Genomic DNA, 60,948 nt, shown 5'->3' with positions numbered 1-60,948 from the left:
GTGTGCCAAACTACAACAACAAAAAAGGTCAAGTTTCAGATTCTTTTACTTTTAGTGTCTCTGGCGTTCTAGTCCACAAGCCATTCAGGAAAGAGAGTGGTTAAAGATGACAGCCACCAGTAGTCTCTTGCGTCGGTGTGTCCATAACTCTCCTTCTGAGGAGTCTGTGGGAGACGAGGCAAGCTGTGTCTTCCTAACTGCTCCACTTGAATGTGCTCCAGCCAGCACTCTGTGCTAGTCCGTTGATAAAGGAATGCCTTTGTGTCCTGATTAGCAATCCTGCACATGTGTGTTGGGTGAGCAGCGCTGTGGCACTGTCTTCAGCTGGCTTAGTGCTGAAAGTAGTGCAGCCTTCCACAGTGCTGCTGTCCGTGGTGCTGAAGTGAGCACACCTGTTTCCTGTGCTGAGGAGAGAGGCTCTGTCCATGACACTGCATTGGGAGTCCTTCAGCCACACCTATGCCCATGCCTATCACGGTGCCACATACACACATCGCAAAAGCACAGCCCCCACACCACTGTGCTTTGGAAAAGTGAGTGGGGTTATATCGTGCCATGTCCGGGGGTATCGTCGGACAGGGCCACAGTGTCCCCCGACCCACCCCCATCTTTATAAATTGAGTCTTTCAAATAATTGACTCTGGCAAGCTTCCCACCAGCGCGTTGCAGTAGGGAAGTAAAGCGGAAGTCGAATCCATCACGTGGGAGTAGATTTTAGCATGCAATGAGAGGCTTTGAAGCCTTATTGGTACTGCTCAGAAAAGCAGTCCTCCATAGGAATGAATGGAATTCTATTTCATTTAAATGTTTCAAGGACAACACTACATGTATTTAAATATTTTGGTTGTTATAGTGAGGACAGTAACATTAGTACTTGCTACTTTAAGGATTTTTTAAAATATATTTTTTTTATTTGAAATGTTTAGCTCACACATTATAATAAAAAAGTATGCATTAAGTGTCTGTAATAGAATAAACGTGACAAAACAAAGGTAGACATTTATGAATGCATTTCTATAGCTTCCAAAATATGTTTTACAACGTGGGGGAGTGCCAAGATGGAGGCATTGGTGCAGTGTAGAACAGGGGTAGGCAACTAGATTCAGCTGCTGACACTTTTTGGCCAAGCCGATGGTCAGCGGGCCAGAACATGATTATAACAATCATTTTCTTTACCTTGATTACAATTGAGGCACAATCACAAATCTCTCTTTTTTTAAATCATGGGAATACTTGGGAACAGATTTCCTAAATTAAACTAGTTTTTAGCTGAATTTCTGGGGATTTTACAGTCTTTCTTTTATCAAAAACAATAATCACAAAATTATATTTTTTTCATAAAAATGTTTTGGGGGACCCCAAAAAAATCACTTGGGTTACCGACGTCAGTAGGATGAAGTAAAACAAAGATTAAGTAGACAAATCTAATCTTTCAATTCACATTTTGTTTGCTATTTCATGCAGCCACAGAATAGAAAGAAGCTAAACAAATTATTTTGTATTGGAATTTCGCATTGGTTAAATTTGAGAGATACTGTATCAATGCAAAGTAATATAAAGCATATTAAGCATAATCATTGATCATACTGACCTGAAGGATTGTTTAGCATTTGTTATAGTTTAGAGTACATCACAGTCACTCTAAAGTTAGCGGGAAAGGGTAGCTCTGATCTTGTTCATCTAAACACAAATACACTATATATAGAAAAGTATGTGGACACTCCGTTAAATAGGTGGATTTGGCTATTTCAGCCACACCATTGCTGACAGGTGTATAAAATGGAGCACTCAGCCTTGCAATTACCATAGTCAAAAATTGACAGGAGAATGGCAGATAGCCTAGTGGTGAGAGCATTGGGCTAGTAACCGAAAGATTGCTGGCTCGAATCCCCGAGCTGACAAGGTAAAAATCTGTCATTCTGTCCCTGAACAAAGCAGTTAACCAACTGTTCCCTGGTAGGCTTTCATTGAAAATATGAATTTGTTCTCAACTGACTTGCCTAGTTGAATAAAAAATACAATAAAATGACCTTACTGAAGAGCTCAGTGACTTTCAATGTGGCACTGTCATAGGATACCACCTTTCCAACATGTTAGTTATCAAATTTCTGCCCTTATAGAGCTGCCTCGGTCAACTGTAAGCGCCGTTATTATGAAGTGGAAACATCTAGGAACAACAATGGCTCGAAGTGGTAGTCCACACAAGCTCACAGAACGGGACCACCAAGTGCTGAAGCTTGTAGCGTGTAAAAATCGTCCTCAGTTGCAACACTCACTACCAAATTCCAAACTGTCTCTGGAAGCCACGTCAGCACAAGAACAGAAACTGTTCGTCGGGAGTTTCATGAAATAGGTTTCCATGCCAAGAGTAGACTGGAGTGGTGTAATGCTTGCCGCCATTGGACTCTGGAGCAGTGGAAACACTTCTCTGGAGTGATGAATCACGCTTCACAATCTGGCAGTCCGACGGATGAATCTGGGTTTGCCGTATGCCAGGAGAACGCTACCTGCCAGAATGCATAGTGCCAAATGTAAAGTTTGATGGAGGAGGAATAATAATCTGGGGCTGTTTTTCAGGACTAGGCCCCTTAGTTCCAGTGAAGTTCTTAAAGCTACAGCATACAATGACATTCTAGACGATTCTGTGCTTCCAACTTTGTGGCAAATGTTTGGGGAAGGCCCTTCCCTGTTTCAGCATGACAACGCGAGAAAAGTTGAAAAAACTGACCCTCCGTTACATCTTGACGTGTCATGTCGTAACTGTAATAGCACGCATAAAGCAACTATTTCTGTCTTACAGTCTCTTTCCTCCAGGTGTAGCACTTCTATCATCCTTTAAAAACAAAAAAATGGACAGTGACGGGGGTAAGGAGGGGACACCTAGTCATTTTTTGCATCATCATTGTATTAGATCATCATTCTCAAAGCCGCTGTTTACTTCTAAGATCACTTTAGCACCGCCCTAAAAACCCAATTCAAATTTGACACAAACCTTCAAATAGGTATGTAATGACACATTATATAAACTCTTTATAGTGTTTTATTTACATTTTAGAGGCGATAAGGTGATACGTTGGACAGATCGAGTGAAAAAAAAAGCAATTTTCCCACACAGCCATCTCTCATTCTCACTATCACGCATTAGTATTGCTTCCCCACCTGCCATTTAAAAAAAAGACCCAACGGGGCTCATTGCCTGCTTGAATTATGCAGAAACGGGCAGTGTTTAGGTCATGTAATTGATTCTGTTGGAAAAGGGAGAAATTGTGCTTTACAATGGTATTGACATTACAGTTGATCAGGAGGTATTACGTTTTTGGGGAGCTAAAATAAGGGCAATTGTACGGACCAAGGCGATGTACGAGTTTACGTTACACATCGAGGGTTCTTGGTTGAACGTGGACGCAACGTGGACGCACGCCGTGCAGTCCTTGCACACCAGGCGAAATGCAGTGGAAAGAGTGTGTCACTTATTTTCATGGACAGATTTTGGGCGAAGTAAAACCTCTCGCTTCGCCTCTTCCTCTCTGCCATAACACAAAAACAGTTATGCAACCTATTTTCAACTGATCAATTATTTGGGATGTGTAGTCATCTTGCATAACTTTCGCTGTGTAACTGGAGATGACAGAAACTACACCTCCCAAATAACATTGCGATTAATTGCTTCTCTAGTTTCACGGAGTATAGCTAGTTCACTACTTAAAAATCCCGTTTCATGATTGACTTTATTTATAAACAAATACTTATCCGTTCTCATGGCGGAATCTGCAGCCTGTCCTGCATTCCAGCTTGGAAAACCTCGATATGATCAGGTAAAGCATATTTTTTGACTTTTTTGTATCATTTTAATCCCATTGTTTGGTATCTCTACGAGTGCACAAAAAACACTATAGATCCGACTTCTGCCTGCGATCACATCATTATGCTCGCTGCTTGTGACTTTGTACAAAAGTTGCCTCTGACGTCCGCTCGATACATGTTTGTAAAATCTTTGTAGTGCAATCCTGTTTATGTTCTGTGCAAATGCAAGAAAGTATTCTTGAAATTAACAAATAGCGAAAACGAGGGGTGGGGATGTGTTTCGGAGATGATAGCAGCGTTGGCCGCCCCACTGTAGCTAAATGCTGATGCTAAAATACTTTGCGAACATCCTATGGTCCTAATAATGGATCCAAACTTTTTGCGTGCCTGATCTGTAAATCAGCATTAGTCTTACTTAAAGAAAAATTGGCAAAATGTTCTAGATTTTTTTCAGGTTCTTTATTACACTTGAGTAGACTGCACTGAATAGGCATATAGAACAGCCTAAATATAATTTAATAGCTTTGTTATGACTTTTTATGTGACATCCGGATTATTTTTTATCTCTTTGCGCCTTTTTATCTCGGCATAATCTGAAACCTTCATGAGGGATAAAAAAGTGACAAGTAAGAATTTATGTAGGCCTCATCACTTTGTTTAAAAAAAATGTGTTCCTTCCAACTAGTGATGCACCGATATGACATTTTTGGCCAATACTTATTTTCCTTGCCAAAAAACCCCCGATACCAATAAAGCTAATTGATATTTAACATTTTAGTGGCTTTTTAAGCATTCTAATACAGTTTAAATAGTTAACACACGAGGCGTCACTACAGTCCCTGGTTCGAATCCAAGCTGTATCACATCCGGCCGTGATTCACATAGGGCGGCGCACAATTGGCCCAGCGTCGTCCGGAATTGGCTTTTTGTTCATAACCAACTTGCCTAGTTAAATAAAGGTTACACACACCACAATGACCAAAAAACTATTTTGTTGGCATTTACGTATGTCCCCATTACCAGTAAAACATCATCAAAACAATTTTTTTCCCACTTGCTGTGCTGTTTCGTTGATCAGTTGTTTCATTCTCAACCAGGATTTCTATGGAACGGCTTTGGGTCTTTGCGTGTCAAAAAATATACTATTTAACACTATTTGACATGTCAAATAAGCTTGTTGACCAATCAGGACCTGAATATGACTGCACGTCACATAATAATTTAACTAATTCCTACATTTTTTACGTAGTGTAATCAATGTGTAATAACTATCACTTGTATTTCATATGTCACAACGATTCATCGATACGTATGCTATGATGTCTTGCGCACCTACAGTGCTGGTCATAAAAAAAAGCTTGCTAGCTCATGGATGCAAACAATGTTATTCCCCAAAAACATAGCAAAACGACAATCTGTTTCAGTAGCTATAGTTAGCTAGCTAACTATATAGTTAGGTGTCATCATCTAAAATAACTCAAATTTATAATTCAGTTTTTATTTGATTAATGGTCGGACCCATCTATGTGAAGCTAGCCACAATAAGGAATAGCCACCACAGTGGTCTTTGCAATTAGCCTTCAAAATAAAAGTATGGCATAATTGTACTATTTGTATTCATTTACATCACTGTCAATGGTGTACTTTTATTTTGAAGGAAAACCGCAAATTCCACTATTGTGCCTAATCCTTTTTGTGGCTTGCTTCACAACACATGACATGGTCCGGCCACGCCTCATTAGCCAGATGAAGCTAGCTGGCTGCTTATAACGTTAGTTTTGGGCAACAGGGTTAAGTTGCTAACGCTAGCTACCTCAGAAGTTGCGGTCGAACAAATGATACTTTATTACCAACGCGGTATTATAAACACATCGTTCGTGGCCAGTGTTTGCTTGTTTGCAGACCTTTTTTGTACAGCTTTGCCAGTGCTACTGTATCTTTTTTGACACGCAAAGAACCAAATGTTCCATAGTATGTATGTCGTGAAGCTAATAGTAGTGATGCTATTACTGTGTAACTCTGGTAGGGCAACATCTGAAAAATAGTACACTTGGTAGTGTGTACCGATGCTCAACCAGTCGGCGAAAGCCAACATCACCCACGACAGAGAACAGTTAATTGTCAAGGGCAATGAATTCCATTATCTTGGCTTTAATGGATTTCGCCTTTGAGTTGTCTCGCTGAAATTTTGTTACTCTTTCAAATGACTGCTCGACTTGTTGACTGCTCGATCCAAATAGCAGACATAGCAGGCTTGTTTAGGATTGTTGTGTTGCATTTATTGCCCAAAATTTTACGTGGCGTCATTACTTCATGTACCCACGTTATATATGTATACACGTCAGCTTTGACATCAGTTTTCCACATCGGCGTTAAACTAGACATCGATACCGATGTTGGCATTTTTAGCTAATATCTTCCGATTTCGATATGTTCACCGATATATCGTGCATCCCTACTTCCAACCATTTAAATATGCCTCTTCTAATGACCAAAACTAAATTATTCTGCCGCGCTGTTTGAGGTGAGGGGTGTTGTACAAAACAAAGTCATCAGTGATTGAATAATCTGGAACCAATCAGATTATCAAAGCTAATGACATTTTTAAATGGCGCTTTACCCATTTGTGTTCTGGCTCTGGCCCAAACCACGATTGCTGGGACCAATCAGAATGGTTAGAATGTATTTGCGTTCTAGAAATCATCAGGGAGGTATTCAGGTCATAAGAAAGAATTCCCCTTGACTACTCCCCCAAATTGGAGAAAGCAAACATTCTTTCCCATTGACCTGCATTGTAAAAGAGCCAACTTCTCTGTAGATTTTATGTTACACAGAAATAACAAAACATACCGAAAAGCTGCTGTCTTGTTCAATGTAACCAGGTCAAAAATCCCGACCTATGGTTCGCAATGCTCCCACATAGGGAAATAGAGCCTGCAAGAAGAGCCCTGTGGCTTCAGGCTATTCTGCATGGGGGACCCGGTGTCCAATTAGGCTACACGTAGCCAATGGGGTAACCACAGGTTGTTTTTCACAATAGGCGGCGGAACCTCAACGTTCTATCTAATACCGACTGGGACTATCCAGACTCTTTGCGAAGAAGAAACTATCCTCCATGTGCGTTGTGTGGTGTTCGCCTGGAGCAAGGAGTTTGGATAGCCAGGCAAACATCAGATAGTTCAGCTCCTAAGAATCTGGGTCATCCTGTTACAATGTGTGCCAGATTAATGGTCTGTCTACCTTTAGACAGACGATGCCCTTCCCTGGACCACCCATGGCTGTGCCCCTGCCCAGTCATGTGAAATCCATAGATTAGGCCCTAATGAATTTATTTAATTTTTACCTTTATTTTACTAGGCAAGTAAGTTAAGAACAAATTCTTATTTTCAATGACGGCCTAGGAACAGTGGGTTAACTGCCTGTTCAGGGGCAGAACGACAGATTTGTCCCTTTTCAGCTTGGGGATTTGAACTTGCAACCTTCCGGTTACTAGTCCAACGCTCTAACCACTAGGCTACCCTGCCACCCCAAATTGACTGATTTATTTAAATTGACTGATTTTATATTTTGAGGTTGGACATTAGCACATTGCGCGTACCACTAATATCGGCCGATATATGCTCACCCGATATATTGTGCATCCCTAGTCTGAATACTTTCCGAATGCGCTGTATGTGAGAATGCTGTTTATTGACTACAGTTCAGCATTCAACACTATTGTTATCTCCATGCTGTACCCTTTGTTCACCCACAACTGAGTGGTTTTGAATTACACAACTCCATCAAGTTTGCTGACGACACCATGGTTGTAGGCCTGATAACCAACAACGATGAGTCAGCTTATAGGGGAGGGTATGTGAACTGGCATTGTGGTGCCAGGACAACAGCCCCTCCCTCAACTTCAGCAAAACCAAGGAGTTGATTGTTGACTTCAGGAAGCAGAGGAGGTAACATGCCCCAATCCACATCAACGGGACTGCAGTAGAGAGAGTCAGCAGTTTTAAGTTCCTTGGCATCCACCTCACGAGGACTTGACATGGACCAACAACACCACCACCTCTTGTCAAGAGGGTGCAACTGCGTCTCTACATCCAGCTGAAGAAAATCTGAATGCCACCCAGTCCTCTCCAAATACTACCTCTTCAAAATATAGAGGGTTCTGACCAGTTGCATCACGGCCTGATACGGGAATTGCTCCATCCACAACCACATGGCCCTCCAGTGGGTGGTGAAGACATCTGTGTACATCACTGGGACTGTGCTCCAACCCATCCAGGACATCTACTCGAAATGGTGCCTGAGAAAGGCCTGCAGCATCAAGGACCCACACACCCCAGCCATGAGCTATTCACTCCCTTATCATTGGGCAGACTGTATCGGCTCATGAGGTCTGATGCCAACATGCTCAGAGACAGTTTCCATCTACAAGCCACTAGAATGACCACTTGCACTGACTCTCCGCACCTCAGCACCAGGGTTAGGGTGTAACGGATTACAAAGAAAACTAACTGCAATTCATTACCAGCTAAAATATTGTAATCAGATTACACATATTTTTGAAAAACTAGATTATTACTTCGAGGATAAGTTTTAAATTCAGAATTATTTTGGGGACACCTTTCTGTTGTCTCAATTACATTCCAATCAGCATTTTTTTTAAAGGTGCATTTTTTAAGTTTGTTCTGCCTGAGCGAGTCTGACCACAAATCAGAGACCACTATGACGACGCACCAAATGTGTTTGATGGATCGCGGGAAAAGACAAGGATTAGGCTTTTGTAGGCAACAGTCCAAAAGCTTTGTATTCCAATGGTGCGACCGCTGTCGGCATCCAAAGATAATCCTACTTGAATGAACGTTTGGAGATAAGGACTACAGCCGTGGTACGTAACCAACGGACGGACGATACTGATATCTCTTATTATTGATATCTAGACTACATAGCACATTGATGTGAATCACACTGCTGCTCTCATTTATATGCGCCTTACAGATTGTGGTTGTTGTGGATTGCTGTTCACAAATGTATGTGTATTTTAACCCAATTGGTTGAATTGAAGAAGTTTAAGCTGTCCATCAATCATTGTTTTTGCGACCAGGGGTATATATATTAGAGAAACCGTTTACAGTTTAAGAATCACACGGAAGCAAAAAGAGCAAAACAAGAGTTTCTATTGAACAAATTCAGGTAGGTCCCTCCTCGTTTCATTCCGTTTGATTCTGTTTAAGAAATGTTTTGCATCAGAAGCAGAGTAATGAAAATGCCTCCGGTGGACAGCCAGTGAAAAATACACTGTTGCAACAGCTGCATAGTCCGGAATGAAAGTTTGAGTTCCATGCTGTCAAAAACACTTTTAATTTTAAGAAGACCAGGAGTGGGGCTTTTTATTTTCTTAATGGAAAATTACCATTTTGTTTTTCATGCACAAATAGCACTTTTTCAGTGTTCAAGCATGCCATTCAGAGAGCAGCATTTATTTTTCAACTCAAAGCAATGAGCCCAATCAGTCCTCCATGATAAAGGCAGAACTGAGCGATTTCTGTTAGTTGGGCCAACTGCACGGTCAAAATAAGCTATATTGTAAAAGTATTTTTGGTATTAATTTAAGGTTATAGTTAGGCATTAGGGTTAGCAGTGTGGTTAAGGTTAGGTTTAAAATCAAATATTATAACTTTGTGGCTGTGCCAGCTACTAACCTGAACCTCATAAGGGGAAAGTGATCTAAAAGTACCTGAAAGTAATCAGATTACAATACTGAGTTTGGGTAATCCTAAAGTTATCACTGATTACAGTTTTGGACAGGTAATTAATAACTGTAGAAGATTACATTTAGAAAGTAACCTACCCAACCCTGCATAACACACACACACACAACACTAGTGCGATTAACCAAAATGTCAATTCGTTTTTTTAGGAGGTCAATGGAAAGCTTCTCTAGAGATATATCAGATCAAACCAGAACTGTGTGATGTAGTAGGGAGTTGTAGATTCCAATAGGCATATATTCTACTAAGTTTTGCACAGAAAATGTGGTAATTAATTACAATGACCATAATCCATTGCGTTCTGTGTTTCTTTTACGCCTGCTATGTAAAAGAGACAGAATGCGTGATCGAGAGGGATAGACACTGAGGTATAATAAGTGGGTAGAGAGTATTTGCTTCATGAAGTATCTTTACCTGAAAATACATAAAATACAAATACAATATCTATGTGATTAATAGATGGTATTCAGCAGTCATAAAAGTATGCCTTATTTACATTGAAGAACTACTAAAATTGTGATTTTTGTCAGACAGCATAGCTAGCAGCTTTATACAGATGATGACTTGGAATTAAATAATAAAGTCATCAAATAAAACAAATGTAATATACACAATTTAAATATTTTAAAGTAATGTGAATAAATTAGACTGGAGTTAATAAGTGATAAGCAGTAATGGGCTGTCACTACCATCACTGGACGAAATCAAAAACCAACAGACACCGAAACGACCTCAAAAAACACCAATCACTCAGCACTATGACACACACACACACACACACAATCCCCCCTTCCCCAAAACATGTGTAAATATTGGACAAAATTGTGCCTTCCTGTACTATGCTAAAATGTTTATTCTACTGAGCCATTACTTTGTTTTCTTATTTCTTATTGTTGCATTGTCGGGAAGTAACCTGCAAGTAAGAATTCCGTAGGACGATGTATACCATGTGTATCCCGTACATAAGACTAATGAACTTGATACTTGAAAGATAGTAATTTACACGGGCTATTGCATGGCCCCAAGTAGTCTCTTCTCACAGCTCCAAGAGGCTTAAGTCTATTTAGACCTCCATTTCACAACCTCTGATGCAATTGCAAAACCAAAATAATTTTGTTCAAGTGAAATATTGAATCATCCTGCAATAGCAATTTTGATTTTTATCATTACAAGCTTCCAGTCATATGATGTCAAACGCTGCATTTATCAATGGATGATGGAAGGTTTCATTGTTTCACGAATAGAGCATCCGTCCATATTTTGTGGCCCAAAAATCTTCACAGGTTGGTTTACGGTACAAAAAGGCATATGCAGTAACATTTTCAGTTCGTTGCATCACACCAGTTAAAATTAGGCCAGGTCTTGAATCTCACTGACTTCTTTTGCTGCTGCCCGTGAGACGTCTCTGCTAGCTGTGTGTTGTGTATTCTCTGGAGAACTGACGCACATGCATGATTAAAACAGTCTTCTCACATGGAGCCTGTGCTCTTCTCCCAGACAAAACTGGAGCTACAGCAGCGCTGCAGAATGCAGGAACTTAATTTGAGCCAGTTTGCTACAGCAGAAAAACTATCCTGCATCAACAGGAAATTTGAATTATTTTGTGGGTTATAATTAATGGACAGTTTTGTAGGGGTTGATACATTTTCCGTAAGGTAAAATCAAGTCTGAAATTTCAAAGTGTAAATTACTAACTTCAGAAGCCTTTTTCATCCTCAAATACACCACAAGTTATTCAGCAACAGGGTGATCAAATTAAGATCCCACCTCTGTACACATGAGCTGTGAAGACATTTATATATGGGCTGTGAGGACACTGAATAACAAAAGGTTACACAGACTTACAGAACGGTAGCTACTCTTCACAATCACATGGCATTAGAGGTGGAGGAGTCTGTTTTCAATTAAAACTGAATGTAGGAAAGATAATGAATATGGAGGGACGAACTCTCCCGTCTTGCCTTTTGTCTCCTGCCTTTCATAAGTGATGCATGGCTTGAAGGCATCTGATTGAAGCTGCCATGTTTCAGTCCATCTGGTTTGCCAAATTGAATCTTGGCAAGCACTGCCATCAGGCCTTTTCAAACTGTTGGCTCACAATGTACGGCCGGGCCCATCTAGTAAGGGGAAGGGAAAAACAAAATGTTTCACCACCAAGTTTAGTTTAGTTCATTAGGATCCCCATTAGTTACTGCACATGCAGCAGCTACTCTTCCTGGGGCCCACATAAACGTACAAATACATTAAAGTTCAGAACAGTTAGACAAGGATTTTTATATATACAGTGGCAAGAAAAAATATGTGAACTCTTTGGAATTACCTGGACTTCTGCATAATCTGTATATCCTTTTGTTATTCAGTGTCCTCACAGCCCATATATAAATGTCTTCACAGCCCATGTGTACAGAGGTGGCATCTTAATTTGATCACCCTGTTGATGGATAACTGTAACGGGTTTTCTTGAGTTGAAGGAGAGGTGGACCAAAATGCAGCGTGGTTTCTATTCATGGTTCTTTAATAAAGAAAACTATACATGAATAGACTAACAAAACAATAAACGTGAGAAAACCTAAACAGCCCTATCTGGTGCAAACACAGAGACAGGAACAATCACCCACCAACACACAGTGAAACCCAGGCTACCTAAGTATGATTCTCAATCAGAGACAACTAATGACACCTGCCTCTGATTGAGAACCATACTAGGCCGAAACATAGAAATACCCAAATCATAGAAAAACAAACATAGACTGCCCACCCCAACTCACGCCCTGACCATACTAAATACTGACAAAACAAAGGAAATAAAGGTCAGAACGTGACAGTACCCCCCTCACCCCTCCCAAAGGTGCGGACTCCGGCCGCAAAACCTTGACCTGGGTGGGCGTCTGTCCGCGGTGGCGGCTCTGGCGCGGGACGCGGACCCCACTTCACCATTGTCTTAGTCCGCCTTATTGTCCGCCTCCGTGGCTTTCTAACCATGGCAACCCTTCTCAATGACCGCTCGGGACAGAGGGGCGGAAGCTCTGGGCAGAAGCTCTGGGCTGGGGGGCTCTGGCCCCTCTGGGCTGACTGGCGGCACCGGCGGCCCCTGGCTGACTGGCGGCACCTTGCAGACTGGCGGCACCTTGCAGACTGGCGGCACCTTGCAGACTGGCGGCACTGGCGGCTCCTTGCAGACTGGCCGCGGGGCAGCCTGTTGGCACTGGCGGCGCTGGGCAGACTGGCGGCGCTGGGCAGACTGGCGGCGCTGGGCAGACTGGCGGCGCTGGGCAGACTGGCGGCGCTGGGCAGACGGGTGGCTCAGGCGGCGCTGGGCAGACGGGAAGCTCCGGCCACACTGGAGAGGAAGGCTCTGGCAGCGCTGGACTGAGTAGCTCAAGCTCCTCTGGAATGAGGGGCTCTAGCACCTCTGGACTGAGGGTCGGGAGCTCTGGCAGCGCCGAACCGGCGGGAGACTCCGGCTGCGCCGGAGAGGAGGAAGGCTCCGGCAGCGCTGGACAGGCGAGGCGCACTGTAGGCCTGATGCTTGGTGCTGGCACTGGTGGTACTGGGCCGAGGACACGCACAGGAAGCCTGGTGCGGGGAGCTGCCACCGGAGGGCTGGTGTGTGGAGGTGGTACTGGATAGACCGGACCGTGCAGGCGCACTGGAGCTCTTGAGCACCGAGCCTGCCCAACCTTACCCGGTTGAATGCTCCCGGTCGCCCTGCCAGTGCGGCGAGGTGGAATAGCCCGCACTGGGCTATGCAGGCGAACCGGGGACACCGTGCGCAAGGCTGGTGCCATGTAAGCCGGCCCAAGGAGACACACTGGGGACCAGATGCGTAGAGCCGGCTTCATGGCACTTGGCTCGATGCTCACTCTAGCCCGGCCGATACGCGGAGCTGGTATGTACCGCACCGGGCTATGCACCCGCACTGAGGACACCGTGCGCTCCACCGCATAACACGAAGCCTGCCAGGTCTCTCTCGCCCCCGGGTAAGCACAGGAAGTTGGCGCAGGTCTCCTACCTGGCTTCGCCACACTTCCTGTGTGCCCCCCCCCAAGCAATGTTTGGGGCTGACTCTCGGGCTGCCGTGCTGCCTCCTCATACCAGCGCCTCTCTGCCTTCACCGCCTCCAGCTCTTCTTTGGGGCGGCGATATTCTCCTGGCTGTGCCCAGGGTCCTTTTCCGTCCAATTCGTCCTCCCATGTCCATTCCTCCTCGTGCTGCTCCTGCTGCCGCTTCTCCTGCTGCACCTTGGGGCGGCGACACTCCCCTGGTTTTGCCCAGGGTCCTCTCCCGTCGAGGATTTCTTCCCAAGTCCAGAAGTCTTTATTTCGCTGCTCCTGCTGCTGCCCGTTACCACGCCGCTTGGTCCTGTTGTGGTGGGTGATTCTTTAACGGTTTTCTTGAGTTGAAGGAGAGGTGGACCAAAATGCAGCGTGGTTTCTATTCATGGTTCTTTAATAAAGAAAACTATACATGAATAGACTAACAAAACAATAAACGTGAGAAAACCTAAACAGCCCTATCTGGTGCAAACACAGAGACAGGAACAATCATCCACCAACACACAGTGAAACCCAGGCTACCTAAGTATGATTCTCAATCAGAGACAACTAATGGCACCTGCCTCTGATTGAGAACCATACTAGGCCGAAACATAGAAATACCAAAATCATAGAAAAACAAACATAGACTGCCCACCCCAACTCACGCCCTGACCATACTAAATAATGACAAAACAAAGGAAATAAAAGTCAGAACGTGACAATAACTTGTAGTGTATTTGAGGATGAAAAAGGCTTCTGAAGTTAGTAATTTACACTTGGAAATTTCAGACTTGACTTTGCCTTACGGAAAATGTATCAATCCCTACAAAACTGTAAAAAAAAAAACGTTTTGAGCCTGTAATCGAACACACAAATGCTGATGCTTCAGATACTTAACTAGTCTAAAGAAGGTCCGTTTTATTGCTTCTTTAATCAGAACAACAGTTTTCAGATGTGCGAACATAATTGCCAAAGGGTTTTCTAATGATCAATTTGCCTTTTAAAATGATAAACTTGGATTAGCTAACACAACGTGCCTTTGGAACACAGGAGAAATGGTTGCTGATAATGGTCCTCTGTACACCTATGTAGATATTCCATTAAAAAAATCTGCCGTTTCCAACTACAATAGTCATTTACAACATAAACAATGTCTACACTGTATTTCTGATCAATTTGATGTTATTTTAAAGGACATAAAATGTCCATAAAAATGTCTAAGTGAATGGTAGTGTATGTCTCAGTCTAAAAATAAATATAAAATAAGAGCAGTGGTGAAAAAAGTATCTTAACTGTCATACTTGAGTAAAAGTAAAGATGCCTTAATTGAGAATTACTCAAGTAAAAGTGAAAGTCACCCAGTAAAATACTACTTGAGTAAAAGTCTGAAGGTATTTGGTTTTAAATATACTTAAGTATCAAAAGTAAATGTAATAGCTAAAATATACTTAAGTATTGAGAGTGAGTATAAATCATTTAAAATTCCCTATATTAAGCAAACCAGACTGCACCATTTTCTTGTTTTAATTTATTTACGAATAGCCAGGTTCACACTCCAACATAATTTGCCAAAAAACTAAGCATTTGTGTTCATTGAGTCCGCCAGATTAGAGGTAATAGGGATGACCATGGATGTTCTCTTGATAAGTGCATGAATTTGACAATATTCCTGTGCTGCTAGCCATTCAAAATGTAACGAGTACTTTTGGGTGTCAGGGAAAATGTATGGAGTAAAATGTACATTTATTTTCTTTAGGAAAGTAGTGAAGTAAAAGTTGTCAAAAATAAAAAGTAAAGTACAGATACCCCCAAAAATTAATTAAGTAGTATTTTAAAGTATTTTTACTGAAGTACTTTACACCACTGAATAAGAGTTATACATTGGAAAGATACCAAGAGACACTAGGCATGAATGTAAACAAGTAAGGACTGTGAAAGAGTTCATAAGCCCTACATAGCTTCACAAAGCATTTGTAAGTAATATAATACTACGTAAAGGTTGATCGAAATTGTCCTTACGTCTACTGCTTTGGAAAATGTTGCATAACCTTTTTGTCACTTATGGAGGATTTCTGAGGCAACCATATTTGCCTTATGAAGGGTTTATGAAGGCTTCATTGAGCCTTAAAAGTTATCTTTTGTTTAGAGTGGGACTGGATTATTGTAGATGTGCACAAGCAATTTAGTTACTATTGTTAATGGTATACAATAAAGGATTGAATTGGGTAGTTTGAATTTTGTCCTGCGAGGTCTCACCCACTCTGTGTACCACTGATAATGTACATAGCCATTAAAGATGTTCTCTCCCTCTTTCCCCTGATTTCCCCCTCATTCAGTCCCCCTCACATACAAGTGTGCTACCTATTTACAGAGTGATGGGGTGTTAAGATTTGGTATTGCATTAGCACATCAAGAATTAACTACTTGCTTTGTCTTTTCCAGAGTTCATTTCTTGGCCGGCTGAAACACTTTGTAGAGATCATTGACCCCAGCACACTCTTTGTGTCTGAGGTAAGGTACAGTTGAAAACATTTACATTTACATTTAAGTCATTTAGCAGACGCTCTTATCCAGAGCGACTTACAAATTAAAAATCCACATACTGTTTTACTACTTCAGCAATTGGTTTTTGTAAGAGACCAGACTTATATATGAGACTTGGGAATAGTGGCAACAGGAGAATACCGTCCAATACTTTAGATCTAGAATCAAATCAGATAACACAGGGTCGGACTAGGAACAGAAATTGACCCACAAATTTCTCATACACCAGCCCATTTTTCCCTCAAAGGCCCAATTGTTAATTCTGCTCAAAATAATTTTGGGACAGGCCCACTGGGCTAAAGATGCCCGATTTCCTTCTATGAGATAACACATTAACTCGAAACCTGCCTATTATTAATTATCTTGTTGACTCAAATTACTCTTATCTCTCCAGAGACGATTGACAGAATGCATTAAGCTCCTGGATGAATTTAAACACGGAAAACTACCACCTGGAGTTTCTGATCTACAGGTTAGCTTTTTGTTTTTCAGAAATTCCTTTGTCAGTGTTACAGAATATATACTTTTCCAAAATGTAATTTTATTTTAAGCATAATGTTTATGACACTTTCAATGTGTAGCTGTAACACACTCCTTACATTCAGCTGCCCAACATTTCCCCTCACTGCGCTGAACTGACATAGCTGTTTTTTTTATTACTATTTAGCTATGGGAAGCCCAAAAGGTCACGCAGGTAAGTTGTGGCACACGTCTGTTCATACATGACCCCATGTACAGTTGAAGTTGGAAGTTTACATACACCTAAGCCAAATACATTTAAACTCAGTTTTTCACAAATCCTGACATTTAACCCGAGTAAAAATTCCCTGTCTTAGGTCAGTTAGGATCACCACTTTATTTTAAGAATGTGAAATGTCAGAATAATAGTAGAGAGAATTCTTTTTTTCAGCTTTTATTTATTTCCTCACATTCTCAGTGAGTCAGAAGTTTACATACACTCATTTAGTATTTGGTAGCATTGCCTTTAAATTGTTTAACTTGAGTCAAACATTTCGGGTAGCCTTCCACAAGCGTCCCACAATAGGTTGGGTGAATTTTGGCCCATTCCTTCTGACAGAGCTGGTGTAACTGAGTCAGGTTTGTAAGGCCTCCTTGCTCGTACACACTTTTTCAGTTCTGCCCACACATTTTGTATTGGATTGAGGTCAGGGCTTTGTGACGGCCACTCCAATACCTTTCACTTTGTTGTCCTTAAGCCATTTTGCCACAACTTTGGAAGTGTGCTTGGGGTCATTGTCCATTTGGAAGACCCATTTGTGACCAAGCTTTAGCTTCTTGACTGATGTTGCTTCAGTATATCCACATCATTTTCCTCCCTCATGTTGCCATCTATTTTGTGAAGTGCAGCAGTCCCTCCTGCAGCAAAGCACCCCCACAACATGATGCTACCACCACTGTGCTTCACGGTTGTGATGGTGTTCTTTGGCTTGCAAGTTTCCCCCTTTTTTCCTCCAAACATAACGATGATCATTATGGCCAAACAGTTCTATTTTTGTTTCATCAGACCAGAGGGCATTTCTCGAAAAAGTACGATCTTTGTCCTCATATAGATACTTTTAACCTGTTTCCTCCAGAATCTTCACAAGGTCCTTTAATGTTGTTCTGGGATTGATTTTCCCTTTTTGCACCAAAGTACGTTCATCTCTAGGAGACTGAACGTGTCTCCTTCCTGAGCTGTATGACGGCGGCGTGGTCCCATGGCGCTTATACTTGCGTACTATTGTTTTTACAGATGAATGTGGTACCTTCAGGCGTTTGGAAATTGATCCCAAGGATGAACCAGACTTGTGGAGGTCTACCATTTTTTTCTGAGGTCTTGGCTGATTTCTTTTGATTTTCCCATGATGTCAAGCAAAGAGGCACTGAGTTTGAAGGTAGGCCTCGAATTATATCCACAGGTACACCTCTGATAGGTTCCTATCAGAACCTTCTAAAACCATGAAATAATTTTCTGGAATTTTTCAAGCTGTTTAAAGGCACAGTCAACTTAGTGTATCTAAACTTCTGACACACTGGAATTGTGATACAATGAATTATAAGTGAAATAATCTGTCTGTAAACAATTGTTGGAAAAATGACTTGTGTCATGCACAAGATAGATGTTCTAACCGACTTGCCAAAACTATAGTTTGTTCACAAGAAATTTGTGGAGTGGTTAAAAAAAAGGTTTTAATAACTCCAACCTAAGTGCATGTAAACTTCCAACTTCAACTGTATGTATTGCCATACATACATTTTCCCTCTCCTCTTGGAAGCATGATGATGATGTCACTCTTTCTCATATCTGAATGCAGGCCATGATTCATCCTGACACAGGAGAGAAGATTTTCATGCCTTTTCGAATGTCAGGTATGACTTCCAAGTGAAGATTTTCACCAGAGTGACTTTTATTTTTTTAATGGTAATTTTTACACTGATTCTATATCTTTTTGTTGCATCTAAACAGGTTATGTCCCATTTGGAACACCAATTGTAAGTCTTATATGAAATTATTACGGTATTTCATATGTATCTATAGATACAATATTCAACTTTGTCCTGAAGATGATTACTGTATGTAAATACGTGTAACATCTGGTATGGTTATTTGTTTAATAATACACTGTTGGTTGTACTGACTTTTTGGTTTCGAGGGAAGCAGTCATTCTGGAGACCTTGCAAGACTAGAGCAGTTGCACTATTGTCTCCCTGTCTGGCCTAATCTAGGTTGTGGGCCTTCTTCTTCCAAATCAGACTGTGGTATCCACCATTTTCTGGCAGGTAAAGACATTACAAGCAACCTTTTCAGCAATAACGGTCCCATGCTGTTAATATCCACATTGGATATGCTCTCCTTCCCAGAGAGGTAAAGTGATGTAATTGAATTTCACAGAATGTTTTTTTTTCTCCTTTCAGTGGCTTAACCAGAGTCACAATGCCTGTGTCAACTACTCAAACCGCAATGCTACTAAGGTAGTGTATGATGCTACCAAGGTAGTGTATGAGAGGATCATTTATATTATTTACGACTTGATTCTCAGAAAAGCTATTGAATTACAATTCTGTGTCAGTGTTTTTGGTCCACATACTGTTCCACTGCTCCATAGCAACTAGCACTGCATCTCCTGCATCTGGCGCTGTAGACTTCCTTCATTTTAGCCATGGCTCATGTCCATTAGGCACCAAATAGAAGAAAATGGACTGAAACAGCGAGGGACTACCTGGGCTTGTGCAATAAGAGACACACATGTTTGTTTTCCATTGCAACAACGGCTATGGTTTGCTCTAATTAACACCACCCAGATGTACAGTATAGAAAGTGTTTTGAACATGTGACTGATGTCAAAGTGTACATTTTCCATTCAAGGTTTTGGTATTCAAGAGAGTGATTTTAGCCAATGTTAGCCTTACGTAAGAGGCTGTGAGATACTAAGTCATTCGTGTTGTTGTTCATATTAGCCTACACCGACATCCACGTTTCTTCAAGGTTACTTCGGAGCTGTGACCAGTGCTGTCTCTCTTGCGGTCAGTTGATGATTATTATACATGTATGGGAATGAATATTCAGTTTCAGCGATTCTGCTATATTCTGCTGTATGTAACGTGTTAAATGGGTTTAGAGCACAGGCGGCCAATAGCACCTTAATTGGGAAGGACTGGCTCATAGTGATGGCTGAAACGGAAAGAATGGAATAGTATGGAACACATCAAATACATGGTTTCCATGTGTTTGATACCATTCCAGACATTATTATGAGCCGCCCTCCCCTCATCAGCCTCCTGTGGTTTTAGAGTGTATCCTAAACTTTGTGCTGTGTTGTTCAGGTAGGACTGAATGTACTGATTCAGAAAGCCAACAGGTTGAGTCCAGCAACCCGAATGATAATACAGAGACTCATCCCTTTCCCAGCTGTGGGTAAGTATTCGTAAATCATTCGAATAAAAACACATTAATATAGTATTAATGTGAACATCTAAACTTGATTTAAAATCAGTTTGTCACAAAGTAATATGAGCTACAGGTGCAAATGAATAGGCTGCACTGCGTTTACTTTTGGGTTCATTCTCCGTCTGTCCTGTATGTAGGTCTTCTCCTTTTTGTTAATAGAGCTTTGCTATAAATGCATCAATCACAGGGATAAATCACCTTTAACAAGAGCTGCCGGTTTCTTCTCTATAAGCTTTGTATGGTTAGCATTGTGTAGCTAATAGCTACCCTCCTACTACATAGATCTCTGTTCAATATTGTCAAGGTTGTACTATAAGCTCTCCCCAGTTGTAAATGTGAAACCTATGTGCTTACTAAGGGCCTGTCTATAGACCTCACATGCTGAAGCGGAATACTCAAAACAAATCAAGATGAAATAGATACATTGGCCCTGTTGGAATACTCTTAAAATGCATCCTTCCTTCCTGCCATCCCTAAAGTAGTCGGCGGCAGGTAGCCTAGTGGTTAGAGCGTCGGGCCAGTAATCGAAAAGTCGGTGGTTCAAAAACTGGAGCTGACTAGGTGAAAAATCTGTTGTGCATGTGAGCAAGGCACTTAACCCTAATTTGCTCCAGGGGCGCTGTACTACGGCTGACCCTGTAAAAGAAAATCAACATTTCACTGCACCTATCTGACTAGTCTAGTGGTGTCAGATCAGTGATTACTTCAAGAATGGGAGGAAGGAAAGATATGTTTTTAGAGTATTCAAATGGGTAGGTCTCAATCTCAGCTGAATGTCAGGCATTGCCACTGTCACAACCAGTATTCTCTGCTTACTTAGCCAGTGCCAACATTTGCAACGTGGGCCTCATGAGGCACAATGAGCTGTCGGAGGGCGTCGACGTGCTGGACGAAAATGGGAACATATTGGGCTCCTCAAAGATTGCTGCCAAACATGTGAGTGGCTGGTCATCAGTGAGACCTCTCGCACAAGCCTTAATAAAAATACTGTTTCCTTCCTGGCCACAAAGAGAAAATAAATGGAGTCATTCCACTCGCTAGCTATCAAACATACTGTGCAGATACAGTGCCTTCAGAAAGTATGCATACCTCTTGACTTATTCCACATTTTGTTGTGTTAAAGCCAGAAAAAAAAGTCTAAATCAGTCCGCTAATATACAGCATCAGTCAAAAGTTTTGACACACTCATTCAAGTATTTTTCTTTATTTTTACTATTTTCTACATTGTAGAATCATAATTATGGCAAGAACAGCTCCTAATATGGACTTGGTCTTTTACCAAATAGGGCTGTCTTCTGTATACCAACCCTACCTTGTCACAACACAACTGATTGGCTGAAACGCATTAAGAAGGCACACCTGTTAATTGAAATTCATTTCAGGTGACTACCTCATAAAGGTGGTTGAGAGAATGCCAAGAGTGTTCAAAGCTGTCTTCAAGGCAAAGGGTGGCTATTTTGAAGAATCTCAAATCTCAAATATATTTTGATTTGTTTAAACACTTTTTATGCTTACGACATGATTTCATGTGTTATTTCATAGTTTTGATGTCTTCACTGTTATTCTACAATGTAGAAAATAGTTAAAATAAAGAAAAACCCTTGAATGAGTAGGTGTGTCCAAAAGTTTGACTGGTACTGTATATTTTTATTAATATATATTTGTAATTGAGATTTTTCAGGGGGGGTGCCCCTACTATGACAATATTTGTACATTATTCTTTAAAAAAATGTTTAACCACTGTCAAGTTGGTTGTTGATCATTGATAGACAGCCATTTTCAAGTCTTGCCATAGATGTTCAAGATGATTTAAGTCAAGACTGTAACTAGGCCACTCAGGAACATTTCATATTGTCTTGGTAACCAACTCCATTGTAAATTTGGCCTTGTGTTGTAGGTTATTGTCCTGCTGAAAGGTAAATTTATATCCAAGTGTTTGTGGGAAAGCAGACTGAAACAGGTTTTCCTCTAGGATTTCCCTTAGCTCTATTCCATTTATTTTTATTTTAAAAAACTCCCTCGTCCTTACCGATGACAAGCATACCCATAACATGATGCCACCAACATGCTTTAAAATGTAAAGAGTGGTACTCAGTGATGTATTGGATTTGCCCCAAACATAACAAATTGTATTCAGGACATAAAGTTACTTTCTTTGCCACCTTTTTTGCAGTTTTACTTTAGTGCCTTATTGCAAACAGGATGCATGTTTTTTTTATTTTATATTTTGTATTCTGTACAGGCCTCCTTCTTTTCACTCTGTCATTTAAGTTAGTATTGTGTTGTAACTACAATGTTGTTTATCCATTCTGTTTTCTCCTATCATGGCCATTAAACTGTTTTAAAGTCACCATTGGCCTCATTGTTAAATCACTGAGCGGTTTCCTTCCTCTCCAGCAACTGAGTGAGGAAGGACACCTGTATCTTTGTAGTGACTGGGTTTATTAATACACAATTCAAAGTGTAATGAATAACTTCACCGTTCTCAAAGGGATATTCAATGTCTGCTTTTTTATTTTTACCCATCTACCAATAGGTGCCCTTCTTTGTGAGGAATTGGAAAACCTCCCTGGTCTTTGTAAACACAGATTCAACCTGTGTTTAACATTCACTGCTCGACTGAGGGACCTTTAAAATTGTCTGTATGTGTGGGGTACACAGATGAGATAGTCATTTAAAAATCATGTTAAACACAATTATTGCACACAGAGTGAATCCATGCAACTTATGTGACTTGTTAAGCAAATATTTACTTATGAACTTATTTAGGCTTGCCATAACATTTCAGCTTTTTATTTGTAAATCATTTATAAAAAATTCTTAAAACATAATTCCACTTTGACATTATGGGGTATTGTGTATAGGCCAGACAATTTTAAATTCAGGCAGTAACACAAAATGTGGAAAAGTCAAGGTGCGTGAATACTTTCTGAAAGCACTGTATATCAAATTCATTGTTTTAGCATATTCAATCAATATTTAGAATGAAAGATACCCTGACCAAGATGGCCATCCTGTAATCATGTCCATTCTAGTGTTCTATTTAGTTCTCTGTTCCTGGCAAAATATTTTGTCTGCAAACTGTCGATATTTTATATTTGATGCAAAATGTGTATTTTTAATGTGTGGAGAATCAGTTTCTGAATAGTCTGTCTGTGACTGAAGTCAGTATGATTCTTTATATGAGGTTCAAAAAAGTAAGAACAGGTTTATTTTATAATTTATTATTATTAAACATAAACATATGTATGTGTTTTTCCTGATATGTCCACATGCTGCATCCTTCAAACCTCATGGGAGGGGGAATTTAATCCAACATATTGCAATATTTTGAATTGAAGCATGTGCACAATATTGTTCTTTCCCCCCAGGCAATTATGGAGACAGCCTTTACCAGAGTGGTCCTCCCGATGCCAATATTTGTCCTTCCTCCCATCATTATGTCCTACCTAGAAAAGTAAGTCATGCTTCTAGATGGGTCAGAAATATTTAGTGTACTGCCTTGTCTAGTCCCTGCATTAATATCAGAATAGTGTCAGTTGAGTTATGGTCATCCCAATATTTAAAGCCTGAAAAATAGGGTCCTGGATAGGACAATGTTTTCAACAAATTAACATTCTGTGGCATTTCATTTTTTGGAAGGGTGGAGGTTTAATCATTTTGTAATCATGTGTAAGAAATGTTGTATTCGTGTTGAGATTGTACTCAATACAAATGCCAAAATCAAATGTGTGCTTCCCTTATTGTCTGTTAGACTTCCATTGCTGCAGATGAATCGGAGGCTGTTGCTGCCCATCCACAGCCTGGTGTGTCTGGCTACCTTCAGCCTCTCCCTGCCCCTGGCCATCAGCCTATTCCCACAGATGTCTCAGGTACCACTGCTGCTGCTATCCCTGGAGGCTGGCTGGACAGCTGGGGAGGAATTCACCTCACACACACTTCACTTGTCTCTCTTGTAATTAAGAACGAACGATAAAGGTTCTGGATTTAGAGGTACTGTGACAGGCTATTAGGTGTTGCAGACGGTTGGTAGGCGTATTGTGTGTTTACATGTTTCTGTGGTTCAACTTCAACAGATAGAGGTGTCTCAGCTTGAGCCGGAGATCGCAATGGCAACCGATTGCAAGGTGGTGACCTACAACAAGGGACTGTGATGACTGGCCCCCGAGGAGAGAGTAGAGGACAGGGCACTGAACAGCGGTGCAAATTAGCCTCCTTTTTGACTGGCTGTAACGGACACTCCAGGTCTCTCTCTGGTGTAGGGTGAAGTTGCCCCTAGATGCTGATCTTGGCTCAGTTTTGTATTTTCCCATTAATGGATTGGGGAGGAGAAGCTTATCCCAGATCTGAACCTAGGGTAAACTTCACCCTGGATCTCTGTCTCCCATAGCATGGTAACAGCTCCAGGCACTTTTTGCTGCATTAAAATAGTGTAGCATAGATAATGTACTGTCTTAATCAATGGTTTTAATGCAACACATTCCATGGAATGTGAAAATTATGCAAATCAGTAAGGATGGAGGGAGGTTAACGGAACAATATTGTTGTCATATGTAATATGTTGTAATATGTTATGATGGAACTTTATAATGTAATGCCCATACCATACCAGCTACTTCGCACTTGGTCATGCTGATCAACCCAATTGTTAACATTTTAATGAGATGTTTTTATTGTTGACCCGAAGTTTAAAAAAAAAATGTTTAAGTAAAAGATACAATCAAAAATAGTTTTACAATCACATGAATCAGTGTTGAGTGATAGATCCTGACAGACTGTTACATACCCCTTGACTTATTCCACATTGTTTTGTTACAGCCTGAATTCAAAATGGATTAGATAGATTTGTTTTCTCTCACCCATCTACACACAATACATAAATATCTAATTTACATAAGTATTTACACCCCTGAGTCAATCACATGTTAGAATCACCTATGGCAGTGATTCCAGCTGTAAGTCTCTACAAGCTTTGCACACCTGGATTGTACAATATTTATACATTCTTTTTAGAATTCTTCAAGCTCTGTCAAGTTGGTTGTTGATCATTGCTAAACATCCATTTAAGTCTAGCCATAGATTTTCAAGCCTAATTAAGTCAAAACTGGAAGTAGGTCACTCAGGAACATTCAATGTTGTCTTGGTAAGCAACTCCAGTGTATATTTGGCCATGTGTTTTAGGTTATTGTCCTGCTAAAAGGTTGTTGATCCATCCTCCATTTCTCCTATCACAGCCATTAAACTCTGTAACTGTTTTCAAGTCACCATTGGCTGGCCTCATGGTGTAATACCTGAGCGATTTCCTTCCTCTCCGGCAACTTAGTTAGGAAGGACGCCTGTATCATTGTAGTAACTGGGTGTATTGATACACCATCCAAAGTGTAATTATTAAGTTCACCATGCTCAAAGGGATATTCAATGTTTGCTTTTTTTTTACCCATCTACCAATAGGTGCCCTTATTTTGAGGCATTGGAAAACCTCCCTTGTGTTTGAATCTGTATTTGAAATTCACTGCTCGGCTGAGGGACCTTACAATTATCTGTATGTGTGGGGTACAGAGAGGAGGTGGTCACTCAAAAATCATGTTAAACACTATTCTTGCACACAGAGTGAGCCAATGCAACTTTATTATGTTACTTGTTTAGCAAATATTTTCTCCTAAACCTATTTAGGCTTGCCATAACAAAGGGGTTGAATACTTATTGACTCAAGACATTTCAGATTTTCATTTATAATGAATTTGTAAAAAACTCTAAAAACATTCCACATTGACGTAATGGGGTATTGTGTGTAGGCCAGTGACACAACATGTGGAAAAAGTCAAGGGGTGTGAATACTTTCTGAAGTCTCTGTATATCAAAAGATGGCCATCCTGTAATCATCTCCATTCTACTGTTCTATTTAATTCTGTGTTCATGGCTAAAAATATATTGTCCGTAAACATAATATCAATTGAATCCATTTTAAATTCAGGCTTTACCATAACAACATGTGGAAATAGTCTAGGGGTGAAATACAGGCTATTGTTGAATCCCAGTTCTCTACCCTCCTCCCTAGGTGTGCACCATCATGGATTTAAAAGCACTGGATTGGTGTAAGATTCCACCACTATTATTGGGAGTGCACACTTGGGGAGAAGGGTGGAGAATCGGGATGCAGCCGAGGTCTGTTTCTTGACTAGGGCCATTCTAGGACATTCTAGAGGAAGTCGGTTTGTGGACCACGGTTGCTAAAAATAAAGTTGTCTATTCTACGTTTTATATTTTTGTACATTCCTTTCCCGATGATAATTGCATGAGAAAGGGTACAATACAGTATTGACTGATTGAAGAAGTTATATAACTGGTGCACAGTTATATTGCACAGTAAAATGTTTTTGTGTGTATATAACATTATTACCAGAATATATTGTACTAACCAATGTGTTATCCATTACCTCCTCTACATATTTAAAACTGGAATCCTTAGTTGCTAAATTCATTTTTGGACTTAACTTAATTATATATACCCATTAATTCTTGAAGAATATAACTTATAAATGCCTCATTAATTTAGTTCAAATGTACCCGATCAGAACCCAAAATATAAGATTATTTTACTCCAATGTTTGTAAACAATGTAAACAAATACTTTGTAGCCTCAACATGGTTAAAACTATAAGTGTTATATCATGGATGGTCAGTCCTTGCATCAATAGCTTTGTCTATGAATTTGAAAGTGGTGATATTTTTCCAGACCCATCATCACTCAGCTTTGAACCAAATCAGAGGTAGAGTGACCACTTTATTGTTTCAATTAAGGATTCTATTCTATTTATTTTATGCTACTCAAAATGTACTAAATGTTATCTATGATTCAATGGCATATCAAAATGTTTAGTAATATTCTAAAATATATAAACTTTTATTTGTCTTCTGTCAAATGCATGTATGTGTGACAGTGAGCCATATACCTTTGCGTGACAATGAGGGTCAGCTTCTGCATAATTCATTCATTTATCAGGTGCTGTAAAATATTGGAAAAAGTTTGGCGTTCATGATATGATTCATTACATTTCATCGAAGATAAAATCATGTCAGAATTTTGCAAGGCACTAATTGTAGTCATTCTGAAAACAAGAAAAATACTAGATAAATCAACCGCTAGAGGCCACTAAATGCCTACGGGTAGACACTTCTAAAAACGTCAGAGTTGAAAGGTCGAAGGTTGTTTTGAAGATGGCTGCCCCCCAAGATGACATGTTTTCTCTCTGCGTCGACCCCACTAAAGTTAGCAGTTGTGTGGAAGTCCGATTTATTGACAAGATTAAGGTAATGTGCAGACAATGATTATTTTGAAAAGGCTAATTTCAAGTTTATCGGATCTAGCACCGTTTTGATGCCAAATTCATTGGCACGCATGCTGTCAATCTGTAGACTGGCTGGGCAAATCAAAAAATTATTCGCAGGACAGAATTTGTTGTCATTTTGTTGACGTTTGTTTTCTGGCAGGCTATGGCTACGTAGTTACTTGCTAGCTGTGTTAATGTTTTAGATTCATCATGGTGTAACCGATGTGAAATGGCTAGCTAGTTAGCGGGGTGCGGGCAAATAGCGTTTCAATCGGTGACGTCACTCCCCTTGCTTAGCAAGGGCCGCGGCTTTTGTGGAGCGATGGGTAACGATGCTTTGAGGGTGGCTGTTGTAGATGTGTGCAGAAGTTCCCTGGTACGAGCCCAGGTAGGGGCGAGGAAAGGGACGGGAAGGTATATTGTTACAATGGCTTATTGTAGTTAGCTAGCAAATTACTTTCACCTCCAATTACAGTCACCACCGTCATGCCACATGGATTGCTATCTGATTCCTTTTAAAACTAGCTAAGCTTTTTGTCTAGTTAAACAACTAGCATCTTGAAACGTTAGCTATCTAGGTATGCACAGAGATACCTTTTGGGGAGCTAATAAAGTGCAACGGCTAGCCTGTTCTGAGTCAATCAAATCAAATTTATTTGTCACATACACATGGTTAGCAGATGTTAATGCGAGTGTAGCGAAATGCTTGTGCTTCTAGTTCCGACAATGCAGTAATAACCAACAAGTAATCTAACTAACAATTCCTAAACTACTGTCTTGTACACAGTGTAAGGGGATAAAGAATATGTACATAAGGATATATGAATGAGTGATGGTACAGAGCAGCATAGGCAAGATACAGTAGATGGTATCGAGTACAGTATATACATATGAGATGAGTATGTAAACAAAGTGGCATAGTTAAAGTGGCTAGTGATACATGTATTACATAAGGATGCAGTCGATGATATAGAGTACAGTATATACTTATGCATATGAGATGAATAATGTAGGGTAAGTAACATTATATAAGGTTAGCATTGTTTAAAGTGGCTAGTGATATATTTACATCATTTCCCATCAATTCCCATTATTAAAGTGGCTGGAGTTGTGTCAGTATGTTGGCAGCAGCCACTCAATGTTAGTGGTGGCTGTTTAACAGTCTGATGGCCTTGAGATAGAAGCTGTTTTTCAGTCTCTCGGTCCCAGCTTTGATGCACCTGTACTGACCTCGCCTTCTGGATGATAGCGGGGTGAACAGGCAGTGGCTCGGGTGGTTGATGTCCTTGATGATCTTTATGGCTTTCCTGTAACATCGGGTGGTGTAGGTGTCCTGGAGGGCAGGTAGTTTGCCCCCGGTGATGCGTTGTGCAGACCTCACTACCCTCTGGAGAGCCTTACGGTTGAGGGCGGAGCAGTTGCCGTACCAGGCGGTGATACAGCCCGCCAATAGGATACGCTTTGTGTGGATAAAATATGGGTAGGTGCATATTACTGTATTTGACATTGCTTTTTATATCTAAACATTTGGTTTTTATTTTAGGGCAAGGGATTATTCGCCAAGAAGGCCATCAAGCAAGGAGACACCATTTTTATTGAGCGCCCTCTTGTCTCTGCCCAATTCTTGTGGAATTCCCTGTACAAGTACAAAGGTGAGGTGTTCAAGATTTAGGTGATTGACAGACTGAACACATCCTCCTTCCTAAAATCGTGGAGCAAAAATGTTCCAGCATGCTTTGCTTTCGCATGCTTTGCTTTTTAGATTAACATAGACCAAGGGGGAAACCTCACATTTTGAGTCTTTTGAATGGTCTTTCATATTTAGTGACATGACCCTTAGTTGTCTCATTTATCATCCATCCCTGTCTCTTCTCCAGCCTGTGAGTTTTGCTTGCGTGCTCTGGAGACAGCCGAGGATAATGCCCGTAGACTCAGTGGCATCCCTGACCTCAGTCTACCCCACCCCGAGCTGTGCAAAGTACATCCAGAGCTGCACCAAGCTTGCCCACAATGCCAGGTGTGTGCCTCTCACAAGTCCTCCTCATCCTCACTGCCAATTAAGGACAGTACTGATCGAAAAACACATTGTAACCCTTTTTTGAAAGTGGAAGCAAAGTACTTTTAGCATATATTTTCGTTTGTCTCCTGCATCTTCGAAAAACTGAAGTTTAATTGTAAGGATGTTTTTTCTATTAATAGCGTAAAATTAAGATGTACAGAAAGACTCATGTGAAGGCCAAATTACAGAGGAGGAACTTCTTGATGCAATTAAAGCCTTTAAGTCCAGTAAAACTCCAGGGCTGGATGGCATACCAGTTGAGGTACATCAAACCTTTTTCCATTATTAGCATGTTTTGATCACTTCTATAAAAATGGTAGACTATTGAATACTCAGCAAGAAGGTCTGATTTCACTATTACTGAAACCGGACCCAGGTGGTAAATCCAGCCCACCTAAAAAAACGGATGCCCTGTTGTGATACAAAAATTCTAGCAAATTGCATAGAATAAAACAAACAAAAAACTATTGTCAGACAAGTTTTTTTTACATGGATGATACATAGGAAATAATATAAGAGAAGTACTGGAAACAATAGAACACTATGAAAAATCGGGGAAAAAGGGCCTGGTGTTCATTTTGAAAAGTACAACTAGGATTTATAGATAGATGGAGTATTTTAATTTTGGAGGATATCTTATACAATGGGTTAAAGTTATGTATAGTAACTCCAGTTGTAAACGAGTAAATAACGGGCTACTTCTCAGAAAGTATTAAACTGTCAAGAGGAGTGAAACAATGTTGTCCACTATCAGCATATCTATTAATAAACACGTACCATTCCAGTGTTTTAATTGCTATATTGTAATTACTTCGCCACCATGGCCTATTTATTGCCTTAACTCCCTTATCTTACCTCATTTGCCCTCACTGTATATAGACTTTTTGTTTTCCACAATGCATTTTAGAAAGTTAGCAAAATTAGATATATTGCGCCATGAAAAGGTAAATACCTGTCTATTTGTGGAAAAATCACCCTGATTAATTATTTAGTCATATCCCAGTTTACGTATTTACTCATGGCCCTGGCTACACTGAACAACTTGTTTTTTTAAATGTTTTATTGTATGAGCAAAGAATATTCTAAAAATGTTTTAATAGCAAGCCAGACAAAATTAAACGTGCCTATTTATATAATTAATATGAATTCAGAGGGCTGAAATTTAAATATTAAAGCATTGAACCTTTCACAAGGCTTCAGTCATACAAAAATTGTACTTCAATCTGAACTGGTTTTCAGCAGATTAGTAAGAATAGCTCATCCCGTGTTCAAAAAAGGCTTTTTTCCTTTTAGTCAGATTACAACACCTTTCAGTTATTTGAAAATGAAATAATCTCTAGAATATCCCTATTTTTGGAACAAGCCATGGAAAGCTGGTTCAATTTCAGTTTAATCTAACTTAAAAGACAGAACAAATATTACAACAAATATTATGGTTAAACTCCTATACTAATTGATACAAATAATATATATTTTATTTTTGGAAAAATCATATAATTATCTAATCTTTGTTAATGATATCATAAATGCAGCAGAGGGGAGTTATGTCACACATACGGCTAACATTAATATACGGAAATGTCTGCTTTATTCAAAATTACAGCCAACTGATTGCAGCATTACCACGGGATGGGGGAGAAAGTAAAGAACTTGTCTGTCGGCCCTACATTAGACCAAAATTGGTTAAAGAAAAAATAAATATACCAGTTTCATTTAAGGACCAAAAAATGGACAGCTGCGCCATAAAAGTTGCAAAATAGTTGTGATGAGATGTTCAATGTTCCCGATTCCATGGCACATGGTTTATGAACTGATGGATTCAAAACGTATAGTTGTCCCATTTAAATTATTTTGCTAAATTCTTGCAACCATTAAAATGTTATGTATATGGGGGAAACATCCATCCCAGCTCTGTAGATTTTGCTGTGGGGATACAGAATCATTAGATCACTTGTTTTGGTACTGTCCACGTGTAGCGTGTTTTTGGTCACAGGTTCAGAAATGGCTTAAGATTTACAATATTTACCTGGAGATGGCACAGCAAATAGCACGGCTGGGTGACTTGAAAAGCCATAGTCAATCAATCTAATAATACTCTTAGTAAAAATGTTCATCTCCCAAAAAATTATATGAAAATAGGAAGGTTCAGAACGTTTATGAAACATTACAGCAGAGTTATTTGGGAATGAGATTGATGGGAGGATTTGAGGGTAACAGAAGGGTGGTACAAAAAAAGATAACTAATGTCTAATATTCTGTGACTGTATATTTTATGTATAAGCTTTAAGTGTAGGCCTAAGTATTGTTGTCCATTAGATTACTCCAATTAGGGGAATAATAGTTAATAAATAATAATAGTTAATAAAGGGGAAACTATAAAACATATGGGGGATTGGAAATTATGAAGACAATGACATAGATTGTGGGTTCTATTAATAGTCAATATTCAAGCTGATCTACCCCCTAAAAAATACAAATAAATACATACATTGAATTGGAAAGCAATATGGAAGATTCCTACTTTGCCTGTGTTTTCGGATCAGTAAAGATTAAGGATTAGAAGCCACTTAAATGAGATGTACCTACCCAATGCCACATGGAGATGTGTTGATATGCTGTAGCTACTTCCTCCAATCTCGTCCAGTGTCTCGTTTTGGGTTTCAGTGAGACTTTGTTTCCCCCTGCAGGTGATGTACTGTAGCAACGAGTGTCGGCAGGCTGCGGCAGACCAGTACCATCGGGCCCTGTGCCTAGGCTCCTCCCAAGAGGACCCAAACCACCCCATCAGCAAACTAAAGGATGCCTGGAGGTGAGATGGATTTTCTGTTTAATTGAATACCACTAGATGGGGCCCATATTTTCCTTGGGCTGGATTTAATATTTTTACTAGCTGTCAAATCCTTGCTTCCTCATTTCCTCTAATTCTTCACCTCTCTCTCAAAGCACCCTCCCTTGCAACTCCCTTGCTTTCAATTAGATTTGTGTAAACAAGGACGAGAAAGCAAGGATTTGACAGCTACTAACATTTTCAGATCCAGCCCCAGTAATATTTTGTCTGTGATTGCTGCAGTATGAATTGACATTGTCCCTTATCTGTCCCCTAGGAGCATGCACTACCCTCCTGAGACCTCCAGCATCATGCTCATGGCCAGGATGGTGGCCACTGTCAAACAGGTGAGCCTCCTCTGCCTCAGCCTTTTTTTGTTGAGCTTCTCCAGTTCCAAAGTGGGTTGCACTTTGTATTTGCATTCTGTCTTTGTAGTGAATGTTAGTTTGAGATTAAGGTTTTTGGAGATTGAAAGATCTTCACAATGCCTGGAGAAGCATTTAACCTGTCAGTTTGCTATAATAAACCTATATTCTTTGCATACCTGTGCATAATATGTATTTCTCAAACATAATAATAATAATAATGTTTGAATCATTTGTGTCATGCAGGCCCAAGACAAAGGGCACTGGCAGAAGCTGTTCTCTCAATTCTGCAGCCGTGCGGCCAACGAGGAGGAGGAGATTGCACATAAGCTGCTGGGAGAGAAGTTCCAGGTAAGCATAGAGATAATGGCTGTGTCTACAAATGTTAGCTACAAGCTGTTAAATCCTTGCTTCCCCCATCCTTGTTTCCTAAATTCCCCTTAAGGCTCATTGGAGGAGGTCTGAGGAAAGGACCTTGGAACACTCCTCCAATGTGCTTTGAGAAGAATTGAGGAAACAAGGTTTGAGCTTCAAATTTGGTTTAAAGAAAATGTGGTCAGTAATTACCTTTGAGTCACCATTGGAATAGATTTTAAAATGGTTACTTAATGACTGTTACCTTCATTTTGAGATTGTATTGGGTTTGTAGGGGCAGTTGACCGTACTACGAACCCTGTTTACAACGGCACTTTACGACGATCATCTCAATCGGGTGAGTGTGGCACTATTTCCCCTTTCACAACCAATTTATTTATAGACATAAAGTCGTGGCCACAAGTTTTGAGAATGACACAAATATACATTTTCACAAAGTCTGCTGCCTCAGTGTCTAGATATTTTTGTCAGATGTTACTATTGAGTGTCAAAGTCTTTTATTGACAATTATATGAAGTTGATGCAAAGTCAATATTTGCAGTGTTGACCCTTCTTTTTCAAGAACTCTGCAATCCGCCCTGACATGCTGTCAATTAACTTCTGGGCCACATCCTGATTGATGGCAGCCCATTATTGCATAATCAATGCTTGGAGTTTGTCAGAATTTGTGGGTTTTTGTTTGTCCACCCGCCTTTTGAGGATTGACCACATTCTCAATGGGATTAAGGTCTGGGGAGTTTCCTGGCCATGGACCCAAAATATCGATGTTTTGTTCCCTGAGCCACTTAGTTATCACTTTTGCCTTATTGCAAGGTGCTCCATCATGCTGGAAAATGCATTGTTCGTCACCAAACTGTTCCTGGATATTTGGGAGAAGTTGCTCTCGGAGGATGTGTTGGTACCATTCTTTATTCATGGCTGTGTTCTTAGGAAAAATTGTGAGTGAGCCCACTCCCTTGGCTGAGAAGCAACCCCACACATGAATGGTCTCAGGATGCTTTACTGTTGGTATGACACAGGACTGATGGTAGCGCTCACCTTGTTTGTCTTCTCCGGACAAGCTTTTTTCCGGATGCCCCAAACAATCGGAAAGGGGATTCATCAGAGAAAAAGACTTTACCCGAGTCCTCAGCAGTCCAATCCATGTACATTGCGCAGAATATCAGTCGGTCCCTGATGCTTTTCCTGGAGAGAAGTGGCTTCTTTGCTGCCCTTCTTGACACCAGGCCATCCTCAAAGTCTTCGCCTCAACTGTGTGTGCAGATGCACTCACACCTGCCTCCTGCCATTTCTGAGCCATCTCTGTACTGCTGGTGCCCCGATCCCGCAGCTGAATCAACTTTAGGAGACGGTCCTGGCGCTTGCTGGACTTTCTTGGGCGCCCTGAAGCCTTCTTCACAACAATTTTGAACCACTCTCCCTGAAGTTCCTGATGATCTGATAAATGGTTGATTTATGTGCAATCTTACTGGCAGCAATATCCTTGCCTGGGAAGACCTTTTGTGCAAAGCAAAGATGACGGCACATGTCCTTGCAGGTTACCATGGTTGACAGAGGAAGAACAATGATTCTAAACACCACCCTCCTTTTGAAGTTTCCAGTTTGTTATTCCAACTCAATCAGCATCACAGAGTGATCTCCAGCCTTGTCCTCGTCAACACTCACACCTGTGTTAACGAGAGAATCACTAACATGATGTCAGCTGGTCCTTTTGTGGCAGGGCTGAAATGCAGTGGAAATGTTTTTGGGGGATTCAGTTCATTTCCATGGCAAAAAGGGACTTTGCAATTCATCTGATCACTCTTCATAACATTCTTGAGTATATGCAAATTGCCATCATACAAACTGAGGCAGCAGACTTTGAAATTCAATATTTGTGCCATTCTCAAAACTTTTGCCATGACTGTACATGTTTTTCGAGCTGGTACTTGTCTACTGGGAGCGAAGAAGTAGCTAAGGCTGTAAAATAATGTCTTTGAACAATTTCTTTTGGACATGTGTGATTATGATGCAGATAGTTTATGCTATAAGGTGTGTCCTTGCATGTTACAGTGGTTTACACCTGAAGGATTTCGTTCCCTCTTCTCCCTTGTGGGGACCAATGGACAGGGTATAGGTACCAGGTAAGTTTCATCTCTAAATCTACAACTCATAAATAATGCACTGTGCCATTAGTCTGAATATTATTAAATTTAAAGTGCTGACATTGTTTTCTTATGTCTCGTTATCTAGTTCTCTCAGTCAATGGGTTCATGCATGTGATGCTTTGGCGCTGACTAGCCAGCAGAGGGAGCAATTGGATTCCTTCATTGACCAACTATACAAGGATGTCGAGAAAGGTCACAATTCCCTCATTACACTCAAATACAGTGCCGTTTCCTGTGACATCTGTACCGTTTGAGGAATACTGCGGAAAACTGATAAATAGATTTGAGTCTAAACCTACATTACCAAGAAAGTTCTTCAGAGGCTTTGTACAGCTCACATTATATGAAAGATAGTAAATAGTACTTGGCGCCTCTGAATTGGGGTGGCTTGACTCAGGCATATTTGAAATTGTTACTAATATGGAATGAACCTCCTCTACTGACAATGGAGGTCAGAGCTGAATTAGATTTGTCTCCGCAGAGACCGGTGACTTTCTGAACTGCGAGGGTTCCGGGCTCTTCCTACTGCAAAGCGCATGTGAGTCGTCACTATCGGAATCCTCAAACTTGCTCAACATACAGAATCAATTAAATTAACTAGAAATACTTTTTTTCACTGGTCAAAAGTTTGATTGTTTGATTATTTCGTCTACTCTCTAGGTAACCATAGCTGCATACCAAATGCGGCGGCATCTTTCCCGAGCAACAACTTCTTGCTTCATCTCAGTGCCCTAATTGACATCAGCCCTGGAGAGGTCAGAAGAGGATGCTGGGGGGGGGGGGGGGGGTGATCAATTCTGGCCGTGGATAGATGGGACAGAACATCCTGGCTGGCTCTGTTGTCAGCCGGTATTAGGGGTCTGAGGCTTTAAGGATTAGAGCGGTTGTGTCAGGCTGTCAGAGAGATTGAGAAGGTTTGCATCTGCCCGTTACAGAAGCATCAGAAGGGGCCAGAGAAATGTTTTGCCAGCCGATTGAATTCTGGCAAAAAATGTGAGCGCTTTCGTGTCGTTCTAATGAACATGACAGGATAGTGACAAGATTTGGCGTCTGCTGCTGAATAAACATGAAACAACCAGATTAAGTAACAAAACTTGAACAATAACTCTAGTAGTTTGTAGTGGCTAACTGTCATTCAATGTTGTGTAAATGAATCCCTATATGGTAACTGTAATGGGAGGTATTTTGATGTAAATGTCCTCATCTGCTAACATGTTAAACTCTGTTTCCTCACATTTCCAGGAGATCAGTATCAGTTACTTGGACTGCTGTCAGCGTGACAGGAGCCGTCATAGCAGACACAAAATCCTGAGGTAAACAACTGAAATCCCCTGTGTACCAATCCTTTTGACAGACTCAAACTGTTCCTAGTTCACTGTATCCTGTTGAAAGGCACTTCATCTTGAAAATCTGCAACTCCCAGAAACTGAAGGTAGTGAAGCGTGAACAAAGACTGGTCTCGGTCTCTTTTCTCAGAAAATGAGAACCAAAGATGGTGGATAAATTAAGATGGTTCACTCAGGTGGTTTACCGTTGAAGAAGAAAAAAGAAAGAAGTCCATTCCAGTCTACTTAAGGCCCAGTTCAGTCAAACATTTCCTGTGCTTTATAACACTTTATATACAAAAGTATGTGTATACCCCTTCAAATGAGTGGATTCGGACATTTTGACAGGTGTATAAAACCGAGCACACAGCCATGCAATATCCATAGACAAACATTGGCAGTAGAATGGCCTTATTGAAGAGCTCAGTGACTTTCAACTTGGTACCGTCATAAGATGCCACCTTTCCAACAAGTCAATCCGTCAAATTTCTGCCCTGCTAGAGCTGCCCCGGTCAACTGTAAGTGCTATTATTTTGAAGTGGAAACATCTAGGAGCAACAATGGCACGGCCGCAAAGTGGTAGGCCACACAAGCTCACAGAACGGGACCACCGATTTGCTGAAGCGATTTGCGTGTAAAAATCATCTGTCCTCGGTTGCAACACTCTACCGAGTTCCAAGCTGCCTCTGGAAGCAACGTCAGCACAAGAACTGTTCGTCAGGAGCGCCATGAAACGGGTTTCCATGGCCGAGCAGCCACACACAAGCCTAAGATCACCATGCGCAATGCCAAGCGGCGGCTGGAGTGGTGTAAAACTCATCCCTATTGGACTCTGGAGCAGTGGAAATGCGTTCTCTGGAGTGATGAATCACGCTTCACCATCTGGCATTCCGACGGACGAATCTGGGTTTGGCGGATGCCAGAAGAACACTACCTGCCCGAATGCATAGTGCCAGCTGTAAAGTTTGGTGGAGGAGGAACAATCGTCTGGGGCTGTTTTTCATGGTTTGTGCTAGCCCCTGAAGGGATATCTTAATGTTACAGCATACAATGACATTCTAGATGTTTCTGGGCTTCCAACTTTGTGGCACTAGTTTGGGGAAGGCCCTTTCTTGTTTCAGCATGACAATGCACCCGAGCACAAAGTGAGGTCCACGCAGAAATGGTTTGTCGATCTGTGTGGAAGAACTCTCAACCCCATCAAACACCTTTGGGATGAATTGGAACGTTGACTGCGAGCCAGGCCTCATCACCCAACATCAGTGACCAACATTAAAGCCTTCCCAGAAGAGTGGAGGCTGTTGTAGGATCGATGGGGGGACCAACTCCATATGTATGTCCATGATTATGGAATAAGATGTTCGACGAGCAGGTGTCCACATACTTTTCGCCATGTATTATATATTCCCACACTGAAGTTGGAATAATACTTTGAAATGTTGAAAATTATGATAATGCCCCTTTGGTATAAGAGTTGTTTTGGCCTGCCTGGTGACAGTGGTTTGTTAGTAGACCAATACCAAAGAGTTCTAAACCTCTGCCAATAAGAGGTAGTTTTCAGTTTTCACCTCCCAACTCAGAACCTCCCAGACAGTCCTAGCTAAATTCTTGCTTAATTGCTCTTTTTGCTTCTTTTCAACGGTTTAAATTTATAACAATCACAGTAACCTACTTAATTGTTACCCAGAAATGATTTGATATCGAGATTAAAATGTCTGCATTAGACCTTTTAACTGGTTGTCTTCCCCATAGACACAAATGCAATAGCAGCTGAGTCTGTTCTACTTAGTTCATTGACTTTCATTGAACCAGAACAAAACAGCGAGTAGGGTGTCTCGCTTCCTCTACCTGGGGTGGCATGGTAGCCTAGTGGTTAGAGCGTTGGACTAGTAGCCAAAAGTTTGCAAGTTCAAACCCCCGAGCTGACAAGGTACAAATCTGTCGTTCTGCCCCTGAACCGGCAGTTAACCCACTGTTCCTAGGCCGTCATTGAAAATAAGAATTTGTTCTTAACTGACTTGCCTAGTAAAATAAAGGTTTAAAAAATAAAATTCCTATTCAGACCCACATTGTATTATGTTTACATAAACAGTAAGTTTACCGTGTTGAATCATGGCATTTATTTTTGAGGAGCTCGCAGATTGACGCAAATGTATTTTATCAGTCTGCCTTATATTCTATATTCTTCCTTTTGTTCTCTCGCCAAGGCAATCTTTGTCCAGAACGAGACACAGAGCCGTGTGACTTATGTAACATCGTTATTCTCTTCCCAGGGATAACTACCTGTTCATCTGCTCGTGTCCAAAATGTGTGTCTCAGATGGATGAGTTGGATCTGACGTCGGATGAGGAGGAGGAGGAGGAGGAGGGGGAGGCCGAGGGGGATGACATGGAGGACGAGATGACGGACGTCTGAGGGGGTAAAAAGACCCGCTCTGTTCCCACTCACCCCCTCCCTCCCTAATCCACTCACTCAGCCATGCTAGCTAACTGCACAGTGAAAACCAACCTTAAAGAAGACCTTGCATATCACCAAACATATCAAATTCGTTATGTAACTAAATCTTTTTTTCAAGGAAAATAAGTCACCCACTGGCCCTACTCTTTGGATCTCCCCCTTGAAAAGCGTTTGCTCACATTACTGTACAGTAGCCAGACGTTTTGGCTGTCACCTCTCGTGTATCTTCTGCTTATTGGAAAAGTTTACATGGAAGACGTCCAGTTCACTAATGTTTTTCATTTATCACCGTTTTTAGTACATTTAGAATGGTAGAAACCATTAAATTGGCAAGATGTCATTTATTCCTCGTGTTGAGTGCATTAGGTGTAGATTAATTCAGACAGAATTATATGGTGCCTGTTCTGCAGAGGATAATTCACTTGGCAAACCAAGTAGTGATAACATTACAGTATGGACAGTATAGAAGAAGTAACTGACCCTAATTTAAGTACATATATTTTCATATGAGATTAGAAACGGTCATTGCAAGCGATGAGGTAACCATCAGCCAGGATATTACTCTGAGACCTTGAGCTGTTGAATGCTTTTGTCAGTTAACTATTTGCCCTTTATTGAGTAGAGCAGATTTTCACTGTTATTTGACAAATGAAATTGCTACTACTGCCCACACATGAATCAATACAACCGCAATGACTGTAATCTTCAGTGCCAACATTTTCAATGTTACCGGACAAATATGGCTAACATCGAATGACTAACTTCAATTATCTCAGTTGGCATTTCAGAGCAGTGGTGCATGAGAAACAAATTGCTTTTGATGTCACACAATGAAATGCTGCAATGTAAGAGCAGCCGTAAATAATGTATGAGAATCCTAGAAATTATCATTTTTATTGCTCTGGCATAAACCATTGAGATTAAAATGTCTTGTCTCTTATTTGCTTTATTTGTATTCTCAGTACAATTTGGATTAAAGCAGAAGTTAAGCCAACTGGCAATTTCTCAGTCTTCATCAAATATGAACCACAAGTCAACATTGTTTGAAGCAGACTGATATCCTGTGGATAACTAGATATTCTGAAGTCATTAAGTCTTATTTGTGAGTTGTCGCCAACATCTTTGAGAGCTTGAAGATTTGACAAGTATTCATTTCTAGTTATTTTCTACTTCATTAGTGGGTCTTTTGATGATTGTTTAATTTGTGTGCCTGTTATAGGCTATCTATTTGCCTGATGACTCAAAACTGAATTATTCTGCTGCTCTATCGTTTGATACATTAGTCAGACTGCCATCATTGAAGTTGTTTGTGGTGACGTCAAAATGAGGGGTGTTGTACAAAACAAAGAAATCAGTGAGTGGATCATCTTTAACCAATCAAGAGTATCAAAGCCCATTGCTAATTTTCATGTGATCTTGCTCTGGCCCAACCCTTCATTTTTTCTATTATAATTGATTTCCATTATAAAAATCTTGAGGGAGGTACTCGATCCAGACTCGGAGAAGAAACTAACGTCCGTGAGTGTAGTGTTTGGCCGGAGCAAGGATTTTTGGGTAAACAGACAAATGATCTATTGATACTAGATAATGTGACTGAGAGCCAGATTTTTTGAATTACCTATTTTGTGATTTCATACAAGCTCCCATTTTTTTTCAGTAACACAAAGGCTGACACTGATGAACATATCTTCCCTATGGGAGTGGTTTAGATGAGTCAAATGCAAATTTCCATTGGAAGCGAACGCATGTTTTTCCTCCATGAGAGGATGCACAAAGCTGGAGCCAGGCATGGTGGGAGGCTGGACCTCTGAACAAGTTCAACACCCATTTGTCGTCATCCTCAGAGCTCATGCCAGTATCCCCACGGGACTTCTTCAGCTCTGGAATGTGGCCTGGCTTTTGGCAGAGAAGTCCATTGCAGGGGTCGAGGGTAGGCAGTCACACACATACACAACACTAATTGCTTAGTTTGTTCCACTGTATAGAAGTCATTTAATAACCCATTCATAGACCCTTACTACCTTTAGCGCCTATTGATAATAGTATATTCTGGTCAGGGGAGTTTATGAGCCCCGATGCTAGTTCTGAACGTTAAACGCATCGCTTGTGGTAAGGTTATCATATCAAATACTTTTCAAAAAACAAAAGGTTAAATTACTGCACACCTTTTATAGGGTTAGTGTTCCCGTACAGCCATACAGTGGGGGGAAAAAAGTATTTAGTCAGCCACCGATTGTGCAAGTTCTCCCACTTAAAAAGATGAGGCCTGTCATTTTCATCATGGGCACACTTCAACTATGACAGACAAAATGAGAGAAAAAAATCCAGAAAATCACCTTGTAGGATTTTTAATTTATTTATTTGCAGATTATGGTGGAAAATAAACTCTTTTTTTTTTACCAAATAATTGTCTCAATACTTTGTTATATACCCTTTGTTGGCAATGACAGGTCAAACGTTTTCTGTAAGTCTTAAGTCCTTATGTAATCTGTAAGTCTTTATGTAATACATGTATCACTAGCTACTTTAACTATGCCACTTTGTTTACATACTCATCTCATATGTATATACTGTACTCGATACCATCTACTGTATCTTGCCTATGCTGCTCTGTACCATCACTCATTCATATATCCTTATGTACATATTCTTTATCCCCTTACACTGTGTATAAGACAGTAGTTTAGGAATTGTTAGTTAGATTACTTGTTGGTTATTACTGCATTGTCGGAACTAGAAGCACAAGCATTTCGCTACACTCGCATTAACATCTGCTAACCATGTGTATGTGACAAATACAAATTTGATTTGATTTCACAAGGTTTTCACACACTGTTGCTGGTATTTTGGCCCATTCCTCCATGCACATCTCCTCTAGAGCAGTGATGTTTTGGGGCTGTTGCTGGGCAACACGGACTTTCAACTCCCTCCAAAGATTTTTTATGGGGTTGAGATCTGGAGATTGGCTAGGCTCCTCCAGGACCTTGAAATGCTTCTTACGAAGCCACTCCTTCATTGCCCGGGCGGTGTGTTTGGGATCATTGTCATGCTGAAAGACCCAGCCACGTTTCATCCTCAATGCCCTTGCTGATGGTAGGCTTTGTTACTTTGGTCCCAGCTAACTGCAGGTCATTCACTAGGTCCCCCCGTGTGGTTCTGGGATTTTTGCTTACCGTTCTTGTGATCATTTTGACCCCACGGGATGAGATCTTGCGTGGAGCCCCAGATCGAGGGAGATTATCAGTGATCTTGTATTTCCATTTCCTAATAATTGCTCCCACAGTTGATTTCTTCAAACCAAGCTGCTTACCTATTGCAGATTCAGTCTTCTCAGCCTGGTGCAGGTCTACAATTTTGTTTCTGGTGTCCTTTGACAGCTCTTTGGTCTTGGCCATAGTGGAGTTTGGAGTGTGACTGTTTTGAGGTTGTGGACAGGTGTCTTTTATACTGATAACAAGCTCAAACAGGTGCCATTAATACAGATGATGAGTGGAGGACAGAGGAGCCTCTTAAAGAAGAAGTTACAGGACTGTGAGAGCCAGAAATCTTGCTTGTTTGTAGGTGACCAAATACTTATTTTCCACCATAATTTGCAAATGAATTAATAAAAAATCCTACAATGTGGTTTTCTGTTTTTTTTTTTCATAATTTTGTCTGTCATAGTTGAAGCGTACCTATGATGAAAATTACAGGCCTCTCTCATCTTTTTAAGTGGGAGAACTTGCACAATGCTGGCTGACTAAATTTCTTATTTGCCAAGATAAGCCATCTACGTGACCGGTTTGGCATATCAAGAAGCTGATTAAACAGCATGATCATTACACAGATGCACCTTGTTGCTGGAGACAAAAGGCCACTCTAAAATGTGCAATTGTCTCACAACCCCACAGATGTGTTACATTTTGAGGGAGCGTGCAATTGGCATGCTGACTGCAGAAATGTCCAACGGAGCTGTTGCCAGACAATTGGATGTTCAGTTCTTTACTATAAGCCGCCTCTAACATTGTTGTAGAGAATTTGGCAGTACATCCGACCGGCCTCACAACTGCAGACCACGTGTAATCACGAGAGCCCAGGACCTCCACATCAGGCTTCTTCACCTGCGGGATTGTCTGGGAGGGCTCTTTCTGTCTGTAATAAAGTCCTTTTGTGGGGAAAAACTCATACTGATTGGCTGGGCATGGCTCCACAGGCCCACCCATGGCTGCACAACTGCCCATTCATGTGAAGTCCATAGATTAGGGCACCGAACACCTGTGTGTAAACCAGGACGGGCTCATAGTAATGGGTGGAACGGAATAAATGGAATGATATCAAACAAGTGGTTTCCATGTGTTTGATGCCATTCCATATACATCATTCCAGCCATTATTATGAGCTGTCCACCCTTCAGCAGCATCCTGTGGTGTAAGCATAACTGGGGAGGAAGTGCAGTTCATCAACTGGAGGCACACAGCGTATGGATCTGTGTAAACCTGCTACAGTAAGTATCTTTCTCGCTGATATGAAAAATAAGGGACATATCAGCATATGTTTTGAAAAACATTTTGCAAGCCATAATTATTTACATTTCCAAACATTAAAACACAGCATCGGGATTGTTCAAAGCTAACCACTGAAAACCCTCCGGATTAGGTTTTTCGTGATCGGTGTGGCAGCCACACACATACACAACAGCATTGCCACTTTGTTTGAGTGCAGGCAGTGCCACACATTGCAATTTTGGAATATGGGCTTTTGGCAGGGCGGTCCAGTTTGGTCCACAGTAGGGTTCGAATTCAGGCAGCCACACACATACACAACACACAGCATTGTCCCTACAAATGGAGAAAGTGGGAAGGTCAATGGACACGCCCCAGGAGAAAGGGGCTGACCCAGATACTCATTTGAAGACAGAAGGGGACAGGAAGTGGGTGGAGGGGGTTGGTGGTGTCCAAATAAAAGGCAATTTTATGCACACAGAAAGAGGCCTTTATTCTAACCAAGGCCAAAACACTAATAATCTACATTTCAATAAAGAGATTGGAAAGGAAGAGAAGTGGGCACATTATAATCATTGCCAAGCCATGCAGAAATGGAGAGAAATGCAGATAGAGAGAGAAATTATAAAATTAACATCTCATGATTTAAAACATGGTTAAATCAGATAAAATTATGTCAAACTTACACGTGCAGGCTTGACATTCAAATTATAATTCATAATATAAATCCTTCAGTATCTGATTAAATATTCATACATCTTTTCACAGGTAACTATGAAACACGTAGCCAAATTCCATAATACGCATCACTTATATGAAAAGCATGGCGTTATGCTGATTGTCACAGTGAAATGTGTTTTCTCTTTGATGGAGATCAATGGTACATCTAAATAACTGACATTTTCAATGACCAGGAGTCCCACACACTAGTAATCACAAACATTCAAATTCATCACTTACAAATGTAGGTTTTATGACTCCATCTTTTTTGACTGAATTTGCACCTACTTGTGACATTTTGTTGAGATTGGATTAGGCATCAGATTACTTTTTCTTATATTATTGGAAAACATTTTCTCTTTTGTCAGTCCCTTTCCTTGAGGTGCACAGTGATATGACTAATAATTGCCAATACTATACATTTCTACCAAAACTTGTTTTATTTTACTAGGCAAGTCAGTTAAGAACAAATTCTTATTTTCAATGACGGCCTAGGAACAGTGGATTAACTGCCTGTTCAGGGGCAGAACGACAGATTTGTACCTTGTCAGCTCAGGGGTTTGAACTTGCAACCTTGAGGTTACTAGTCTAACGCTCTAACCACTAGGCTACCCTGCCACCCCAGCAGATTGAAGTGGGCGCACCATGATTGATGGGTCAGTGCTGAAATGGAAGCTGTTTTGAGACCAGAACGAGTCACTGGGCTTGAAATGGGTACTGTATGGAAACAGTCTACAATATATACACACATTAGGCCCATCCAAAAATTGGTTCCCGCAATGGATACCATGACTGCCTTGGAAGGCTATTCCATGGGTGAGTGATAGATGACCAGTCGAGCTGGGACCAGTCAACCTGAAGGAGGGCGGTTGCACAGTAGCTCACCATGTATGAATACAAACATGATCACTGTCAGTACCGTAGTAAAATAACACTTTTAGAGTTTAGATAGAATGCTTCAGATAAAGTTGAAGTCTGAAGTTTACATACACCTTAGCCAAATACATTTAAACTCAGTTTTTCACCATTTCTGACATTTAATCATAGTAAAAATTCTCTGTCTTAGGTTAGTTAGGATCACCACTTTATTTTAAGAATGTGAAATGTCAGAATAATAGTAGAGAGAATGAATTATTACAGCTTTTATTTATTTCATCACATTCTAAGTGGGTCAGAAGTTTACATACACCCAATTTGTATTTGGTAGCATTGTCTGTAAATTGTTTAACTTGGGTCAAACGTTTTCGGCTAACCTTCCACAAGCTTCCCACAATAAGTTGGGTGAATTTTGGCCCATTCCTCCTGACAGAGTTGGTGTAACTGAGTACGGTTTGTAGGCCTCCTTGCTCGCACACGCTTTTTCAGTTCTTCCCACACATTTTATATTGGATTGAGGTCAGGGCTTTGTGATGGCCACTCCAATACCTTGACAATTTTGTTGTCCTTAAGCCATTTTGCCACAACTTTGGAGTCATTGTCCATTTAGAAGACCCATTTACTACCAAGCTTAAACTTTCTGACTGATGTCTTGAGATGTTGCTTCAATATATCCACATAATTTTCCTCCCTCATGATACCATCTTTTTTGTGAAGTGCGCCAGTCCCTCCTGCAGCAAAGCACCCCCACAACATGATGCTGCCACCCCATGTTTCACGATGAGATGGTGTTCTTCTGCTTGTAAGCTTCCCCCTTTTTCCTCCTAACATAACGATGGTCATTATGGCCAAACAGTTCTATTTTTTTTTCATCAGACCAGAGGACATTTTTTTCAAAAAGTACGATCTTTGTCCCCATGTGCAGTTGCAAACCGTAGTCTGGCTTTTGTTATGGTGGTTTTGGAGCAGTGACTTCTTTCTTGCTGAGCGGCCTTTCAGGTTATGTCGACAGGACAAGACAAACAGACCACAAACTAGATTCAGGGCGCCCACTCCGACAAGGTTAATTGACCCACAGTCCCACACGGTGACATGATATCATTGACGTGCAAATGAGCGATAGAAAACTGATCGCTCAAATGTCACCATTTGGAATATATATATATATTATTTTTTTTGTGCGGGCGCACCATGGTTCCCTGGGCGGCTGCCAATGTCGCCTATGCCTAAATCCGACACTGCCTCCAGGTGTCACCCATCTTCCCCATTATCCCTAGTGTATTTATACCTGTGTTCTCTGTTTGTCTGTTGCCAGATCATTTTCTTCACCAAGCCCACCAGCGTTTTCCCCTCACTCTTGTCTATTTCTAGTTCCTGTTTTCCTTGTATTGACAATTCTGCCTGCCCTGAGCCTGCCTCCTATTCTGTACTTTATCACCACACTGGATTACTGACCTCTGCCTGCCCTGACCCTGAGATTTTGCCTGCCCCTGTTATAGTAATAAATGTTTGCTACTTCGACACTGTCTGCATCTGGGTCTTCCCTAAAACATGATAAACACGGGTAGTTGAAGTTCTCATTAATTTCCCCCACTGATGGTTTGGGAACTTTTGAATTTTTTTACATTTTCAGAATTTCTCCAAACTTTTCAATGTTTTGTTGTAGACAATCAAAATAAAACCGTCCAACTTTTTTTGTGAAAGAAGCGAAGCCTGGATGTCAAGATGAAGGCCGTCCCAAGGAGTCCAAAATGTGGTCTGACACTCAAAGTGCAAATTAGACTTGAAACACTCTGGCTATTCAGTTTAATCTATTCTCGATTTCCGATAATTTTTTGTGGGACATTCTACACATCCTTTCTGGATGAAGCCAATTACGTCAAGCTAGCGCTAGTAGTTAGAATATTTAGCAGGCTAGCGAGATGGCTCTGTTAGATAATACATTTTTCAATATCAAGAGCTACCCTCACATCCAGCGGCTAGCTTCCTGATGGGATATTAATCCTACAAAATGTCACATTCATGAAGCAATTATAACAGAAATATTTTTGGGACTTGGACAGCTCTATAAGACAATCCTGTTTTTTAATAGCACATCTATATTGAAATGAACACCATTGCATCCATTGAGATATATGATTGCATTGTATGATGTCGCTTGTGTTGAATATGGTTTATTATTATTTGATTTATATGTGAATATTCTGAAATCTGGGCCCACATCTCAGATTAGGGGTGCTGATCTAGGATTTGTTTTAGATCGTAATGAACATGATTATATTCACGGGGGGGCGGGGGACATGATCCTAAATCAGCACTTCTACTCTGAGATGCTTTATGACCACGGGCCCTGATCCATAGCAGTGAGTTGATTCTAATAGTAGGGGTGCAAATTCAACTTCTGTTAGTTGTGTGTACCCCCACTCACTTTTCCCACTCAGGGGTAAAATCTTGTTACTGTCAATCTCTAATGGAAATGCGCTACAAAGGCCACTGTGAACTGACCCTTTCATGATGTATGGCGTCCGTTTTTTGGATCCAAAAGAAACCGATCCCTTCTGTAAATATTCATTCCCTCTCCCAAATGAAAAAGCCTGTGTCATACTGTCATGACGTTGGCCTGGGGATAGGTTTATGACAGTCATAAATACCTCTTCCCCTCTTTTTCCTCTGTCTACCCTACTAATGTTACAGTTGCAAAACCCTTCGTTAACATAGATATTCTGGGAACATCAGAAGGTGGGGGGAAATGGACTATATTTTGGTAATCCGACCAATTGAACATATGCGGTGGTACTTAATGAATATGATGTCAGTTCGGTTGTCATCTGAGACATTCTCATCAATGATAAGATGACAAACTCTACAGTGGAAAGTCTACACATCAGAGTTATCTGATTCACATGGAATTGTTGTTCAATTTAAATGTTTGAAATTATTCGTGATGGGATGAAATTTGATTTTACCTTCTAAAATGTGAGATTTGGGTTTTCACAATGTAGGGCTCTGCTCAATCAGTGGCCCGCCCCTGTGAAGGGTCAAGGGCTATAAAACTTTTCAAACACTCCCTCCTCTCCCTTCCTATATAAAGCCTTGACGACAATATCCTGTTCCGAGGATGTGAGGACGACGGTCCGATGTCAGAATGGTTCAGATAATAACTACAGAACGAAGCCAACATCAGCGTGAGCTTTGGTTGTGAATGGTATGAACTTTGAACTCTTATTCACTACAGAAGTGATACCTCCTAGCTGTTGAGTTAGCAACAGCAGCTACAGGTTAGGAAGGAACAGACAGAGTATCCCGTCTTCCACACAACAACGTTAATCCAACGTATCCAATTGACCACCAGAGACATTCTTCAAAGGACAAAGGACTCGATTTGGCAACACTGCCTTCCATCTACCACCAACCTCCCGAAGCGCAGCTCAGAGTAAATATTTATTGCATTTTCCTTTTCCAAATGGGCGGTAATTTAGAATGCATAAGATTCTGTATTTACAAGAGCACAGCTTCGCCCTTTGTTCCTCAGTCTTCTCACTCTTTCACTCAAACCCAGCACTTTTCTTTTGTGTAACCAGCTGTCATATCTGTTCCGCCCCCTAGGGACGTTTTCCTTTATGATGTAATTTGTAATCAAGTTATGATTTAATTATGTGTATATGTAATTCTGTGTGATTAGTTAGGTATTTAGTAAATAAAGAAACCCAATTTGGCATTGATGAATCAACTTGCCAGTGTTCGTGCAGATAACCAAGATGAGACTGAATTAAGGTGACAATTAATATTGACTGCTATTGATGTAAAATATTACTAGCTCTTTAAGACGTCCTCAATTCATGGGAAACAGGAGTCTCATAAAATGTCCATGTCCAGTTGCAGGGGGTCAGTTATTAAAAATATATTTTTTGCTCCTTGAAGTAATCCAACAATGTGTACGCTGCCACCGGCACTTCGTAGTGGACACCCACATATCTCGATCAATGAGAGAAGACTTGAAATAGACAAGGATGAGCAAAAAAGTATTTTCTTTTAATAACTGAGAGTTTTCTAAATTCAAGCAGGCCCCCTGCAACTGGACATAAACATTTCATGAGACTCCTGAATCGAGGACGAAGACAGTATCGCCAAACTAAAGTTGGTTGAACATTTTCTGTGCTACACAATCAATCACATTTATATATAAAGCCCTTTTTACATCAGCTGTTGTCACAAAGTACTGTACAGAAACCCAGCCTAAAACCCCAAATAGCAAGCAATGCAGGTATAGAAGCACGGTGGCTAGGAAAAACTAGAAAGGCCAGAACCTAGGAAGAAACCTAGAGAGGAACCAGGCTATGAGGGGTGGCCAGTCCTCTGCTGGCTGTGCCGAGTGGAGATTATAACAGAACATGGCCAAGATTTTCAAATGTTCATAGATGACCAGCAGGCTCAAATAATAATAATCACAGTGGTTGTCGAGGGTGGAACAGGTCAGCACCTCAGGAGTAAATGTCAGTTGGCTTTTCATAGCCAATCATTCAGAGTATCTCTACCGCTCCTGCTGTCTCTAGAGAGTTGAAAACAGCAGGTCTGGGACAGGTAGCATGTCCGGGAAACAGGTCAGGGTTCCATAGCCGCATGAAGAACAAAACTGGAGCAGCAGCATGGCCAGGTGGACTAGAGACAGCAAGGAGTCATCAGGCCAGGTAGTCCTGAGGCATGGCCCTAGGGCTCAGGTCCTCCGAGAGAGAGAAAGAAAGAAAGAGAGAAAAATCGAGAAATAGAGAGCATACTTAAATTCACAAAGGACACCGGATAAGACAAATACCCCAGATATAACAGACTGACCCTAAGCCCCCCAACACATAAACTACTGCAGCATAAATACTGGAGGCTGAGACAGGAGGGGTCGGGAGACACTGTGGCCCCATTCGACAATACCCCCAGACAGGGCCAAACAGGCAGGATATAACGCCATCCACTTTACCAAAGCACAGCCCCCACAACACTAGAGGGATATCTTCAACCACCAACTTACCATCCTGAGACAAGGCCGAGTATAGCCAACAAAGATCTCCGCCACAGCACAAGCCAAGGGGGGCGCCAACCCAGACAGGAAGATCACGTCAGTGACTCAACCCACACAAGTGAAGCACCCCTCCTAGGGACGGAATGGAAGAGCACCAGTAAGCCAGTGACTCAGCCCCTGTAATAGGGTTGGAGGTAAAGAATCCCAGTGGAGAGAGGGGAACCGGCCAGGCAGAGACAGCAAGGGTGGTTCGTTGCTCCAGCGCCTTTCCTTTCACCTTCACACTCCTGGGCCAGACTACACTCAATCATAGGGCCTGCTGAAGAGATAAGTCTTCAATATATAATTAAAGGTTGAGACCGGTCTACCTACATGGGTAGGCAGACCATTCCATAAAAATGGAGCTCTATAGGAGAAAGCCCTGCCTCTAGCTGTTGGCTTAGAAATTCTAGGGACAATTAGGAGGCCTGGGTCTTGTGACCATAGCGTACGTGTAGGTATGTACGGCAGGCCAAATCGGAAAGATAGGTAGGAGCAAGCCCATGTAATGCTTTGTAGGTTAGCAGTAAAACCTTGAAATCAGCCCTTGCCTTAACAGGAAGCCAGTGTAGGGAGGCTAGCACTGGAGTAATATGATCAAAATCTTTGGTTTCTAGTCAAAGGAAAAAAGGATGATCGAGCAGCAGTGAGTGCTCTTCGATACTGCACGGTACTGTCTTTCCAAGCTAGTCGGAAGACTACACCAGTTTGGAGTAGCGCCATTTCCGTTCCAATTTTCTGTTAGCTTGCTTCAGAGCTCGGGTATTTTCTGTATACCAGGGAGCTAGTTTCTTATGACAAATGTTTTTTGTTTTAAGGGGTGCGACTGCATCTAGAGTATTGTGCAAGGTTAAATAGTGTTCCTCAGTTAGGTGGTTAACTGATTTTTGTTTCTGACGTCCTTGGGTAGGCGGATGGAGTCTGGAATCTAGGAATCTTTGTGTTGTCCGAGAATTTATAGCACGACTTTTGATGATCCTTGGTTGGGGTCTGAACAGATTATTTATTGCGATTGCAAACGTAATAAAATGGCGGTCCGATAGTCCAGGATTATGAGGAAAAACATTAAGATCCACAACATTTATTCCACGGGGACAAAACTAGGTCCAGAGTATGACTGTGGCAGTGAGTAGGTCCGGAGACATGTTGGACAAAACCCACTGAGTTGATAATGTCTCCGAACGCCATATCTGTCTGTGGACTTTTCTATGTGAATATTAAAGTCACCAAAAATATTATCTACCATGACTACAAGGTCCGATAGGAATTCAGGGAACTCAGTGAGGAAAGCTGTGTATGGCCCAGGAGGCCTGTAAACAATGCTATAAAAAGTGATTGAGTAAGCTGCATAGAATTCATGACTAAAGCTCAAAAGACAAAAACACAGGTTTTTTTTGTAAATTAAAATTTGCTATCATAAATCTTAGCAACAACTCCGCCTTTGCGGGATGCGTGCACCCTATGTCATTGTGGAGCTAGGGGAGTTAGAGCCCTGTCTATGTTCATAGATAAGATGAGAGCACCCCTCCAGCTAGGATGGAGTCCGTCACTCCTCAACAGGCCAGGCTTGGGTCCTGTTTGTGGGTGAGTCCCAGAAAGAGGGCCAATTATCTACAAATTCTGTCTTTTGAGAGGGGCAGAAAACAGTTTTCAACCAGCGATTGTGTTGTGAGACTGCTGTGGAGCTCATCACTCCCCCTAACTGGGAGGCGGCCAGTGACAATTACTCGATGCCAACACATCTTTCTAGCTGATTTACACGCTGAAGCTGTGTTGCGCTTGGTGACCTCTTACTGTTTCATCCTAACATCGTTGGTGCCGACGTGGATAACAATATTCCTATACTCTCTACACTCGCCAGTTTTAGCTTTAGCCAGCACCATCTTCAGATTAGCCTTAACGTCGGTAACCCTGCCCCCTGGCAAACAGTGTATGATCGCTGGATGAATCGTTTTAAGTCTAATACTGCGGGTAAATGGAGTCGCCAATGACTAGGGTTTTCAATTTGTCAGAGCTAATGGTGGGAGGCTTCAGTGTCTCAGACCCCGTAACGGGAGGAGTAGAGACCAGAAAAGGCTCGGCCTCTGACTCTGACTTCTGGTTGAAAGTTTCTGTCGGCTGAATGAGCAACACCACCGGTTGAGCATTCCTACAGCATTTCCTTCCAGAAGCCATGAGAAAGTTGTCCCGCTGCGGGGACTGTGCGAGGGGATTTATACTACTATCTGTACTTACTGGTGGCACAGACGCTGTCCTACACTTAATTTACCCTTGCCTAACGAATGTGTCTGAAGCTGGGCTTGCAGCACAGCTATCCTCACCATAAGGCAATCGTTCTCCTGTATATTATGAGTACAGCGACTGCAATTAGAAGGCATCATGTTAAAACCTGTTACGGATGCGATACCTGTACAGGCATCAAAATCAGCAAAATTCCAGAGCGCCAACAAATAGTACTCCATACAACTCAAACTTTCATTAAAACACACATGCCGGGTACTCAATTAAAGCTACACTCGTTGTGAATCTAGCCAACATGACAGATTTGTAAAATGCTTTTCGGCGAAAGCATGAGAAACTATTATCTGATAGCATGCAGCCCCCAGAAACACACGAAGGGGACGTAAAACAAAGAAATGAGCGTAGCTGGCGCTACACAAAACGCAGAAATAACATATAAAACATTCATCACCTTTGACGAGCTTCTTTGATGGCACTCCTATATGTCCCATAAACATCATAATTGGGTCTTTTTTTTCGATTAAATCGGTCCATATATACCCAAAATGTCCATTAATGAACACCGTGAAATCCAGGAAAAAACTCCTGTTTCCCAACGCAACGTCATTTTTTAAAATAAAAAAAGTTGCCTATAAACTTTCACAAAACACTTCAAACTACTTTTGTAATCCAACTTTAGGTATTAGTAAACGTTAATAAACGATCAAATTGATCACGGAGAGATCTATATTCAATAGCTGCAAGTTTGGAAATCGTGTCCGAGTTTGCCCCTTTCATCACTTCCTCTGGGAGACTTCATGACAGGATGTGCCTATTACTCAGATGACCAAGGATTTAGCTGCATATAATTCACAACACTGGCGACGTCGTGTGGAAGCTGTAGGAACTGTAAGCCCATCACTATCTATTATACCTTGCAATAGACAATACAGAGACTAGCGGATTGATTTTTTCTTCGTCGATTTTGTGATCAGGTTTCCTTGGGATTTTGAGTCCAAAACACGTTCTGTTATAGTCACAGACATCATTTAACCAGTTTTAGAAACTTCAGAGTGTTTTCTATCCACACATACTAATCATATGCATATACTATATTCCTGGCATGACTAGCAGGACGTTGAAATGTTGCGCGATTTTTAACAAAAAACTGAAAATTCGCAGCATCCTTAACAGGTTTTTAATGTTACTACTTAGCTTCAGCTGATGGAGGACCTAACAAACCACGTCCAGCTAAAGCGTCCGGAGTGGAAAAGTTGAATTAAAAAAAGTCGAGCAAGGGAAAAACAACCAATATAAACGGCAATTAAAAAGTAAAAACTGTAAAGTTGGCAGGTAGCAAAGTAAGGTTAGCAAGAAAATGCACAGCAGCATGTAAACAAGTCTACAAGTTATGACCGGAAATGACATGCTCTGTCATATCAGTGTATGTTTAGAAAACCGTTTCACAGGCACATCTTCACATGGGGGTGAGTGGAGTCTTTTTTTATGGAGGAAGATGAAACCAAACAGTATCTATCCAATAACTCCCAGTAATCAACGTGGTCTCAGAGCATTTCATATCATTCTGTACGTAAATCCAAAACACTCCATTTAGTATGATATGTTAAGTTTTGTATGGCATGTATTAATTTGTGGATGTCCATCATTCATTTCGTATGGTATGTTACGAATTGCAATTTGTACAATACGTTATGAATTGCAACATATAATCTGTTACAAATTTGGTTTCATCAGACCAGAGAATCATGATTCTCATGGTCAGAGTCTTTAGGTGCCTTTTGGAAAACTCCAAGCTGGCTTTCATGTGCCTTTTACTGAGTGCCTTCCGTCTGGCCAACCTACCATAAAGGCCTGATTGGTGGAGTGCTGCAGAGATGGTTGTCCTTCTGGAAGGTTCCCCCATCTCTACAGAGGAACTCTGGAGCTCTTTCAGAGTGACCATCGGGTTCTTGGTCACCTCCCTGACGAAGGCTCTTCTTCCCTTATGGCTCAGTTTGGCTGGGCGGCCAGCTTTAGGATGAGTCTTGGTGGTTCCAAACTTCTTCCATTTAAGGATGATGGAGGCCACTGTGTTCTTGGGGACCTTAAATTCTGCAGAATGTTTTGGTACCCTTCCCCAGATCTGTGCCTCGACACAATACTGTCTCGGAGCTCTACGGACAATTCCTTCGACCTCATGGCTTGGTTTTTGCTCTGACATGCACTTTCAACTGTGGAACCTTATATAGACAGGTGTGTGGCTTTCCAAATCATGTCCAATCAATTACATTTATCACAGGTGGACTCCAATCAAGTTGTAGACACATCAATGGAAACAGGATGGACCTGAGCTCAATTTCAATGCTCATAGCAAAGGGTATGAATTCTTATGTAAATAAGGTATTATTATAATATATATATTTTCTAAATTAGCAAACATTTCTAAAAACCTGTTTCGCTCCATCATTATGGCTATTGTGTGTAGATTGATGAGGAAAATGTTTTATTTAATCCATTTTAGAATAAAGTTGTAACATAACAAAATGTGTAAAAAGTCAAGGGGTCTGAATACTTTCCGAATGCACTGTATCTGAATGTCTAACATCTCTTTGAAAATATCCATATTTATTTAACGGTGGTTCTACATGGTCTTGTGATGAGCCACACTGTCCTGCTCCTTGGGATGTTTAAAGCTTGGGAAACCGTTTTGTATCCAAATCCGGCTTTAAACTTCTTCACAACAGTATCTCGGACCTGCCTGGTGTGTTCCTTGTTCTTCATGATGCTCTCTGCGCTTTTAACGGACCTCTGAGACTATCACAGTGCAGGTGCATTTATACGGAGACTTGATTACACACAGGTGGATTGTATTTATCATCATTAGTCATTTAGGTCAACATTGGATCATTCAGAGATCCTAATTGAACTTCTGGAGAGAGTTTGCTGCACTGAAAGTAAAGGGGCTGAATAATTTTGCACGCCCAATTTTTCAGTTTTTGATTTGTTAAAAAAGTTTGAAATATCCAATAAATGTCGTTCTACTTCATGATTGTGTCCCACTTGTTGTTGATTCTTCACAAAAAAATACAGTTTTATATCTTTATGTTTGAAGCCTGAAATGTGGCAAAAGGTCGCAAAGTTCAAGGGGGCCGAATACTTTCGCAAGGCACTGTATGTGACGAATAAAATTTGATTTGATTTGATGTGCGCAACCGTGACATTCAAACGAGGCTGCAAAGAAAACTAATGGGACTGTAGTGACTGTGTTGACTTCAAAATCTGGGGTATGAACTACGTTTCTATTCAAGCGTTGATCTACATGGTAATGGCTCTATAGTATTGGAGAAAAGTTGAAAAAACTGACCCTCCATTACATCGTGACGTGTCATGTCGTAGCGTACAGCAGGCATAAAGCAACTATTTCTGTCTTACAATCTCTCTCCACCAGGTATAGCACTTCTCTCATCGTTTAAAAACAAGAAATGGACAGTGACGGGGTTAACGGGGGGATACCTAATCATATTTTGCCACTGCAAGCGATCACAACTCTCAAAAAAACTGTTTACTTCTGAATATCACTTTAGCACCGTCCTAAAAACCCAATTCAAATTCAACACAAACCTTCAAATAGGTATGTAATCACACATTATATAAACTCTTTATAGTGTTTAATTTACATTTTAGAGGCGATAAGGTGATACGTTGGACAGATCGAGTGAAAAAAAGCAATTTTCCCACACGACATCTCTCCTTCTCACTATCACGCATTAGTTTCGCTTCCCCACCCGCCATTTTTAAAAATACCCGACGGGGCTCATTGCCTGCTTGAATTATACAGAAACGGGTAGCGTTTAGGTCATGTAATTGATTCTGTTGGAAAGGGGAGAAATTGTGCTTTACAATGGTATTGGCATTACAGTTGATCTGGAAGTATTACGTTTTTGGGGCACTAAAATACGGTCAATTGTACGGACCAAGACAATGTACAAAAGTCAGTGAGTTTACGTTACAAGACTGGCTAGCTTAGCACACCTAACATGGAGATGTAAATATTGTCAACTTGCTGTTACCTAGCTAGCTAGCTAGCAGGAAGAAAAAGAAACGCACACCTATTAAGACGAGGTGCTGGCTAGCGGAGTAGAAAACTTGAAAATAAAAGGGAGCCGCACACTCTAGGAGCTCAGATGCAAAAATGTAATTACCAACGTTTCGACAGCCAATCTGTCTTCATCAGGGTATAATCACAAACACTGCGGGATGACTCGTTTATATAGTTTCAAAAGACACAGGCGTCTGTAATCATGGCCAAGAGTGGCCGAATATCATTGGTTATTAATCAAATATTAAAATGTCATACAAAGAACAGCATACAAACAACAAATGGATAGCATATGATCATAGATTAATTTGACTACACAAGCTTACAAACAATTAAAATGGCAAAGCCACAATAATCACAAGAATGGCTTCAGATCAAAGTCTACGTTGAGACCGAAGGGCGAAAGGGTCTTTAAATTAAAGATCCAGGCAGCCTCTCGTTTTAACAATAAATTATCAAGGTCACCCCCTCTCCTAGGGAGAGTGACATGTTCGATGCCAATATAACGCAGAGACGAAATCGAGTGACCTGCCTCCAAGAAGTGGGCCGCAACTGGATAAGTAAAGTTGTTACACCTAATGGTGCTACGATGCTCTGAGATACGTACTTTTAATTCGCGCTTTGTTTCCTACATCATTTTTACCACAAGGACAAGTTATAAGATAAATAACTGCCTTAGTGGAGCACGTAATAACACCTTTTATTGGGATCGATTTCCCTGTTTGTGGGTGTTTGAAGGATCTACATTTATAAGTGCCATTGCATTGAGCACAGCCATTACATTTGTATTTTCCATCCAGTAGGGGCGCAAAGAGAAATTTTTCAGGAATATCTTGGGGTGGTAAATCAGAGTTTACCAATTGGTCTCTGAGATTTCTGCCCCGCGAGAATACGACCAAGGGAAGGTCCGAAAACACATTACCGAGTCTATCATCGGATTTTAGGATGTGCCAATGTTTGTGAACAATTCCCTTAATTTGTTCAGAGCACTTTGAATAGCGGGTAGTTAGAACGCAAGAATGCGTCTTTTTGCGAGACTGACCTTTATTTTATTTTTTTATTTCACCTTTATTTAACCAGGTAGGCAAGTTGAGAACAAGTTCTCATTTACAATTGCGACCTGGCCAAGATAAAGCAAAGCAGTTCGACACATACAACGACACAGAGTTACACATGGAGTAAAACAAACATACAGTCAATAATACAGTAGAAAAATAAGTCTATATACGATGTGAGCAAATGAGGTGAGATAAGGGAAGTAAAGGCAAAAAAAGGCCATGGTGGCAAAGTAAATACAATATAGCAAGTAAAACACTGGAATGCTAGATTTGCAGTGGAAGAATGTGCAAAGTAGAAATAAAAATAATGGGGTGCAAAGAAGCAAAATAAATTCATTAATTAAATACAGTAGGGAAAGAGGTAGTTGTTTGGGCTAAATTATAGGTGGGCTATGTACAGGTGCAGTAATCTGTGAGCTGCTCTGACAGTTGGTGCTTAAAGCTAGTGAGGGAGATAAGTGTTTCCAGTTTCAGAGATTTTTGTAGTTCGTTCCAGTCATTGGCAGCAGAGAACTGGAAGGAGAGGCGGCCAAAGAAAGAATTGGTTTTGGGGGTGACTAGAGAGATATACCTGCTGGAGCGTGTGCTACAGGTGGGAGATGCTATGGTGACCAGCGAGCTGAGATAAGGGGTGACTTTACCTAGCAGGGTCTTGTAGATGACATGGAGCCAGTGGGTTTGGCGACGAGTATGAAGCGAGGGCCAGCCAACGAGAGCGTACAGGTCGCAATGGTGGGTAGTATATGGGGCTTTGGTGACTAAACGGATTGCACTGTGATAGACTGCATCCAATTTGTTGAGTAGGGTATTGGAGGCTATTTTGTAAATGACATCGCCGAAGTCGAGGATTGGTAGGATGGTCAGTTTTACAAGGGTATGTTTACATTTACATTACATTTAAGTCATTTAGCAGACGCTCTTATCCAGAGCGACTTACAAATTGGTGAATTCACCTTCTGACATCCAGTGGAACAGCCACTTTACAATAGTGCATCTAAATCATTTAAGGGGGGGTGAGAAGGATTACTTTATCCTATCCTAGGTATTCCTTGAAGAGGTGGGGTTTCAGGTGTCTCCGGAAGGTGGTGATTGACTCCGCTGTCCTGGCGTCGTGAGGGAGTTTGTTCCACCATTGGGGGGCCAGAGCAGCGAACAGTGTTTGGCAGCATGAGTGAAGGATGCTTTGTTGTGAAATAGGAAGCCAATTCTAGATTTAACTTTGGATTGGAGATGTTTGATATGGGTCTGGAAGGAGAGTTTACAGTCTAACCAGACACCTAAGTATTTGTAGTTGTCCACAAGTCAGAGCCGTCCAGAGTAGTGATGTTGGACAGGAAAAGGGTCATGTTTTGTTTAGAATTTTCTCAATGGCAATATTATTCTTGTAGCCCCTCTCCTTGAACTTTCTTTGCGTCTCAGCCATATTTCTGTCGAAATCGGAGTGTTTTTTGCAAATTCTTTTGATTCGACAGAATTGGCTGTAGGGCAAACTATTTTTCAAGGGAAGTGGGTGACAACTATCAGCCCTCAATAAACTGTTACGATCAGTAGGCTTCCTGTAAAGATCAGTGTATAGAACATTATCTTCACACAAGATCAGAAGATCAAATTAGCATCGTTCGGAGCTATGGGGTATCCACTGTTATGGGATACCCCATAGCTCCGAACGATGCTAATTTGTATGTGGGTTACATGGATGTGGGTTTCCTCTCAAAAATGTTTTCTTGCCTCGCATCCTTATTTGGAAACGGTATATTGATTATATTTTTGTTCAATGGAGGGGTGATGCAAAACAGCTCCAGGCATTCCAAACTTTTCTTATCTCCTGTTCTGAGCATCTGAGATTCCCATACCTTTCGTCTGAATAAAGAAACATGAAATAGTTATGCCGTGAGTAGTATTTCAGCCAATGTTACAATGCATGCACTGGAAGGTAGTTCATTAGGGTCACGTTGCAGAAGAAAATGTTCCATAGCTTCAATACCGCCCTCATGTGGAATATTAGTGTATAATGACTCAACATCAAAAGTAACTAACAAGGTATTCTCAGGGAGAGGATCAAGAGATTCAATGATAGAGATCTGCTGGTGTCCTTTACAAAGGAGGGGAGCTGTTCTTCGAGTTGTCTAATAAAAAAGTCAACAAAAGTAGATAGAGGGGCCGTTACTGCATCAATGCCCGCTACAATAGGGCGCCCTGGGGATTGTGTAACATTCTTGTGTAATTCGGGCAAAGTATAGAAAGTGGCAATTTTAGGGTGTTGAATAGCCAAAAAAGCATGTTCTTTTTTGGTTATCTGACCAGAACTTAAATACCCATTTAGGACAGTAAAGATAGTATTCTGAAATTGGGAAGTGGGGTCACTTCTGAGTTTCTTGTAAAAGGTGTACATAAACTCATGTACATAAACTGTCCTATCCATGAGCACAACCGACTCACCCTTAGCAGCAGGATGAATAAGGACTGACGTATCGGATTGTAAATCAAGCAAAGCTTTGAGCAGGACCTCTTTTGGGGAGCAGGACCTCTTTTGTCAGGGTTTCTTCAGAAGTAGACTTTACCATCGGCCTTGTCTTTTTTGTCTTGGTTGAATTTCTTGATTTTAAGTTCCTTTATTTCTGTAGACAACTTGTCCTAGAGCGCTTGGTTAGTTTTCATCAGTTCATTGAATATTCCATCATCATTAACAACTGTTTGTAGAGCTGTGCGTATGTCTTTAATCGTGTTATCCATTTCAATATAATCCTTCTTCAACTGGTCAACAATTAATGTCATTAAATCAATAGAGCATTTGTTCAAGATGGCACACCAGCGCTCACAGTAATCATCTGTGCGCTGTCCCAATGATGGTTATTTTTGCCACCTGAGTCCCCGTGGAATAATGCCTTGACGCACATAATCCCTAAGAGTGACTATTTGTTTAGTTTATTTTGGTTACATAAGTAACCAAAAAAAGTTAACTTATTTCATAGTTTTGATGTCTTCACGGTTATTGTACAATGTAGAAAATAGTAAGAATATAGAAAAACCCTTGAATGAGTAAGTGTTCTAAAACTTTTGACTGGTAGTGTATATATTTTAGGTCTTTGTGGCACTGGTACATTTTGAAAGGCACTCCTCGTGTACACACAGAACTGAATAATGCAATAATTCAGATGTGGTCTCCTTTCTTTCCTTTAGGGCAGTAGGGACATGCCGCCCCAACAGCTGATAGCTGTAGTGGGTACAATGTGGACAAAGAAACATGTACGCTGGACATTGAGTTTGTAATTTTTTTTCTTCTCATAATCTGGATAAAAATCTGGAATAATCTTTCTATGTGGTTCGGAGTTAAACATTTGTCAAATTGTCAAACAAGCCGCAGAGTGACCAGTTTCGTGACATCATTAAATGCTAACATGAAGAAGATTTCGAGCATACCAAAGACACAGTGATATGAAAAAGGTATAGAATAACTAT

General features: G+C 40.9%; 2 protein-coding genes across 2 annotated transcripts; both read left to right on the top strand.

The window, feature by feature from the left end:
* The first annotated feature begins 3,569 nt into the window (after window positions 1–3,569).
* LOC135556057 (sideroflexin-5-like) lies at window positions 3,570–26,360 on the top strand. Its single transcript, XM_064988942.1, has 14 exons — window positions 3,570–3,815; window positions 16,049–16,117; window positions 16,545–16,622; window positions 16,818–16,844; window positions 18,466–18,520; window positions 18,618–18,643; window positions 18,878–18,931; window positions 19,067–19,123; window positions 19,610–19,675; window positions 19,976–20,066; window positions 20,920–21,035; window positions 23,471–23,556; window positions 23,854–23,971; window positions 24,176–26,360. Exons 1-14 carry the CDS (start codon window positions 3,759–3,761, stop codon window positions 24,251–24,253), a joined length of 978 nt encoding a protein of 325 aa, XP_064845014.1. The 5' UTR covers window positions 3,570–3,758; the 3' UTR covers window positions 24,254–26,360.
* Window positions 26,361–27,296: 936 nt separating this feature from the next.
* smyd5 (SMYD family member 5) lies at window positions 27,297–40,011 on the top strand. Its single transcript, XM_064988940.1, has 13 exons — window positions 27,297–27,410; window positions 28,974–29,082; window positions 29,308–29,447; window positions 32,177–32,298; window positions 32,594–32,663; window positions 32,928–33,032; window positions 33,331–33,393; window positions 35,109–35,179; window positions 35,289–35,395; window positions 35,685–35,741; window positions 35,864–35,958; window positions 36,446–36,516; window positions 38,802–40,011. The coding sequence occupies exons 1-13, from the start codon at window positions 27,318–27,320 to the stop codon at window positions 38,941–38,943; spliced, it is 1,245 nt and encodes a 414-aa protein (XP_064845012.1). The 5' UTR covers window positions 27,297–27,317; the 3' UTR covers window positions 38,944–40,011.
* The last annotated feature ends 20,937 nt before the right edge of the window (window positions 40,012–60,948 follow it).

This window comes from Oncorhynchus masou, chromosome 15, assembly GCF_036934945.1.
Source record: "Oncorhynchus masou masou isolate Uvic2021 chromosome 15, UVic_Omas_1.1, whole genome shotgun sequence".
In the NCBI taxonomy this organism is placed as follows: Eukaryota; Metazoa; Chordata; class Actinopteri; order Salmoniformes; family Salmonidae; genus Oncorhynchus; species Oncorhynchus masou.
This window is presented reverse-complemented; position numbering and strand designations above follow the sequence as displayed.

Bases quoted from the DNA above. Each gene is read 5' to 3' on its own strand.
- LOC135556057 (XM_064988942.1), top strand. From the start codon at position 3,759: ATGGCGGAATCTGCAGCCTGTCCTGCATTCCAGCTTGGAAAACCTCGA. The intron at 3,816-16,048 runs GTAAAGCATATT...TGTCTTTTCCAG, and splicing joins GAAAACCTCGATATGATCAG to AGTTCATTTCTTGGCCGGCT. The intron at 16,118-16,544 runs GTAAGGTACAGT...TTATCTCTCCAG, and splicing joins GCACACTCTTTGTGTCTGAG to AGACGATTGACAGAATGCAT.
- smyd5 (XM_064988940.1), top strand. From the start codon at position 27,318: ATGGCTGCCCCCCAAGATGACATGTTTTCTCTCTGCGTCGACCCCACT. The intron at 29,448-32,176 runs GTGTGTGCCTCT...TTCCCCCTGCAG, and splicing joins AAGCTTGCCCACAATGCCAG to GTGATGTACTGTAGCAACGA. The intron at 32,664-32,927 runs GTGAGCCTCCTC...TGTGTCATGCAG, and splicing joins TGGTGGCCACTGTCAAACAG to GCCCAAGACAAAGGGCACTG.